This window comes from Sciurus carolinensis, chromosome 6 (genome assembly GCF_902686445.1).
Source record: "Sciurus carolinensis chromosome 6, mSciCar1.2, whole genome shotgun sequence".
NCBI classification, from domain to species: domain Eukaryota; kingdom Metazoa; phylum Chordata; class Mammalia; order Rodentia; family Sciuridae; genus Sciurus; species Sciurus carolinensis.
The window spans coordinates 36,254,125-36,326,213 of NC_062218.1; the positions used below are offsets into that span (position 1 = coordinate 36,254,125).

At 35.8% G+C, this 72,089-nt stretch overlaps 1 pseudogene; it reads left to right on the top strand.

Moving 5' to 3' along the window:
* The first annotated feature begins 34,227 nt into the window (after positions 1–34,227).
* On the top strand, positions 34,228–34,327 carry LOC124987723 (uncharacterized; annotated as a pseudogene).
* The last annotated feature ends 37,762 nt before the right edge of the window (positions 34,328–72,089 follow it).

Genomic DNA, 72,089 nt, shown 5'->3' on the forward strand with positions numbered 1-72,089 from the left:
TCCACTTGACACGTTCCATGAGTGCCTTCATCTTGTTAGGATAATCATTCATCAATCATCTTAAGCAGCTGTCAGCAATTGTTTGTTCTGTGAAAGGCCAGATAGTAAATATTTTTGACTTCCTGGGTAAGACAGTCTTCATCACAACTCTTTAATTCTGCCATTGTGGTGCGGAGAAGCCATAGCTAATGCATGAACGATCTTTAAATGAATGAGGGAGAGTACGTTGCAATGGAACTTTGATAAATCCAAGCAGTGGTTTTGGTCTTCAGGCCTTAGTTTACTGACCACTGCTCAAAAGATTGGTCAATTGGTGTGAATCTACATAATTATATTGCTATGAAGACCACATTGGTACATAGGCCTCTTTGAAATTAAGAAGTCTACAGGCAAGACATGTGTTCTCCAGTACCTCAGAGGTCTCATTGCTTCTCATCATCAGGGAGGGGCTGTCTACCACATTTCTTATTTTCCTGCCTTTATCACCTGTTGCCTCCTAACACTGATTGTATTGCTTGAGATAGCAAAGCTATTTATTATTTAATTGGGAAATCTAAAGCTCAGTTCATTTTGTTCATTATACAACTCAGACTCAGAGTATGCAATCACACCTACTACTAATTACATTCTTACATAGTCTGAAAATTATACATCATAGTGAGTGGGGAAAGCCTTGATCTATAGTGTTTGACAGGATCTGTGGCTTAACCAGTTCAACCATGGCCAATTTCAGACTACCACGCTGACATTGCTGAATGCAGAATTAAGAAGAGGTGGGCACAATGGTTTTCCTCAGTGAAAGCTGGCTCCAGCACACTGCCACTTGGCACAGCAGGTCCCAGTTGTCCTTGGTTCTTGGTTACTAATTATAGTTCTAGGGCCTACAACTTTAAGTTTTTAGGTTATTTATTATCCAGGGAGTCTGTAAATATAGTATGCCCTATTCTCCTGACAAGGTAATTTTCTCTTATTGCTAAGAACTATTTGTGTTAAAAATGATCATATTACCTTCATAGGCTTTCTTTTTAACTTCAAAAATACCCCTAGCAGCTTCCATATGCCAATTTGATTCTACATATCAACTTAAAAATCAAGCAAAACAAAGAGATGCATGAAGCCATTTCACAGTTAAAAGTTGTTTGTGATAACATGCAAAAGGTTAGGCCGCCCTAACCTGGGGGCTTAGTATAGACTTGGAGAGAATTTTCTGGGAAGATTAGACAACAGCTTCTGAAATGTTTCTTTAGAGAATTCAAATCATTGAGTTGATATCAGTAAGCCAGAGGTATATGTTATATGGTGATATCGGTAAATTAGAGGTGTGTGTTATATGGAACTGAAATAGCGGCCTTGGTACTTGTAACCAGTTACTTACTATCTCAGTGAGAGAATCATGTGGTAACTGTGGTCTAAGAAGAGGAGATGGTAAATTATTTGAAAAATCATTGAGGACATGAAAGAACTACTGAATATTTGGAATCTTCTGGGAGAGTCTTTGTTGTGAAACTTAAGATCATTTTAATTTTCATGTCTGTTTAGGGAGCAAAGAGACTGAGACCCTCAAGGTAATATTAAGGTAAAAAGCTTTGGTGCTGGGGGAGTATATGTTGAATGGAAATGTTTTAGAAGCCACGGGTCAAGACCTTTGACTAACTAAAATACCAAGAAACTAGGAAGGCTCAGAAAGAGATTCCAGTATATATTCAGGAAACTGCTGGAAGAATTTTGACCTTTGCTGAGCAGACACATAGATTAATATTTTTTTGGATTATTTATTCACATTATAAGATGAAAACAGTATAAAAGATCAAAAGAATCTTGAGGGCAAATTTCCCATTTCTTATTTCCTTTTTCTTTAATCTCCATATAGCACATCATCACCAAGTTAACAACTTTCTTCTAAAGGAGGAAATTGAAACAAAAGACACATCTTTATGGTAAATAAAAACATATAAGCAAGAATTATAAATTATTAAAATTTCCTCAGGGATAGTGATTTCAAAACCTTCTTTAGCAAATAACTATTGCTGTTAATCACCTACATAGCAAGAATTTTTTTTTTTTGCTAATATGCTTTTTTTGTGTGAATTAAAGAACACTTAGATTTAGCCTAACAACACCTTAAATACACCAGAGCCATTTTATTGTGACTTCTATATTTTTCCTTTTCTTTCTTTCCCTGGTGCTGGGATTGAACCCATGGCCTTGTGCTTGCAGAGCAGGTAATTTACCACTGAGCTACACTCCCAGCCAACCTCCATATATTTTTTAAACCAAGGATCTTTTCTGAGAGAAAAGGAATTCATGATCATTATTTTAAAAATTGGAAATATAGACAGAGTTTATAAATAGAACAATCAACCACAATCCTGGCACTTGGAGGGAACTACTGTTAACATTTATAGTGTTTCACATATGTGGATCTTCTCTATGCACATATTTTTTAAGCTGAAAGTTGACTGCATGCACAGTTTCAAATACAGTCATGATCCACTTATGATGGTGATCCCAAAAGATTAGAATGGAGCTAAAAAAATTCCTGTAACTTAAGAGTTTTTACTTTACTGTATCTATGTTTAAATATGGTTAGATACATAAATACTTTAGCATTGTGTTACAGTTGCCTCCAGTTTTAGCACAGTATCATGCAGTATGGGTTATTTATTCACATTTTGCCGCCTTAGAGCAATAACCTATGCCTTATAGCCTAGGCATGTACAAGGCTATGCCACCTTGGTTTTTGTAAGAGCACTCTATGATGTTCACACACAGTAAGATCACCTAACAACGTAAAAGACAGGACTGAACTAACATGTGTAAAAGAGCCTTTTCCTGCACTACAAAATATTTTGATTCTGTAATTTTAATTTGCTGAGTCTATTCTATGATACAATACTTTAGGATTTAATTATTACACTATTACCATTCCTTAGTCCAATATCTATAATTAAAAATTCAAACAGCTATGGAAAATGTTTTCATAACTCATATGGGGTGCCTGAACTTGCCACCTATTTTGTTTGTTGGCAAGAACTATCTGAAATGATGTAAGATTATTTATTACCCATGTTTATTCTACTTAAAGTGAGCTATTTCATTGCAGATATATTAATGGGCTTGATTATGCAATGTTGCCTGAAACCCTCAGGGGTTTAGGCTACACATTCCAAAATCCAGAAATTGATGCATTCAGAAAATTCCTCTTCAAGGATTTGAGAAGACAGATTATGTATTTGTTTTGAATATTTTTGGTCTTTGTAAATAATATTGTGAAGATTATTCATGTTCCTAAATCTTTTGTGTACTTGCACCAGTTCCGTGGAGACATACTCTACTGAAGACGAAGGAAATGTGTCAGCATTAAGACTACAGTTTTCATTACTTCCCAGAAAACTTTATTATCAGCAAAGTATGAAATGGCTCAGACTACTGACATCTTCACTTGACTTAATTAAAATTTTAACTAATTGGGTAGGTATCCCTCTATTTTGCTGCTGTTTAAATTTATATGTATTTGACCAATAACAAGCTTAAAATATCTTTCAATTTGTATTATATATTTTTATTCTGTTGATAATCACTTTCTATTGGGTTGCTTATGTTTTTAAAAATTTATACAATTTTTTTTTCAAAAACTAATTCCCTTTTTATATTACTCCAAATATTACTCTAAAGTTACCTATTAATTTTGTTTGTGATGGTTCACACAATCAGATTTGTTGATTTGTAATTGTGTATTTTATTTTTAAAGATTGATACTTATAAGATGTAACATACTCTGAATTGCCTATATAATACAAATTAAATGAATATATTGTTAAGATCTGTTGTAGCCTAGTTTTTGGCTACTAAATTTGACAAAATTTGAGGAGCTAATATAGACTTCTTTTTAAAAAAATTTTTAAAGGCATGTCTTTTTTGGGTGTCTTTTTAAAAATGCCTTTATCTTATTTATTATTTTTATGTGGTGCTAAGGATCAAACCCAGTGCCTCATACATGTGGGGCAAGCACTCCACCACTGAGCTACAAGCCCAGCCCCTAATATAGACTTCTGATGTTATCATTTCTCTTAATTTCTTTAGTGTTTTATGATTTTCATATTTGTTATTTTGAGAGAACATTATCCGGGACAGAAAATGCTATAGTCATTTTGTTATGAAGTAAACAGTTCATCAATGCAAAGTGACCTTTCTTATATAATTTTACCTGGATTTTCCCTTTGCTAATTTTACTATTACTATTTTCCATTCTTTTTATTTGCATATTCTGAATGTGTGTGTAATGCTGAGGATTGAACTCAAGGTCTCACCTATGTTAAGCACAAAATATTGCATTTAAAAAATGTATTGTCCTGTAATTTTTCTCTTAAATTATTTATACTATTATTTAATTTGCTTAGGTAAACCAATTATATCTTAGGTAAATTGTAGAATTTAAACCATTGAGATTTACTGTTGACAATTGTTTTAACTTTTTCTGTTACAACTCTTTGGTTTATTTATTGATAATTCTTTGATATTTATCTTTTTTAGGTTCTTTAAAATGTCATGTTTCTCCAGTATTTGTGATGGTAAGTGCTTGTTTTAAGTTTTTACTAGTGTTATATTTAAATTTAAAATTTTTAAGTCAGAATTTGTTAATAACTAAATATTGCCATTTGGGTCCCCATGATTTAAATCTCATAGCTTTCTTTTCCTTCTATTATGTACTTCTCTATTTTGATATAATTTAATGCATCCTTTCCATATTATAGCCTAGCAGAGGTAGACAGCAAACAAAAATTTAAGATAATATGGATCACCATTCATTATAATCTCAAATCTTATCCATGGGATTTGTAACAATAAGTTGCCCATCAATTTTAGTTTTCAATGTTATTATTTCTTTATATTTTTATGTTTTTAAGTTCTTATTTAGAAAATGGAAAAAAAACTGACAATCTCTTATGCAGACACTAAGACTTTTAAATTAACTTTGGCCTAAATAAATCAAGTTATTTAAATCAATTCTCTGGAACTCAAAAATTGTTAGAGGTAAGAGTTAGGAGGGTAGCTCAGCTAGGATCACTGGTGGTAGCTGGACATGGGTCTGGTTTTACCTCACAGGGACTCACGCTCCTCAACCTAACATACTCTTGGACTTTGGATCACTTTCTTTTTGAGGGGGGAATCATGAAATCTTTCCTCAGAACAGCCCCCTAGTTTTTCTTCCCCTGCTTTACCTTGCACTACAGAGTAGTGGTATGCCTTCCTCTTTTGGTCAAGGGAGTGTGAAGATAAGTGAAGCTCATGTTGCCAGGTGATATTCTTGTTTATATTTTTATCTTATCTGTTAAATGTTCATTGATGGAAAAATTAGCTCTGAGGGATTGCCATCACTTCATCTTTCTTGTCCAGCTTTCTGTGCCAGCACGAGAAGCCCAAGTGGTGTATGTTCCTGCATCTGTTGAACTGTATGGGGATATATTGTATTCCTCAGTAATTTATGCATTTTCCTCCTCACTATTGATAAGCAGCTTCCATCTAATTATCTTGGGTTCTTATCAATTTATTTTTCTTTCTACTCTGTTTCTCAAGTCTTCTCACTGTGATGAAGATCCACCATCTTTCCTTAGCCTAGCTTACATAGCAAAATCCTAGTGGATTTTTCTGCATTCAGTTTCATTCACTCTTTTCCAAACTCTCACCCTGGTGATTTTCTATCAAGTGAGAGTGTGCCATTATTCTATTGTATATCTTATAAGTTCCTCATTGCCTACAACGATATGGTTTAGCAAGACATGTAATTCTCCTTATACATTAGTAATGCATAAGTCAGCTTTTCAGTCTTATGATCAAAATGCTTGACATAAACCAAATAAAAACAGAAGGCTTTATTTTGTTCCAAGGCTTCAGAGGTTTCAGTCCATGGTCACTGATAAGGGCATGGTAGAGGAAATCTTCTCAGCTCATGGTAGCCAGGAAGTGGAGTGGGGGTGGAGGAAGGGATAAGGGGCCAGGTACAAGATACAATCCTCAAGGGAATGCACCCTGTTTTAATCAGCTTTTTCAGTACTGTGACTGAATGATCTGGCCAGCACAATTATAGAGGAGGAAAGGTTTATTTGAGGGCTCACAGTTTCAGAGGTCTTAGTCCATAGAAGGTCAGCTATATTCCTCAGGGCTCTAGGTGAGGCAGAACAGTGTGGTGGAGGAAAATAACAGCCTTTGGATGAGCAAAAGAAGAAAATTCTAATATTTATGTTGTGATTTATTTATTTTCCTTGTTATTGCCATAATATGGTGATATTATAATCTTCCTGTTTATAGATAACAAAATGTCTTCCAGTTTAAACCCACTTAGGTTTAAGTGCCTGATCCAGTTTCACGCATTCTAGCTAGAGAAATGAAAGAAACAACAGATGATCATTTATGAGTCAGCTTGTGATGGCGGACAGATCTGGCTCCATGAAAATGTTATAGACCGGACTATAAGGGAAATGACTAAACAGATTCCATGTTAGGTAGGAAATAAGCTCCTCCCATGGGAACACCCCACTTCTGTACCCATCAACAATTACTTAGCTTCTCCCATGGGAACACCTTGCCTCTCTACCCATCATCAGTTACTTAGCGTGACATGTTTAGCAATACAAAATGACAATTCTTATGTAATAAAAAAAATTGTTCTCTTTTGATTCCTATTGCTCCTAAACAATGCACCATGTGAACGGTGATTATGTGGATGTTAGTAACCATTCTAGGTAAGGGTCGTTTTGACCCACTTCCCCCTCTGTCGATGATCTCATGATGTTAGTTTGTAATTTCAAATCATAGCAACAGACACTTATGATTGATGTGACTTTTGTTATAAGAACCCCTACAACCCTATGGTTGGGGCTGTTCTCCCAATAGCCATTTTTTGGGGCATTGTGTGAGACATTCAGCTGGCTGGCTTAATAAAGACTCTCAAATTTGGACTTCTCAGTGGTGGTTGGTCTGTTCTTAAGTTGTGCCCCATAACATGCTGTTATCTAAGGATGAGCAGTATTTTTACAGAAAAACTAGACCTTTATGATTCTGATCCAAATGAGAGAAAATGAGGCTTATTTTAAAGATTAGTATATTATGTCAGCATAGAAAGCTTTTTTTTTTTTTTAAAAAGTAAAAAGTCAAATATCAATCCCATTTTAATGCAAAGTAAACAATACTGTTCTCAACCTGACTTCTCCATTTGTGGCCCATCGCCAATTCCTTGAACTTACCTCCCCTAATCTGAAGAGTTATATGATTTTTTTTCAAAGATTTTAAGTCTCTGTATTTGCATGCCTAAATATATTCATTTTCAGGCGTAGGCTCCTCAGTTTCTCAGTTCATTTTAGGCGCTGGGATCCCGTACAAATGAAAAACTAGAGAAGGATGTGAAAAAACCATTTATGAGGAAGACTATTATAGAGAACTGACCTCAAATCTTTCTGGAATTTATATAAGTCCGATTGACATTTCCTTACAATGTCTTTTGCAGTATCAATGTATTGAAAGGCATGGTATGTGCTGAGGATATGCAATGTTCATATTAATTTGCTAGTGGGCATCCATCTCCCTGTAATGAAAACGACTCAGACTTCTGTCAGAGTATTTTTGTAGCTTCCTCCTCTTTCTTCTGGGTCTAATAAAAGGCCAGTGTCTTACCTTTCACATTGATCAGACCAAAATCTTGAACATTTTACCCCATTATTGATCTCTTATTAGTTCTTCATAGTGCTTTGGATTAGATTAAAAAAAAAAAAAAGAAAGAAAAAGAAAGAAAAAGAAAAGAAAATGCCTCCCCCACCATCAGTGTCTCCCACAGAGTGACACGTTTGATAATGTCAATGAACTACACTAATGCATCAATATCACCCACAGTTCATGGTTTACATTAGGATTCACTCTTGGTGTTCTACCTTCTATGGGTTTGGACAAATTTATAACATGTACCATGCAGATGATGGTATTATGCAAAGCAGTTTCAATGATCTAAAAATCCTGTTCTCCATCTATTTATACTTCCCTTGTTCCAACCCTTGGCAAACTGTCTCCATAGCTTTGCCTTTTTCAGAATGTTATAGCTGTTTACAAAAAGGGTACAGAATACAGCTGTTTTGGATTGGTTTCTTTCATTTAGTGACGTGTTTGTTCCCTCTTTTTGTGACTTGATGGCTTGTTTCTTTGCAGTGCTCAATATTTAATTGCCTGTATGTACCACATATTATTTGCTCACCTAGTGGACCACTGTGCCCAGCTAGATGATTGATTTTAGATTTGCTTTTCTAATATATGTGTTCAATGCTATATGTATTCTTCTAAGCATTGATTTCATTGAATCACACAAATTTTAAGTTGTTTTAATTTTCATTTATTAAAACATTAAAAAAATTCTCATGAGAATTTTTTGATTCATATACTCTGTAAGAATGTTTAATCTCCAAATATTTTGGGGTTTTCCAGCTATCTTTCTGTTATTGATTTCTAGTTTAATTCCATTGTGCTTGAAAGCAAATATTTATGGTTTCTGTTGTTTTAAATTTGTAAATGTGTGGCTTATGGCCATTAATATATCTTGTGTACTATGCCATATGAATTTGAGGAGAATGGGTATTCTGTTGTTGGATGAAGTGACCCATAGATATTTATTATTTCTAGTTGAAGGTGATGTTGGATTCAACCACGTCCTTCCAGATTTTCTGCCCAATGAATTTGTCCATTTAGAGGAGTGTTGAAGTATCCAGCCGCAATAGTTAATTCTTCTGTTTCTCCTTGCGGTTCTATGCTTTTGTCATATAATGTTTTTATGCCTTGTTTTTAGATGTATGTTTTATATGTATATATGTCTTTGAAAATTAGCCCATCTATAATTATGTAATGCCCATCTTTATCCCTAATAACTTGCTTTGCTCTGAAGCCTGCTCAGTCTGACTGTAGTAAAGCTACTTTCACTTTCTGTTGGTTGGTGTTAGAATGGTGTATCCTTCTCTATCCATTTACTTTTTTTTCTTTTTTACCTTTGTTTTTAATTTATTTATATGCTGTGCTGAGAATTGAATCCAGTTCCTCACACATGCTAGGCAAGCACTCTGCTACTATGCTACAACCCCAGCCCCTCCATCCATTTACATTTAAGCTATGTTTTACTCTATATTTAAAGTGGGTTTATTGTAAAAGAACATGTAAGTAGGTCTTTTTATTTTCATTTTTGCATCCATTCTGACACTTTCTGTCTTTTAATTGGTGCATTTAGACATTGATATACAAAGCAACTACTGACATAGTTGGATTGATACTGCCATAATTGTTCCTGTTTTCTGTTTGTTGCCCTTGTTCTTGGTTCCTCCTTTTGTGTTCCATTCTTTTTCTATATTTAGGTTTTTAACTGAGTAATATATCTGATTCCATTTTTTTCACCTTTCTTAGCAGTTGCACTTCTTTTTACCTTTTTAGTGGTTTCTCTAGTGCTTGGGATACAGGTCCACACATCTGTAACACTATACCACTTTACAGATAGTGAGAACACCTGAAAATAATCTTCCTTTTTTCCTTGTGTCACGACTGTAATTCATTCACTTATACATAAGTATATGATGGTAGTATATATTAGCATACCTAATCAAATACCTTATTCCTTTTTTTTTTTTTTTTTTTTTGTGGTGCTGGCGATTAAACCTAGGGCCTTGTGCTTATGAGGCAAGCACTCTACCAACTGAACTATCTCCCCAGCCCCACCTCATTACTTTTATAATTTTGAACAAATTATCTTTGAGATCAGTTATGAATAAGGAAAGTTTTATTTTACCTTCACTTATTACTTCTTTGTTTTTTCTTTCTTCATGAAGACCCAAGTTTCTGACCTATATCATTTACCTTCTAGGAAAATTTTTATTTACCTTTTATTTATTTTTTACCTTTTATTTCAAGGCAAGTTTGCTGACACTATATTCCCTTAATTTTTGTTTATCTAAGAAATGTTATTTCTCATTCCCTTTTGAAGGATAATTATATCTAGTTTTAAAAATTTTAGGTTTGAAGTGTTTTCTTCTGTCGTTATTTTATTTCATTCTACTCTTCATATTTACATGGTTTCCAAGGGAGTTCTTGTGTCATTCTTTGATTCTCAGTATATGGTTTTCTCCTCTGTCTTCATTCAGAAGTTTCTTATTTTTGATTTTTCTGGAGTTTCAAAGTGATATGCCTAGGTATAGTTTCTTTTTTGTAATTTTTGTTTGTTTGTTTGTTTTTCCTTCTTGCACTTATCCTGTTTGGTGTTGACTGAGTTCTCCTGATGTGGTTTGGTGTCTGATAATAATTTGGGGAAATTCTCAGTCCTTAATGCATTAAACATTTTTCTGTTCTTTTTTCCTTTTAAAAATCTTATTATGCATAAATTATACCTTTTTCAGTTGACCCACAGGTCTTGGATAGTCTATTTCTTTGTTTTCTAATCTTTGTTCTCTTTATTTTTCAGTTTTGGAGGTTTCTTTTGAGCCATTGTCAAGATCAGAGACTTGTTTCCTCAGATGTGCCCAGTCTCTTAATGAACCCATCAAAGGCTTTCTTCTTTTTGTTACAGTATTTTTGATCTCTAGGGTTTCTTTTAGTTTTTCCTTAGGATCTCTGTATATTGCCCATCTGTTTGTGCTTGCTGACCTATTTATCCATTAGAGCTCTTAGCAAATTAATCAATCATAGTTGTTTTACATTCCTGGTCTGCCCATCCCTCTATATTGGATTCTGATTTTAATGCTTGCTTTGCCTCTCCAACTTGTGTTTCTTACTTTTAGTATGTCTTTTTTTTCTTGATAGCTGGACATGAGGTATGGGGTAAAATAAACTATAAATAAGCCTTTGGGAGTATGATGGTAAGGCATGGTGGGGTGGAAAGCCTTGAATAGTCCTGTATTAAAGTCTCAGTCTTTAGGAAGTCTGTGCCCCTGGACAGTGAACTTGGCACATACAGAATTCTCACCTTCCCATTTCTTTGTGTAGTATGGGCTAGCCAGTGTGAGCTGGAGTTGGGTATTTATCTTCCCCTAGGTAAGGGTCTGATAAAACCTCAGTAGGTTAGGCCATACTTAGTTTTTCATGAGGGAAGATAATGTTAAGAAGAAAGAAATGCTTTGAGATATTTAAAAATGGTTTCTTTTACCTCTTCCTGCTACAAGTACAAGGGGGCTTTTTGCTGATATTCACTGTGAGAACATGGTTTAACTCCAGGAGATAGACCTCAAAAAAGTTTTGGGATCCTTGATGACTGCCTGGGCTTTTACATCTTTCAGATTTGTCTATATTGAAACTCCACCATTCACCACTTACATTAGGAGTCCTTACCCTGACACTGGCTCCTGTGGAGGAGGTTGCTTATGGGCTTCTGCTCTGGTAAATTGTGATTCTCTGTATTCACCAGTTAGTCTCTCCAATTTGGGGCATGGCAGTTTGCCCTTTGATTTCACTTCTTTTCTGGATCTAAGAAGTTATTGATTTTTAGTTTTTTTTAGTTTTTTCTCAAGCATGTGTTTACTACATGCATAACCAAAACCCAGAGATGCTTCTAATTTTAAAATAGATTTATCCAATAGGCCAAAGATCAAAAGGCATAAAATATCTGAACAACAAAATAAATAATTTGCCTTAGCTGAACTACATAGAACAATGAATCACCAAAGAGAGAATTTACTTTTCTTCTAAGGCGCATGAATGTTTAGCCAAATGGATCATATTTTGGGTCATAAAGTAAATCGAATAAATTTCAAAGGATTGAAATCTTTTCAGAGCAAGTTCTCTGACCACAGTGAAATAAACTAAATCATTTAAGGAAAAAAGCCATTATGATACCAATGTTGAGCATAATAGTGAATCCAATATCTCATTCTAAAGTTTTAGTTTACATTAATGGGGAAACTAGAAATTAATTAGATCTTGTCATTGATGTGATTTAATAAGACATGTTTATGCAAAAGTAGATTCAAATGTCAGCAATCAAGAAATAGCTCAAGGGGCTAAGTTATTCTGTGTAAATAAACATATTATGTCTCATTAACATAATTAAATTTTGGGTGTCATTTTAAAGTCAAAATAATTATTAACTCAGAATTTAGTTTAGGATTTAGCAGTCTAAATTCCATTAAGACATTACCAATTTGCAGGGTAAAGTGGCACATGCCTGTAATCCCAGCAACTCAGGAGGTGGAGGTAGGAGGATCACATATTCAAGGTCAATCTCAGCAACTTAGTAAGGCCCTGAGCAACTTAGAGCAACTTAAATAAAAAATTAAAATTTTTTTTTTTTTTATTTTTAATTAGTGTTTTTTTTATTTATTTATTTATTTTTTTTTACGTTAAAATTAAAATTTTTAACTTAATAAAAAATAAAAAGTGTTACAGGGCTGGGGTCCTCCTGAAACCTGAGACAGTGCCAAGACTCCCCTTCAAACCCTGATTCTTGTGATCAAGTCAGAAAGATTTCAAACATTTTGCTCAGAGTAAAAGGCACAAGTTTATTAGTAGGGATAAGAAAGGAGAAAAGGGACACTCTCAAGGGAAAGAGTGGGTCTTCTCAGAAGAGGGACAGCATGTCTCTCCTGCCTTCCAGTTTTGGGGGTCCCAGGTGTGTTTCCAGAGAACCCTAGGCAGGTCTACCTCTTGACTTTGTACTGGTAGCAGAATGACATCAGACTTGAAAACCCCCACGGCCGTGACAACTCTAGGTCACTCTAGCCCACGCTCCCTGGTTCTAATTGGAATCTGTTCTTACAAATTTTATGGTTAGGAGGAATTATCCTTGTCTTCCTGAGTCCTAGCATCTGGTCTGTGAAAGGGTCACAGAAGTCCCTCTTTCAGGATAACTTGTGTTCCTCTTATTGAAATTATTTTGGGCTTGCATTTCTCCTGCAGAAAACAGGTGGTTTGCTGAGGAATGTGTAACATATCCTGTCCACATAAGCCAGGCAGGGCTGCAGGTAAATTGCTTCTTAAAAAGAAAGCATGTGTGGGGGGGAAGTCAGCACACTGGGCCAACTTTATAAAATTATTCCCTTAACCTCATGTTCCCACCACTCATGCTTGTCTCCTATCAAAAGCACTGGGGATGTAGCTCAAGGATTCAGTGCCCCTGGGTTTGAATATCTTTATCAAAAACAAAAAGAAACACAACAAGTTACTGTAATGAGGTGAAAACATTAATTTGCCAAGTGATCACTGTAATTTGGGTAATTCTCTTTAAAGTTCCCTTTGCATACATTAAAATGCATCTACCTTGGGATATTATTGTAGAACCTATTAAACAATTTGAAGGTTACTGTACCCAGTCAAAACATCAGCAGTAGTTAGATGCTCTATATTTTTTTATTTGTTGAATTGCTCAATCCAGAGGGAAGAAGCATCTCTCCAAAATCACCTGCAGTTTCTTCCTTATGTCAGCATCTGGTTTTCACTGATCCTAACCTAAATATTCTACCTTAGACTCAGACCAAAGATTACTATTAAAATTCTCACACTGGGGTAGTGTATCTATTAGCTAAATGACTCCTTTGTCCATTTGGCAATTCAGTCATTAGAACAATATCTAAAGACCAACTGGAGGGAAATGTGGCAGGAACAAAATTTATCTGCCTATTGGTGCATCTGATTCCAGAGGAATCTGGTAGGTGTAGTACTTTTGCACAAAATAGGATCTAGGTCTGTACCAGTAGCTTATCTTGATTTCTATCCTCACTTGGGACAATAATGGCATCATCATAGACATACATTCATAATTTTATTATATGAATAGTTTTGCATATCACACAGTTAAGGCACATATTTCCGTGAATCTCATTTGATCTTCTGATTCATTCTATTAATCAGATTCATTTTTTAGATCTTATATATCCCATATTTCAAAGTGGAATGCTAAAACCTTGGAATACTTCCTGGCTTAGACTCATAAGAGAATTCAGACACACACCATTTATTAATTCATTCAAAAACATTTTGTGGTGTAGGCAAACTGTCAATCTGTCAGATACTGAGAATACATGGGATACAGAATTTGTAGTCACTGCTTTGTTGAACTTAGTCTAGTGTGTGTGGGGGTGGGGGAAGTCATTCACTAAAAATCAAACAAATGTGACAGAATAGTAATGGCAGTTGTGAAAGGCCTTGGTGGGAGGTTCGGAAAAGACTTCCCTGATGAAATGATGTCAAAGAACCTAGACCTTAAAAGTAGAACAGAGAGCACACTTAAGTCTAATCTCTAAAAATTGTGCTAATTTCCTAAAACCCTTATAATTACAGTTTTTATTTTAACTAGATAACAGTTTTCTATTTTTTAAATAATTATTCTTAGTTGAGAAGTAACATCATTTTAATGGTATTGTGCTGGACCAATGGAAGAGAAGTAGAACAAGGAAAAATAAAGTCAAGAAAATAGGTAAATGGTTTCTCTTCATTTTCTTGGCATTGGGCTGATAAATTTTAGTATTGGGCTAAATAACTTCTTTAACCTTTCATGGAAAGAGTCCTTGCTCCTCACTACCAAGGATCACCCTTTTTTGCCCCCACTCCTGAAAACCTGTTCTCTTTTGAAATCAACATGTTTGTTGTCTATCATTATTGTGAATTCTATATTGCCACATCTCCAGGACAAAAGTCAAATTCTAGCTTAATTAATGTGTTATTCAGAATGTCTCTCTGTGACTGTCCTCTATGAGTTAACATTCATGTTAATGGCTTTTCCCTATCTGACCTTCACAGTTCCTTAGGCCCTACTAAACCATTAACCTTTGTATCAACATAAGCCTCCCATGAAGATATCTTGGGGTTCACCAAACTTTTTCTCCATTATCTTACACCATAACCTTTGTAACTATGACCATAACCCTCTTACTGTCCACCAACTCCCCAGCTCATCCTGAATCGGTAGTTTATTATCCTTTTAAGTTTCTCTTCCTACCTGCCTTCTGTTAAAGCTTGAGCCTACTGCTAAGCTATGACCAGGTTGCTGATATGCCATTTCAACCTCCTGGTCTTTTCCTTGCTTGACACTCTTGATGGAAGTTCAAGCCTGATTTGTTTACCCTGATTACATTCTTTGCTTCCCTTTTTGGGCTTCAGAAATTTTGATTAATAAATTACCATACCATATTGATTAGACTCTTCAGATTCCTGCTGTTCAAACTCAAATACATCTTCATTGCTACTCAACAATTCTAGGGTTCTTTTCCTTTGAACTCTGGTATGTTTCTTGCTCTATTATGTCTTTTTTTTTTTTTTTTTTGCTCCCACCTAAAATTATTAGTCCCAACTTCAGCTCTGCTTTATTTCCTTATTTATAGAGGTACTTGATAATATACTTGCTGGTCTTTCTAAATTTTTTTACTTTAAATATTCTGTGAACCTTTACTTTCTATTTCCCCTTATAAATGTCTTTATCTTACATAATCACACTGATTTAGATTTTCACCAGCTCTTTATGTACTACTATTGGAATATAGCTACTAAATGTCTACTATGTTAATTTTTAAAAGAAAATGGATTATTACTAGTAGGTGTAAGTGAATATTAGTTTCAGCAACCTGCATGTGAAATCAAAGCATAAACACAATTTGCTCATTTGGAGAACATGCATAATGATGGTTTATAAAATTTATCTGAACCAGAGGACCTATGGGCTGAAATCAAGGGTCTTCTGTGTGTCTTGATGAACATGTACTATCTTTTGTCTTTATTTTCCACAGTTAAACAGTAAATGTGAACACAGAAGAGGCAGAGTGGGTTCCCTATTCCACTCTGTGATCCTGGAGCAAACATTTCTTGAGTTCAATTGCAAAATGGAAGCATTTAGATCTAACTTACTCCCTTACAAACTTTTATTGACTAGAGACTTGATCAAAGCTTACATGAAGAAATCCATCAAGTCATTGGTTTTTACAATGGAAAATTATTCAAGTTAGATTGTTTTCATCAACTAGAGTGCCCTAGTAGCCTTTCTGCTACCAGGTTTGAAGTCTCCCAGTTGTAGAAGCCACTAAATGTGTATTGTGTTAATTTTTAAAAGAAATGCATTAATGAATGGAGTCATCTCTTTCTTAAGTGAACACAATAAAATTGAGAGAAAAACTTATGATTATACTACAAACACTATTTTGTAACCTTCTTTTTAGTGTAAAAATATAATGTGAACTTTCATAACTGAATTTAAGTACAAGTTGACTATTCCTTATCCAAACTGTCTGAGATCAGAAGTGTTTCAGATGTCAGCATTTTTGAAGATTTTGGAATACTTGCATAAACTTCAGACCAACTGAACATCTCAAATCCCCAAATTGAAAATCTGAAATGTTCTGGAATCAAAAACTTTCTCAATGTCACATTGGTGCTCAGAAATTTTAGAAATTTTAATAATTTAAGGTTTCAGAATTTTGGATTGTGAATATCAACTAGTATTAATTAATAGTATTTTAATGGCCACAGTAGTATATCCTGTCCTTCATAAATTAATTTGACAAATATTTATTGAGCATCTACTATGTCAGCAGATAGGCCAAATCAGTTGACAAAATACACCAAACTTCTTATCCTCATGAACACTATATGATTTTTTAAAATTCAGATGTAATTTTTTTTTTTTGCATTTCTTCAGGAGGTTCTAAGGTTTTCCCCAGATTTACTATGATATAGCTGACAAATAAAAATTGTATATGTTTAAGGCATCCAACATAAGTTTTGTGTGTGTATATAATTGTGAATTGATTACTACAATATAACTGATTAACATATCCATCATCTCACATAATTATAATTGTTTTTGTGGTGGAAGCACTTAAGATCAGTTCTCTCAGCAAATTTCAAGAATACAATGCAGTATTATCAATGACAGACACCATGCTGAGTATTAGATCTCCAGAACTATCCTGCGTAACAGCCTTTGTGCCCTTTGACCAACGTTTCCCCATTTCCCTCACCCTTGTCTCCTGGAAACCTTCATTAACTCTCTGATTTTGAGTTCAACATTTTTAGGTTTCAATATAAATAAGATTATGCAGTATTTGTTTTGTTTCTTACATTTAGCATAATGTAATTCATCCATGTTGCCACAAATGGCAGAATTTCCTTTTTTACTTAATTAATTGTTTAATTTGTTCTAATGAGTTATACATGACATTACAATGCACTTATGCATTTTGATGCAACATACAAAAATGGAGTATAATTTCTCATTTGTCTGATTGTACATGTTGTAGGATCACATTGGTCATGCAGTCACATAAGTACATGAGGTAATAATATCTGTTTCACTCTACCATCTATTCTACCCCCATACCCCTTCACCTCCCTTCACTCCCCTCTACCTAATATAAAGTAAGTAACTCTACTCTTCCCTAGGCCCCTGCTTATTATTAATTAGCATCTGCATATCAGAGAAAGAATTCAGTCTTTGGTTTTTTGGAATTGACTTATTTTGCTTAGCATGATATTCTCCAACTCCATCCATTTACCAGCAAATGTCATAATTTCATTCTTCTTTAAAGTTGAGTAATATTCCATCATGTGTATGTGTACACACACATACACACACACACATACACACACACACACACACACACCCATACATATATATATATATATATATATATATATATATATATCACATTTTCTTTATCTGTTCATCTGTTGAAAGACAGCTAGGTTGGTTGGTTCCATAGTTTAGCTATTGTGAGTTGAGCTGCTATAAACACTGATGTGGCTGTGTCACTGTATCATGGTGATTTTAAGTCTTTTGGTTATAAACTGAGGAGTGGAATAGCTGGGTCAAACGGTGGTTCCATTCCAAGTTTTCTGAGGAATCTCCATACTGCTTTCCATAATGGTTTCACCAATTTACATTTCTACCAACAATGTATGAGTGTACCTTTTTCCCTACAGATTGGGAGAAAATCCTTACCACATGCACCTCAGAAAAAGCATTAATTTCTAGCGTATATAAAGAACTCAAAAAGCTTAACACCAAAAAACCAAATAACCTAATCAATAAATGGGCAAAGGAACTGGACAGACACTTCATAGAAGAAATATAATTGATTAACAAGTATATGAACTTCCTTCTTTTTAAAGGTTAAATTTTTATTTCTGTGGAGTATGTGTGTTTGTGTGTATACACACCATATTTTCTTTACTCATTCATCTGTTGATGGACACTTAAGTTGTTCCTATATCTCCACTATTATGAATAATGCTGCAATAAACACTGGCAACGGTATAGGTATGTCTTTGAGATATTAATTTTAGTTTCCTTTGATATATATATGGAAGTGGTATTAATAGATCATATGGTAGTTCTATTTTTAATTTATTGTGGAAACTTTATTGTATTTTTTATAATGGCTATATTAATTTCCATTCCCAATAGTGTAAAGTGTTCTTTTTTGTCCACATCCTTGACAATACTGCTATCCTCTGTCTTTTTGGTAACAGTCACTTTAACAGGCTTGAGATAAAAGGTGATACCTCATTGTGGTTTTGATTTACATTTCCATGATTATAAGTGATGTCAAGCAGTTTTTCATGTACTTATTTAAAAAAAATTAGTTGGCAATAAGCCTTTATTTTATTTATTTATAGGCAGTGCTGAGAATTGAACCCAGTGCCTTGCATATGCTATGCAAGTGCTCTACCATTGAGCAACAACCCCAGCTCTTCCTTTACTTATTAGCCACTTGTATGTCTTCTTAGAATAAAATATCTCCTTAGCCCAATTTTAAATTAGATTACTTGCTTTTGAGATACTGAAGTGTTTTAATTCCTTATGTATTTTGGATAAAAAGCCCTTTAACAGATATATGGTTTGCAAATATTTTCTCCCCCTTTAGGTTATCTTTTCATTTTTTGGTTGTTTCCCTTCTTGTCAGAGGATTTTTAATTTGATGCAATCCCATTCATCTATTTTTCCTTTGGTGTCCCAAATAGTAATGCTCACACCACTGTCAAAAGCTTTTTGCCTGTTTTCTTCCAGTTGTTTCATAGGTTCAGGTCTTATGAACTTAATCCATTTGAGTTGATTTTTGTACATGACGGAATAAGCCTAATTTTGCTTTCCTGTTTATAGTGATTTCTCAAAATCATTTATTGAAGAGACTATTCTTTTCCCACTGCATGCACTTGACACCCTTATCAAAGATTCAATGACTGTAGATGTGTGGATTTATTTCTAGGTTCTAGTCTGTTAGTCTGTATGTCTGTTTTAAGGCCATACCATGCTGTTTGATTGCTCTAACTTTATATTTTGAGGTCAGTTAGTGTGATGCCTTCTACTTTGCTCCTGCTAAAGATTTTCCTTACTATTGTTTTTTGTGATTCCATATTGAGTTTAGGATTGTTTTTCTATTTCTGTAATGAATGCCATTGGAATTTTGATAGGTTTGCATTCCATCTGTAGATCACCTTGGGTAGTGTGGAAATTTAATACTATTCTTCAAATTCATGAACACTGTGTCTTTCCATTGTCTGTGTCATCTTTAGTTTCTTCATTTTCCAGTCTATATGCCTTTGATTTCTTTGGTTTAATTTATTCATAAATGTTGTGGTATGGGTCTTAAATGTTCCCCAAAGGCTTATATGCTGAGTTGCAGTTAGGTCATTGGAGAGGAGATATTAGAATTCCAACCCTTCCTCTCTTTCTTTGCTTCCTAGCCATCTACCATGTGCTTCCCATCTTTACTACTCCTCCCTCCAAAACAAACAAACAAACAAACAAATTGAAAAACAGAGCCAACTGACTGACCATGAATTGAACTCTCTGAAACTCTAAGCAAAAATGAATTTTTCCTCTTTATAAGTTTATTCTTTTAGGCATTTTGTCATAGTAATGGAAAGCTACCTAACATACTACATATTTTATTCTTTGCTATTGTGCTATTGTGAATGGGATTTTCTCAATTTCCTTTTTGGATACTTCATTGTGTTTAGAAACACTTGAATTTTGTATGTTGTTTTTGTGTCCTGCAAACTTCACTGAATTTGTTTATTGATTATAACAGTTTGCATTGTTGTTGAGTATTTGAGGTTTTCTAAATAGATGATCATTTCATCTACAAACAGATCATTTTACTGCTTCTTTTCTAATTGCATGGCTTTTGTTTCTTTCTTGTTTTGGTTCATTGCTCTGACTAGGACTTCCAGTACTATGTTGAAAAGAAGTTGTAAGACATCCTTAACTTGTATCGGGTCTGAGAATGCTTCAGGTGTTCCCAGTTGATTGTGATGTTACCTGTGGGCTTTCATATTTGTTCTTTATTATGTTGAAGTGAGTTTTTTCTATACCTATTCCATTAAGAGCTATAACCATTAATGGACAATGAAAATTGTCTGTTGTAGGGCACAATTTAAGAACAGATCGATCACCACTGAGAAGTCCAAATTTGAGAGTCTTTATTAGCCAGCTGGCTGACTGTTTCACATAATGCCCTAAAAATGGCTATTGGGAGGACAACCCTGACCATAGGGTTGTAGGGGTTTTTATACCATAAGTCAGTACATCAGTCATAAGTGTCTGTTGTTATGATTTAAAATTACAAACTAACATCATGAGATCTAGAATCATTAGCAGAAGGGGGAAGTGGATCAAAATGACCTTGCTTAGATACAAATTAAAGAATGGTTATTAACATCTAGACAATCACTGTTGACATGGTACATTGTTTAAGGAAATAGGAATCAAAAAGAGAACAATTTTTCACTATACCAGAATTGCCATTTTGTATTGCCAAACATGCTATGCTGAGCAACTGTTGATGGATACAGAGACGGGTGTTCCCACAGGAGAAATATTTCCTACATAACATGGAGTCTCAGGGTAAAATGGAGTCTGTTTAGTCATTGCCCATATAGCCTGGTCTATAACATTTCCATGGAGTCAAATATGTCAACCCGTCACATGTCAAACAATTTTTCCTCCTCTATTGAGATAATCTTATATTTTGTTAACAAGTTATAACAAATTGACTGAATTGTATATGTTGAACCACTGTTTTATGAAGTTGGTTCTTTTTATTTGTAGAAAATGAATAGAATTCATTTTGATATAATTATAAAAGCATGGAATATAATTTGTTCTAATTCAGTCCCCAGTACATTCCCTTCCACTACTTGTCTCCCACCCCCTGTTCTCTTCCTTCTACCCTACTAATATTTCTGATATTTACTTATAGATTTTTAAAAAAATTAGTGTCTTGTGGATGTGTGTGATGTTGAGATTCACTGTGGTTTATTCATATATGTACATAGAAATGTTAGGTCAGATTAATTTCTCTGTCTTTCCCTACAACATCCTTCCTCCCTTCCCTTTATTTCCCTTTGTCTAGTCCACTGAACTTTCTTTTATTACTTTTTATCCCCCTCTTTATTTTGGATTAGTTTTTGCATATTCAAGACAACATTCTACCTTTGACTTTGGGGACTGACTTGTTTCACTTAGCATGATAGTCTCCATATTCATCCATTTACTGCCAAATGTCATAAAATTTTTCTTCTTTATGACTGAGTAATACTCCATCATGTATATATATTTTCTTTATCCACTAATCTGTTGAAGGGTTCCTAGGTTGGTTCCATAGCTTGACTATTATGAGTTATGTTAATATAGACGTTTATGTGGTTGCATTACTGTAGTATACTAATTTTAAATCTTTTGGATATATGCCAAGGAGTGGGATAGTGGAGTCAAGTGCTGGTTTCATTCCTATTTTTTGTGGAATCTCCATACTGCTTTCTAGAGTGATTGTACCAATTTGCAGTGCCACCCTTTTCCCCACATCCTCTTCAACATTTATTGTTACTTGTATTCTTGATAATTGCTATTCTGACTGGAGTGAGATGAAATCTCAATGTAGTTTTAATTTGCATTTCTCTAATTGCTATAGATGTTGAACATCTTTTCATATTGACCATTTGTATTTCTTCCTTTGAGAAGTGTCCTTTGTCCATTTATTTATTGGGTTGCTTGTTAAAATTTTTGAGTTCTTTGTTTTTCCTGGATTATAATGTCCTATCTGAGGAGCAGGTGGCAAAGATTTTCCCCCATTCTGTTGGCTCTCTCTTCACATTCTTAATTGTTTCCTTTGCTGTGAAGAAGCTTTTTAATTTGATATACCAATTATTGATTTTTTAAATTTTACTTCTTGTGCTTTAGGAATCTTGTTAAGGAAGTCAGTTCCTGAGCTGACATGTGAGAGTGTTGGGCTACATTTTCTTCTAGCGGGTACAAGGTTTTTGGTCTAAATCTTAGGTCTCTGATCCACTTTGAATTTTGTGCAGCGTAAGAGGTAGGGATTAATTTTCATTCTACTACATACAGATTTCCAGTTTTCCTAGCACAATTTGGTAAAAAGGCTATCTTTTCTCCAATGTGTGCTTTTGGCACCTTTGTCTAGTGTGAGGTAACTGTGTTGATGTGGGTTTATCTCTGTGTTTTCTCTTCCATTGGCCTTCATGCCTGTTTTGGTGCCAGTTTCATGCTGTCTTCGTTACTCTAGCTCTGTAATTTAAGGTCTGATGATGCTTCCTGTTTTGCTTTTCTCACTCAGAATCACTTTGGCTATTCTTGTTTTCTTATTTTTCCAAATGAATTTCATGACTACCTTTGCTATTTCTGTGAAGAACGTGATTGAAATTTTTACGGGAATTGTATAGAATCTGTATAGTGCTTCTTTTGGTAGTATGGCCATTTTGACAATATTAATTATTAATAAATATTAAAGATCATGGGAGGTCTTTTCTTCTTCTGAGCTCTTCTTTAATTTCTTTATTTAGTGTTCTACAGTTTCCATTGTAGAGGTCCTGCACTCCTTTGTTGGACTGATTCTCAAGTGTTTTGTTTTATTTTTTTTTTTTAGCTTATTATAGTGGGATAATTTTCCTAATTTCTTTTTCAGCAGGTTCATCAGCGGAGTGTAAGAATACGATTGATTTATGAGTGTTGAAACATCCTTACATCTCAGAAATAAATTCCTGTTGGTCAGAGTATGAGCTTGTGTGTGTGTGTGTGTGTGTGTGTGTGTGTGTGTGTATGTGTGTGTGTGTGTATGCTATTGAAAATTGTTTTGCTAGCATTTGGGGAATATTTTGTCATCTACATTCAATAGGGATTTGGGCCTGTAGTTTTCTTTTATTCTGGAATCTTTCTAGTTTGGTATCCAGGGTGATACTAGCCTAATAAAATAGGTTTATTAGCATTCCCTCTTATTTTTTTTTTTTAAGAGTTTTAGAAGAATTGCATTACTTCTTTTGAATGTTTGGTAGAATACACCCAGAAAACCATCTTATGATGGCACTTCCTTTACTGGGAGGTCTATGTTTACTGATTCAGTATCCCTATTTGCTATTGGTATTTCTCTCTCTCCCCACGTCCCCCCGTCCCACCTCTCTCTTCTGCCTCTCAACATTCCATCCCAGGACCTTGGAAATATTAGGCACGTGTTCTACCATTGAGTTAAATCCCCAGTCCCTGTTTAATATTTCTATTTATTCTCAATTCAATTTTGGTGGGTTGTGAGGTTTTAGGAGTTTATTCCTTTATTCTAGATTATCCAGTATGTTTATGTAGAGTTGTTCATGACAGGTCTTTATGATCTCCTTTATTTTATATAATGTTTATTCTTTCATTTCTGATCTTATTTGAGTCGTCTCTCTTTTTTGTCTTAGCCTAACTAAAGGGGTTGTCCATTTGGTTTGTTTCTTCAAAAACTGACCCTTATTTTTATTGATTTTCCTATTCTTTATTTCTGTTCTAATCTTATTCCTCCTGCTTACGTTGGACTAAGGTTGTTCTTGATCTAGTTCCTTGAGGTATAAAATTGGGTCGCTTATTTTGTATTTTTATTCTATTTTAATGTAGGCATTTATTGTTTAAAACTTTCTTTCTAGCTCTGTTTTTTGCTGCATACCATAAGTTGGGTATGTTTTATTTTTGTTGGTTTTTTTTTTTTTTTTTTTTTAGTTTTGAAATTTTTTTTTATTTTTTTTTTTTACGTTTACATAGGGTAATGATGTTTATTATATTTTTCCCCTCCCCCCCACCCCTCCCACCCCTCCCACCCCTCTTTTCCCTCTACACAGTCCTTCTTTCCTTCATTCTTACTGCTCTCCTTAGCCTAACTCTAAACCTAACCCTAAACCTAATGCTAGCCCGTCCCACCCCCCATTATATGTCCTCATCCGCTTATCAGCGAGATCATTCGTCCTTTAGTTTTTTGAGATTGGCTTGGTTTTCTTGATTAATTTTAAAAATTCCATTCTGATTTCATCTTTAACAGTTGACCAAGAGTGCCATGTATTTATGAATTTTCCTGTTTTGTTATTATTATTGATTTGTAGTTTTATGCCATTGAGGTCACAAAAATAATTGAATGATTTTTATTTTCTTGAATTTGTTGATTTCCTTTGTGACCTAACATGTAATCTATCCTGGTAATGTTTCATGTGCTCTTGAGAGGAGTGTGTATTCTTTTCCTGTTGAGTGGAAACATCTGTCTATGGATGTTAGATCTGTTTTGTTTTAGTATAGTATTAATCAGTGCCACTGTTTCCTGTTGATTTACTTTTCTGAACCATTTATCCTTCATAGAAAATGGGGCATTGCAGTTTCCTGCAAGCTTCCCTATCTGTGGTTTGTGTTCTGCCGTTTCAGTTACCCGTGGTCAACTCTAGTTAAATGAAAAAATGCCAGAAATTAACATTCCATAAGTTTTAAGTGGCACACCATTCTGAGTAGCACAATTAAATCAGGAACTATCTTGCCCATCCTCCCTGGAACATGGATCATCTCTTTGTCTGGTGGTGTGTCCACCAACTACTCATTAGTCACTTAGTAACTGACTTGATTGTAAGATCAATGGTTGTGCTACCACAGTGCTAATGGTCAAATAGTCCTTGTTTTACTTAATAATGACACCAAAGTACAAGGCTAGTGTTGCTGGCCATTTGGATAAACCAAAGAGAAGCCGTAAAGTGACTTCCTTTAAATGAAAAGATGAAAGTTCTCAGTTTAATTAAAAAGTATATGCTGGCATTGCCAAGGTCTATGGTAAGAATAAATCTTATATTTATGAAATTATGAAGAAGGAAAAAGAAATTCATGTTAATTTTATTATATTCAAAGGGCAGAGTTTATGACCATAATGTGTGATAAGTGCTTAGTTAATATAAAAAAGGTTTAATAGTTATAGAACTTGATATGTTTTTGATTTCAGGCATCTGTCAGTGATTTTGGAACATATACTCAGTGGGTAAAGGTGGGGAATGACTAAATGTTTCTCTCCAGTTCTGTTAATGCTTTCTTTATATATTTAGGTGGTTTGATGGTGAATACATATTTATAATTATATCTTCTTACTGAATTAGCCCTTTTATCATAAAATGACCTTCTTTGTCTCTTGTTTAGATTTTGACTATGTTTTGTATGATATGAGAATATCAAACTGGTTTCTTCCAGTTATCATTTGCATGGACTATCTTTCCCCATGCCTTCACATTCAGCCTATGTGTCCTTAAAGCTAAAATCAGTCTCTCATAAGCAGTATATTGTTGGTTTTTTTAAAAAAAGAATTAATTCAGATACTCTATTTCTTTTAATTGGAAAATTTTATACATTTACATTTAAAGGTAAGGCTTTTGCTACTGTTTTCTGATTTTTTTTGTAGTTCCTTTGTAGCCTTGTATTGAGGTCTGTATATCCGAGGGAAAAAACACCTCTGTCTTGAAAGAATGGTTTTGGCTGGTTATGTTCTTCTCTTTCCAGGTCCCTGGACTGATGCCTCATCAATCCCAGTTGAGTCTGCAGACAGTGGGCCTGTTAACAGGGGACCACAGGTGTGGATCCTGTCAAGTCCCTAAGCAATTTGGGTCCCTGGGAAGATTTTGGGGTGAGAAGAACTTCCTGGGGACTGCATTAGAGTGAGGCCATGTCACAGGGCTGCTTCAAGGACTAGTCAGGTTGGGGGTGGCAGGCCTGTTATGGGTGCACAGATAGGCATATTGCCTGCTGGGTCCCTGGGTGGGGAGGACTCCTGTGGAAGAGTGGAGCTAGAGCTGGTCACAGGACTGCTTTGCAGAATCTGCTACTGAGACAAGGTCAACCACTTGGACTTGGTTGGGTGTATCTTCCACTGGTTCCCGGAGCAGGTGAAACTTCCCCTGGACCAAAGTAAAACAGGGTTGGAAGTAAGTCACAGGAATGCTTCAGAGTCCATATCTGGGTGTAAAGTTGGTGGGCATTCTACTAGAGGCACAGTGGGTATTGCTGAATTCCTGGGCTAGCATTCCTGGAGCATGGTAGAGCAGGAGTGGAACAGAGTTACAGATATGCTTTGGAATCCATTCATAGATAGGTATGAAGTTAGTGTTGCTAGAGGCACAGGTAGGCATGTCTCCTCTTTTGGTAGACATGGCTGGGTATATTACTATAGTCAAGGAGATTTGGAGCTAAAGCTGTAGCCATATTGGAATCCTTTCAGTCTATAGCTGGGATCAAGTTTGATAAGCCTGACACCAAGTCTGCAGATTTGAATTCTCAAAGTGACTCTCCTGGATCTTAAATTTCACCAGGGTTTTGAAATGTACTGAATCCCAAAGCCCCCACAAAGGCATTTTTTTGCTGTGAATGGCTGTTAGATTATTGCTTGGGTGGGGGACTGTGACCTGGAGACCTCCTGTTTCTTCCATCTTGCTGATGACACTCTTATTATAACCATCTTAACTGGTCATTTTTTTTTTTGATCTCCCGATTCTTCCCAATTTTTGTTATTAAATATTATATTTAATTGAACATCCTTTTGTTATCACTTTATGAATGTCAGTGATTGTTTCATGAGGCTAAGTTCTTAGAAATGAAATCATTAGGTCAAAACAGCTGATGTCTTTAAAGGTTCTTGTACATAGAGCATAGTGCTCTGTAGAAGAACTAGGTCTTTCCAAACTCTTATTAGTACTGTTTTTTTTTTCATAATTTCAAATTATTTTTCTATTTCTTTGTTAATCAAAACAAGCATCTTTTCTTTCTTGGCCTATTATCAGGGGAAGCATTATGTCCTATATTTTTAGTGTTTTAGCTTAAAAATCACAAGAAGGTAGGGGCAAATTCAATTACAACCTTAATTGAAAGAGCAAACTGTTCAACTACTAAACTGGTACAAGGCCTGGCATAGAGTGGGTATTCAATAAATGTTGAGTTCAATTTTTGCATATATTTTTCATATCATTGTTAAGTATGAGTTCTGTTTTAAAAGAAATAAACTCAGTGTTTATCTAATTTCATTCTGTTTGGTTCACTTAGGAATGAATTATGAATAGTTTGATATTACAGTCATCATCATGGTAACAATCATAATTTCACAAACACCAGGCTTTTAAAAAAAATGACACTTAATAAATGGAAAAAAGATTTAAAAAGTTTTTCATTTTTATAGTGACCTTTTGATGACTAATAATGATAGAAAAGAAATAACATAAGTATTTAGGTAATATATTGAATTTTGACTCTTTTTGAGCCTTGGAAGGATTTTTGAAGTCACCCTACTTTAGAGATGTATATAAGTGGCTTATCTGCAATCTATAAAACATTGTGCAATAAAGATAACAAAGGATTCATAGGAGATCTGCATTTTAGGTTCCTCTCAACAAATTAATGGTATTTAATATTTTTATGTTTTAATTTTATTGCTTTATAATATATGGACAGTATGCCATGATTATAGCACAGCATTGCATTGAGAATAGCAAATGTGTTCAAACATATGAATACATATTTAAAAATATGACACAAACTATAGATATGAGGTGTTGCATAAGCTTCTGTAGAAACAGATTTATCATATTTTTTCATGATCTGTGAATGGCCTAAAGTCTAGGCAAATTGTTCAAAATCTTCAGAAATGCTGAAATATGAAACACTTCTGGTCTCAGGCAGTTTAAATGGAGATTGAATCCTTGGTTTGAAATATATCATTCTGCCTCCATGTGGGATTTCCTCCTGTGGTATGAAATTGTTCTTGTGGTAATCATTGTGCAACTATGTGAATATAATAGAAACCACTGAATTGCACACTTTAAATGGATGAACAGAATGACATATGATTAAATTTCAGTTCTGTGGTTTTTTTTTTTTTTTTATAAAGGAAAGTCTGCCAGTCATACTTACTAAAGAATTTGGGCTGAGCATTTTTTACGCTTGCAGTGCAATTACAGGTTCATATTAATGAATTCCCATTCTCTCCCTTTCCCACTGTCTCTCAAAAACAAGACCTTTTGACTTAGTAAAACATTTTCAAACATTGTGTGTCAACTCATTTCATCTGAACAATTGAATAAGGTAGATCAGATAAGTAATATAGTCTTTTCAGAAAAGAAAAAAAAGCAACAAAACTTAAAGCATAATATAATTAGATAAATTGTGGAATGGAGACAGGGATGGAGATTTGGCACTTTGCCTTGGGTCACATGCCCGATCTGGACCACCCTCTGTGGTGTGAAGGATGTGGGGCTGACATTGGTCAGGTCTGCCACATGGGCTTGTCATGGGGCTTTGAAGCTACATGGATGATGAGGGAAAGAGGGAAGAGTTCTTTAGATGGCAATGTGGTACCATTTTCAGAAAAGGAACTGAATGCTGGTTTGGCCCAAACAATCACTGAATATTGTGTCATCTCTCTGACTTTTCCCAATGGTGCTTATAATCTGGCTTCTTACATATCTATAAACACCTGTTTGTGAAATGGTTTAATCAAGTTGTTTTATCACTCAATCCTTTTCTATAGCGTACCAAACAGACCTGACCCAGACCACATAGAATACACAAATTTGGAAGCAGTCATGCCTGCTGTTTAAGAATTGCATTTTAATATCTTTGGCAAATTTTACTACACCACTAGTAAAATTGCTGATTTTAAATGGAAGAAACAAAATAACATGTGGGAGATCAAATGGATAATTCCAGGAAGGTGAATATAGTAGTAATACAAGGATAGGATGTTCAAGAAGAAAATTCCAAGTCTGTTTAAGAGAACTAAAATCCTAAAATAATGTCTAATACTTAATTGCACAACAAAATATTTTTTCTTGAATATATAGCACATCAAAAAATATGTATATACAAGAATATAGGGATATATGTATATATACATACATATAGATATCTATATCTACAGACACATGCACTTAAATAGCATTAGGACTGAAAAATTAATTTGGTTTAGGAAATTGGTCACTTGTATATATTTAAAGCTTGCATCTCTCTGAAATACAGACTGGCTTTTCTACTTTAAGTAAAAAGGACTAAGAACAGAGTAGAAAAGCCATAGTAGTTGTACATCTTGATTCCAGTTCAGTTTCTTTTACTTAGGGAAAGCATGGAAAATATCTGGGCCTTGAATTCCTCTTCTGTACAATGGGAGGTGGTGGAGTAGAGACAACTCCGAGTTCTTCAATTATAAGTGATACTTTTGTATTTATAGTTGGAAAGGATGTTATAGAGCATGTTTGCCATCCTCTTAACACATCTTAGAAATGTGGAAACAAATATTAATTGATTTATCTAAGTTTGCAGATAGCTGCTTATTTTCAAAACTCGCTAGCAAATTGCCAAAAACAATTGAAAATGTAATGCAGAGTTGGAGAATGAAATACTTCTTTTTTGCCTCTTGTCCTCCAGACTTTCAGTCACTCTCTCTTCTCATTTCTTTCTAGAGAAAAGGGCTTACATCTCAATGAGGAGGAAGGCAAAGAGGACAGAAGATAGAGCAAGCCAGGGGGGATGCTGGAGGACCAGTCCCCTGATGGGACATTATATTAAAGCTCCTTTCAAGGAATTGGAATGGTCTTACCTTATTCTCTCTTGTTCTGAATTCAGGTCATAAGTTTTGCCTCATAAATGTACTTTCTGATGGTTCTAGGTGAACACCTCTTAGGAGATATTTTGAACTACATTCTCGCACACAGTTTCTAACTTATCTTGAAAACCAACTGGAATGAAAGTCTATAAATACATTTCCAAACCATTTTCAGATTTTTAAAGGTGCTTAAAGATTTATATTTTTGTTTTCTCCACAAATTCCAGATTATTCTCTAATCACTGGAGAAGATAAATTTTTTCATTCTCAGCTCTCTATCTGAATTTTTATTGTATATTGATTGCTTTCCAGAGGATAATGTTGTTGACTGTTGGGGAACCCTGTGTGACTTTATTTTTGGCACTGTTTCATTCTGAGGAGGAGAATTTCCTTCCTGTTTATTTTATTCTAACTGTGCAGAAATATTCCATATGAGCTGCATCACCCCTTAATCACCAATAGAGGGCACCTGAAGATTTTAATCTTGTCTTTAATTCATACTTGTCACCTTGCATCTAGTTTTAGCCTTCCTTTTGTACCACCCAAGAAAGCTTTCTGAATTTCCCATCCATCATAATATCACTGATAGCTCTGTTGCTTATCAGTAAATTCTTACCTCTTTAACTTGGGACTGAAGACCCTCTCTGAACTAACTTTCCAGATGAAGCTCTGCTCTGTACCTTGTCTCCTAATCAAAACCTATTGTGTAACTAGTGTGCCCAAATGTTTGGAACTTTTGTATTTATACACCTCCGTGTCTTTTTTCTTAGCTTGAAGAACTTCCCTTCCTTTTTTATGAAGAAAATTTCATGAAATCACAGTTCAATTGTTAACTTTCTATCATCTTACCACTCTGAAATCTGATCTCTTAATGTCAGTAAACAATCTCTAAAAGTCAGAAACTCTGCATGGGACACTAACCAGGAATTTATTTTCCATTATTTTAAAGGACAAAAAAATATAATGCTTTATATCATGTCAAGAACCCCCAATCCATTTTTAGATGTTGTTATAATATAGTAAAGTGCCTATGTGTAAGCATAAAACTATATTGGTGTAACATAAAATAGTTACATTATATAAAATAATATATGTAACATGATTCAAAAACCTTTACAATATGGAATAGCAAATAGCATACAACAAATAAATTTCTTATAGAAGTACAAGCAAAAATTACAATAAAAAATTTTAAAAAATTTAAATTACGATAAAAACAGTTAATTTTTTGTGGGATCTAGTACTTACCAAGTGAAATGTAAATGTAAAGTTTGAGGGAAATTGAGAAGTAATAAAGGAGGAGCGTAATTGCCATTGTTTGACAGTTGCTTATAGGAGGTAATGCTGACAAATTTGGTAGCAAAGGAGAAACTTCAGGCAAACCATAATTCTCAGATAAATTCATTTGATTCTCATTTGCATTGGTTCTGCTGAAGATAAACAAAGCCAGGCTTTGGTAAGTCTTTGTGGCAAATTGATTAAAGATTAAAGATTGATTAAGAGACAACATTTGCAAGATGAGTTTTGCTCACATTCCCATGGTTGATGCTGATTTTTTTGGATATGATGCTTATTATAGGTTGAATTATACCTCCATTCTATGTTGAAATTATAACCTTGGTACTTCAGATGTGATCTTATTTGGAGATTTATTATTTTTCCTCTTAACAAAGGTAATCAAGTTAAAGTGGGGTCATTAAGGTGGGTGCTAATCCAATATGACTATTGTCCTCATAAAAAGGGAAAATTCAGGAACAGGTGTGTATAGGGGCAAGATGATGTGAAAAGACTTAGACAGCAAGAAGACAACCATCTCTAAGCCAAGGGGAGAAGCCTGGACTCAAGCCTTTAGAAGCAATCCACCTGCCAACACATTGATTCTGGCCTTTGGATTTTGTGAGTCATATAAATGTGGCTGTGAGCTAAAACTGGACTATCCCTGACCTATAAGAACCTCTTACAATTGAGTGAGATGATCAATTTTATGTGTGAACTTGTGGAGGTCATGATACCCAAGTATTTGGTTAAACATTATTCTAGATGTTTTTGTGAAGGTATTTTAAAAATGAGAATAACATTTAAATCAGTAGACTTTGAGTGAAGCAGATTATCCCTCAATAATTTTGGCAAGATTCATCCAGTTAGTTGATTTGCCCCAAGGAGAGGGGATTCTTCTAGCAGACTGCCTTCAAACTCAATCGGCTTCTCCTCTGTGGATTTCCATAATTGTGGTGTATGCTGCAGATTTTGGACTTGCCAGCATATAAAATCACATGAGCCAATTCATTAAAGAATCTTTTTCTCTTTCTGTTCTATTGGTTCTGTTTCTTCAGTATACCATAATACATTTGCGTTTTAGCGAAGTTCCAAGTTTTTAATTCTATGACCATAACATTAAAATATTATTTGAAAGTTGCCAAAAGTAGTTTATCTGTTGCTCAATATAAAAGTTTTAAAAGTTGTTCCACATCTGGGGTAATGTAACAAAATGGGTTAAAAGCAAATGGTTGTTCTACCAGGAAAATTTTAATCAGAAAAGAGAAGTCAGCCCTTTTCCTTCTCTGAATCCTTATAGTTCATACCTATTTCATGACACCAAATTCCTTGAGTAGTGTTTCATCATTTGATTTATATAAATAACAATGGATATAGTTTAGCAACAGTTTTCTAGTGCATTTTTATAGAAATTTTTTATATTTTTAAATTTTTAATCCCTCTTTATTTTTTTTATTGTAAACAAATGGGATACATGTTGTTTCTCTGTACATGGAGTCAAGGCATACCATTTGTGTAATCATAAATTTACATAGGGTAATGTTGTTTGATTTATTCTGTTGGGCATTTTGCATATTTTTATTTCATGTATGGAATAATATATACATTACACACTTAAAAATTCTATGAAGCTATATATATTGCATTCTATGAATGGCTTAAGAGATTTTCAAAATACATTTTCATCACACTTTTTGTTTAAACTACCTAAAAATTAACTTTAGATTCTAGCCTTCTTGTGAGCTATAAGGAACTACAACTGATTTGTACTAAAATTAAATATAAATTATCACCTTCCAAGAGTGTAAATCTGAAAACCACTTAGGGGCAGAAATCCATATTTTGTTCCTCAGATGTAATATTCAATAGCAATTATAATCCATGGATAAATTTATTCCTGAAAGAGAAAACTTTTCTATTGCAAACACTACTAAATTTAGTGCCCAATCATTCACTTTAAGTTTCATAAATGGGCCATACAAAAGTTTTAATGCAAAATTTGTTTTCATGTAGAGTTCCTGAATATTTGATTCTTAGGTAGTCCACCTCATTAGGCATAAATAGTCTTTTATATAATACACTTAATTGATTTTTTAAAAACTACATAATGTTGTATCTTTTTGCACTTAAACAGTAAGACCATTCCACTGGTTTCATCAAATCAACATACACAATACTAACCTAACACATTTCTAGAATTGAATGGCGTTAGGGATGCTCTCTGGTTAATATTCAAATATGAAACAAGATTCACACTAAAAACTGGCCCCTTTTTAGTCATCTGTCTGCATTTGGTACCACAAGAAGATTAATAATTTGGAGTCACTATTGAGAAGGGAAAGAATAGCCAGAAGGAACAGAAAAGAATGAATAATGGACTTGGAGAGAATCACATGAAGATGACGCTCACAAGAAAACAATGAGACATTGTGGTCTTACTGTTAAATTATTGCTAAGAGATTTGGAATCCCAAGATGCTGAACTCTAATGTGTGAATAATGAGAAATTGCTCACATATTGGCTCACAGATAATTTCAGCTAATGATGCAACATAGTCAATAGGTCGGGAAAGTTCCATTATCTAACATTAGGCTGACTTCTTTTAATGAAGAGCAATGTACTGACACAGGCCTATTAAGGCTGCAGGACTCTTACCCTAGTTTCGGATCTTTAGCAGGTTACTATACTAGCCTGATGTTCTTTTGTTTTCCTTTTGGATTCCAGAAAAGGCAAATCTGTGACCAGAGCCACTAAGAAGAAATTTGGGCAGACTGGTTGAAAATGTTTCAAGGATTTGTTTTGATATACATTGTGGTCAGACTGGATCACTTTCCAGACCTCCGGGTCTCAGTAGTTGTCCTGATTTTTTTCAAATCTTGCATGGTCCCTACTGTGATTCCTATTTCTCTCTACCCTGTCACTTTGTGCACTGTGTCAAGAGATGTGTCTAAAATTCTTATAAGAATCATGTATTGTCCTAGTCATGTTGCATAGGTGTGGGTTGGAATTTCTTTTAGTTCCACTGTTCAGAAGAGCCTTGATATGGTTTTCATTATCATTAGAATTATATATTTAGTTAAAAAGTGCCCGCTTCAACAGCATATACTAAAATTGGAGCAATATAGAGAAGATTAGCTTGGCCTCCACACCAGTATGACAAAAAAATTCATATGTTACATATTAAAACACACACACACACACACATGCAGAATTTCTGTTGGAATTTTTCAGGTATAGTACTTGGATATTTAGTTTTTAGCACTTTATATTTCTAATCATGCTATTTGGCTATAGAATTGACAGAATTTCTGTTGGAATTTTTCAGGAATAGTACTTGGATATTTAGTACTTTATATTTCTAATTATGCTATATTGGCTATAGAATGAGGGTGATCTCCATTCCAACACTCTCGCAGAAAAATGAGAGCGCTTGACCTGGTTCCACCTATCAGGTCCTAGCCAGGCAGGGGCCTTCTCGCCTTCTTACATCACCGTCAACTGCCCAGAGCTCTCCCCTTTCTCTCTTCTAGGAATATGCGAGAGTCCTTAGGATACTGAAAGAAGAATCATTCTAGGTAGGGTGGATAGGATGGGGACTAAGCAAATTTTGGAGGCATACAGGCATCAGTGCCGCTGGACTCAAAGTGAATGACCTGCTGCCTCAACAAGAAGGGCGACCGAGGCAGTGCTTCAGGGAGGGGTCATGCAGCTCTCGGAACGCGAGACCAAGATGTCCAAGCCCTGACACCCCAGCCTGCCACCGACTGCTTCCTGCTGCTCTGTCTACCTCCTGTGACACACCGTGTACCCAAAAGTCACGCTAATCATTCAGTGTCTGGACTTTGACTTTTGCGCCCACGTCATTTCCTTTCTTTCCATCCACTCCATAGTCTTAACCTAGTTTTGGAAATGGACCCTGTGTGTTAGAATTGTATCTTTGGTTAAACATTTTCAATTCCTCTGGTGGAGCTGAGTGGTTAACATTTCACGATGGTAACACCCTGTTCTTTGATTTATGGCTATAAATGAAGGACTACCGGTGACAAGTGTTGAGCACCTGCTCTGTGCGATCGCAGAGTGCAGCAGCAGAGCTGCCACGTCTCACACTCATCAGACCACCAGGTGACTGCGTCTTCGCAGATATGTCCCATACTCCATGAAATCCTTTATTTTTTAATTTTTTATTATTTTTTATTGTAAACAAATGGGATACATGTTGTTTCTCTGTTTGTACATGCAGTCAAGGCATATCGTTTGTGTAATCATAAATTTACATAGGGCATGTTGCTTGATTCATTCTGTTATTTTTTCCTTTCCCCAACCCCTCCCACCCCTCTTTTCCCTCTGTCCTTCCTTCCTCCATTCCTGCCACCCTCCCTAACCATAACCCTAACCCTACCCCTAACACTAACACTAACCCCTCCCACGGATGTGTCATCATCCGCTTATCAGTGAGATCATTCATCCTTTGGTTTTTTGAGATTGGCTTAACTCACTTAGCATGATATTCTCCAATTTCATCCATTTGCCTGCAAATGCCATAATTTTATCATTCTTTATGGCTGAGTAATATTCCATTGAATATATATACCACTGTTTCTTTATCCATTCATCAATTGAAGGACATCTAGGTTGGTTCTAAATCGGGCTATTGTGAATTGAACAGCTATGAACATTGATGTGGCTGTATCTCTGTAGTATGCTGATTTTATATTTTATTTATTTATTTTTAATTTTTATTTTATTTTTATTGTAAACAAATGGAATACATGTTGTTTCTCTGTACATGGCGTAAAGGCATACCATTTGTGTAATCATACATTTACATAGGGTAATGTTGTTTGATTCATTCTGTTATTTTTTCCCTTCCCCCCACCCCTCCCACCCCTCTTTTCCCTCTATACAGTCCTTCCTTCCTCCATTCTTGCCCCCCTCCCTAAACCTAACTCTAACCCTAACACTAACCCCGCCCACCCCCCATTATGTGTCATCATCCACTTATCAGCGATATCATTTGTCCTTTGGTTTTTTGAGATTGGCTTATCTCACTTAGCATGATATTCTCCAATTTCATCCATTTGCCTGTATGCTGATTTTAAGTCCTTTGGGTATAGGCCAAGAAGTGGGATAGCTGGGCCAAATGGTTGTTCCATTCCAAGTTTTCTAAGGAATCTCCACACTGCTTTCCAGAGTGGCTGCACTAATTTGCAAACCCACAGCAATGTATGAGTGTACCTTTTTCCCCACATCCTTGCCAACAGCTATTGTTGCTTGAATTCTTGATAATCGCCATTCTAATTGGGGTGAGATGAAATCTTAGGGTAGTTTTGATTTGCATTTCTCTTATTACTAGAGATGTTGAACATTTTTTCATATATCTGTTGATTGCTTGTACATCTTCTTCTGTGAAGTGTCTGTTCATTTCCTTAGCCCATTTGTTGATTGGATTATTTGTGTTCTTGGTGTAGAGTTTTTTGAATTCTTTATAGATTCTGGAGATTAGTGCTCTATCTGAAGTATGGTTGGCAAAGATATTCTCCCACTCTGTAGGCTCTCTCTTCACATTACCGATAAGTTTCCTTTGCTGAGAGAAAGTTGTTTAGTTTGAATCTATCCCAGTTGTTGATTCTTGCTTTTATTTCTTGTGCTATGGGAGTCCTGTTAAGGAAGTCTGATCCTAAGCCAACAAGTTGAAGATCTGGACCTACTTTCTCTTCTATAAGATGCAGGGTCTCTGGTATGATTCCGAGGTCCTTGATCCATTTTGAGTTGAGTTTTGTGTAGGGTGAGAGATAGGGGTTTAATTTCATTCTGTTGCATATGGATTTCCAGTTTTCCCAGCACCATTTGTTGAAGAGGCTATCTTTTCTCCATTGCATATTTTTGGCACCTTTGTCTAGTATGAGAAAATTGTATTTATTTGGGTTTGTATCCGTGTCCTCTATTCTGTACCATTGACCTACCTGTCTACTTTGGTACCAATACCATGCCGTTTTTGTTACTATTGCTTTGTAGTGGAGTTGAAGATCTGGTATTGCGATATCCCCTGCTTCGCTCTCTCTACTGAGGATTGCTTTAGCTATTCTGGGTTTTTTATTCTTCCAGATGAATTTCATAATTGCTTGCTCTATTTCTGCAAGGTACATCATTGGGATTTTAATTGGAATTGCATTGAATCTGTATAGCACTTTAGGTAGTATGGCCATTTTGACAATATTAATTCTGCCTATCCAAGAACATGGGAGATCTTTCCATCTTCTAAGGTTTTCTTGAATTTCTTTCTTTAGTGTTCTGTAGTTCTCATTGTAGAGGTCTTTCACCTCTTTTGTGAGATTGATTCCCAATTATTTTATTTTTTTCGAGGCTATTGTGAATGGGGTAGTTCTCCAAACTTCTCTTTCTGAAGATTCATCACTTATGTATAAAAATGCATTGGATTTATGAGCATTGATCTTGTAATCTGCTACTGTACTGAATTCACTTATCAGTTCTAAAAGTTTTCTGGTGGAATTTCTGGGTTCCTCTAAATATATAATCATGTCATCAGCAAATAGGGATAGTTTGAGTTTTTCTTTTCCTATTCGTATCCCTTTAATTTCTTTGGTTTGTCTAATTGCTCTGGCTAGAGTTTCAAGGACGATGTTGAATAGAAATGGTGAAAGAGGGCATCCCTGCCTTGTTCCAGTTTTTAGGGGGAATACTTTCAGTTTTTCACCATTTGGAATGATATTGGCCATGGGCTTAGCGTAGATAGCCTTTACAATGTTAAGGAATGTTCCCACTATCCCTATTTTTTCTAGCGTTTTGATCATGAAGGAGTGCTGTATTTTATCAAATGCTTTTTCTGCATCTATTGTGATAATCATGTGATTCTTGACTTTAAGTCTGTTGATATGGTGAACTACATTTATTGATTTCCTGCTGTTGAACCAACCTTGCATCCCTGGGATGAAACCCGCTTGATCATGGTGCGCTATCTTTTTAATATATTTTTGTATGCGATTTGCTAAAATTTTGTTGAGAATTTTTGTGTTGATGTTCATTAAGGATATTGGTCTGAAATTTTCTTTCTTTGGTGTGTCTCTGTCTGGTTTAGGTATCAGGGTGATATTGGCTTCATAGAATGAGTTTGGGAGGGTTCCCTCCTCTTCTATTTCATGGAATACTTCGAGGAGTATTGGAATGAGCTCTTCTTTAAAGGTTTTGTAGAACTTGGCTGAGAACTCATCTGGTCCCGGACTTTTCTTTGTTGGTAGGCTTTTGATGACCTCTTCTATTTCATTGCTTGAAATTAATTTATTTAAGTTGTGTATGTCCTCCTGGTTCAGTTTAGGTAATTCATATGTCTCTAGAAACTTGTTGATATCTTCGAGTTTTTCTGTTTTGTTGGAGTATAGATTTTCAAAATAGCTTCTAATTATGTTTTGTATTTCACTCCTGTCTGTAGTGATATATCCTTGTTCATTCTGAATTTTAGTAATTTGAGTTTTCTCTCTCCTTATCTTTTTTAGTATGGTTAAGGGTTTATCAATTTTGTTTATTTTTTCAAAGAACCAACTGTGTATTTTGTTAATTTTTTGATTATTTCTTTTGTTTCAATATTGTTGATTTCAGCTTCGGTTTTAACTATTTCCTGTCTTCTACTACTTTTGGTGTTGGTCTGCTCTTCTTTTTCTAGGGCTTTGAGCTGTAGTGTTAAGTCGTTTATTTGTTGATTTCTACTTCTTTTGTTGAATGCGCTCCATGAAATAAATCTTCCTCTAAGTACTGCTTTCATAGTGTCCCAGAGATTTTGATATGATGTGTCTTTGTTCTTGTTTACTTCTAAGAATTTTTTTATTTCCCTCCATATGTCTTCTGTTAGCCATTCATCATATAATAGCATATTGTTTAATCTCCAGGTATTAGAGAAGTTTCTGATTTTTATTCTGTCATTTAATTCTCATTTCAATCCATTATGATCTGATAGAATACAAGGTAGTATCTCTATCTTCTTGTATTTGCTAACAGTAGCTTTGTGGCATAAAATATGGTCTATTTTAGAGAAGGATCCATGTGCTGCTGAGAAGAAAGTGTATTCGTTCTTTCTTGGATGGTATATTCTATAAATGTCTGTTAAGTCTAAATTGTTGATTGTGTTATTGAGATCTATGGTTTCTTTATTCAATTTTTGTTTGGAAGATCTATCCAGTGGTGAGAGAGGTGTGTTAAAATCGCCTAGTATTATTGTGTTGTGGTCTATTTGATTTCTGGAATTGAGAAGGATTTGTTTGACGTACATGGATGAGCCAATGTTCGGGGCATAGATATTTATGATTGTTATGTCTTGCTGATTTATGCTTCCCTTAAGCAGTATGTAATGTCCTTCTTTATCCCTCCTGACTAGTTTTGGCTTGAAGTCCACATTATCTGAAATGAGGATGGATATTCCACCTTTTTTGCTGTGTCCGTGTGCATGGTATGTTTTTTCCCATCCTTTCACCTTTAGTCTGTGGGTATCTCTTTCTATGAGATGAGTCTCTTGCAGGCAGCATATTGTTGGATTTTTCTTTTTAATCCAATCTGCCAGTCTATGTCTTTTGATTGATGAGTTCAGGCCTTTAATATTCAGGGTTATTATTGTGATATGATTTGTATTCCCGGTCATTTGACTCATTTTTGTTTTTTGACATGATTTGGTTTCTCCTTTATTTGGCTATTCCTTTAGGCTAGTTCCTCCCGTTGCTGATTTGCTTCTTTGTTTTTCATCTCTTCCGTATGGAATATTTTGCTGAGAATGTTCTGTAATGCCAGCTTTCTTTTTGTAAATTTTTTTATCTTTTGTGTATCATGGAAGGATTTTATTTCTTCGTCAAATCTGAAAGTAAGTTTTGCTGGGTATAAGATTCTTGGTTGGAATCCGTTTTCTTTCAGGATTGGTAAATGTTGTTCCAGGCCCTTCTAGCTTTTAGGGTCTGGATTGAAAAATCTGCTTATATTCTTATTGGTTTCCCCCTGAATGTAATTTGATTATTTTCTTTCGCTGCCTTTAAAATTCTGTCTTTATTTTGAATGTTAGGTATTTTCATTATAATGTGCCTTGGTGTGGGTCTGTTGTAATTTTGTATATTTGGAGTCCTATATGCCTCTTGTACTTGATTTTCCATTTCATTCTTCAGATTTGGGAAATTTTCTGATATTATTTCATTGAATAGATTGTTCATTCCTTTGGTTTGTTTCTCTAAGCCTTCCTCAATCCTAATAATTCTTAAATTTGGCCTTTTCATGATATCCCATAATTTTTGTAGATTCTGTTCATGATTTCTTACTATCTTCTCTGTTTGGTCAATTTTGTTTTCAAGATTAAATATTTTGTCTGCAATGTCTGATGTTCTGTCTTCCATGTGTTGTATCCTATTGGTTATGCTTTCTATGGAGTTTTTAACTTAGTTTATTGTTTCCTTCGTTTCAAGGATTTCTGTTTTTTTTTTTTTTTCAATATCTCTAACTCTTTATTGAAATGATCTTTTGCTTCCTGTATTTGCTCTTTTAACTGTTGATTGGTGCGATCATTTAATGCCTGCATTTGCTCTTTCATCTCCTCCTTCAATGCCTGCATTTGCTCTTTCATCTCCTCATTTGCTTCCCTGATTATTTTAATTATGTACATTCTGAACTCCCTTTGTGACATTTCTTCTGCTGTGCTGTCGTTGGGTTTTATTGATATAGTATCTAGGTTTGTTTGGGACATTTTCTTCCCTTGTTTTCTCATATTGGTCAGATATCAGTGGGACCCTGAGATATTGCAGATTTCCTCTATTGGCTTATTGTGTCCCTGTAGATTTCCATTATATCACCTCCCAGCCTTCAGTAGCCTGAAGTCTTGGAGGACCCTGATAATGCAGTGCTTCGGAAGAAAGCTGTCCCTAGCCTGCTACTGGATCCAGGGCTGGGGGCTGGTTCTGCGTGGAAATCCTCTCACTGGGCGGTCCTGCTCCTAGAAGCTGGATGTAGACAGGGCCTGCCCCCTCCTGAGGGAGACACGCTGCCCAGGGAATGCCTCTCCCTGTCCTGCTTTGGTCCCAGAAGCCGCTTGTGGGCCGGGGCCCGCCTCTGGGTCCGGGGCTTGGGGTTGGCTCTGTGCGGAAAAGCTCTCACTGGGCGGGCCTGCTCCTAGAAGCTGGCTGTGGATCGTGCCTGCTGCTGGAGGGAGCAGGGCTGCTTGGGGAAGACTCTTGCTGCCCTGCCCTGCTCCGAGAAGCTGCCCCCTGTCTGGGCCTGCTGCCGGGCCGAGCTTCACTCAGTGAGAGAGACTCACCCTGCAGCTCTATGTTGGTCCGAGTCTCTCAATACCTCCCCTTCTTGAATCCTGAGTTCTGGAGCGACGGGAGATGCAGTCACCCTGTAGTCCACCATCTTGGATCTCCGATGAAATCCTTTATTAAAAAAAAAAAAAAGAGAGAGAACATTGCTGGTAACCTCATAAAATCCTTCATGAGCCCTTAAAGTAATGATTTCCTTCTCCTCAAACCTATTTAGTATTGCCACAAATCATTTTTCCTAAATTTTGAGCTTTATTTTAATGTGATGTATGAGTTGTTTTATGTTGCCTCCCTTGCTTTAAATCATGCTTGTGAGATTTATGCATGTATTTGCTTATGATAGAGGCTCACCCGTTCTCATTGCTTATTTGTATTCCATTATATAAATGTACAAAAATTTTTAAATCCATTACACTGTTTTTGGACATTTGGATTGTTTCCAATTTAAAATTATTACAAATTAAACTGTTATGAGCATTTAAAATAAATAAATAAATCATCGTATCTTCAATTGTAGTAAAATAAAATTGACCATTTCACCCATAGTATAGTTATGTTGTTGTGTACCATCAGCACTATCCCTTTCTAGAACTTTTTCATCTTTTCAAAATGAAACTCTATACTTGTTAAATAATGGCTCCCTATTCCCCCTCCTCCCAGCTTCTGATAAATACCATGCTACTTTATATCTCTATAAAGTTGACTATTTTAGGTACCTCAGATAAATGGAATCACACCAAAGTTGTCCTTTTGTGCCTGACTTATTTTATTTAGCATCACAGTTTCAAGATTCCTTGCTTTTAGAGGGTGAATAATATTCCATTATGGGAATACACCACATTTTGCTTATTTGTTCACCCTTTGGTAAAATTGCTTCCACCTATAGTTATTGTGATCAGTGCCACTACGAACGTGGGTTTACAAATCTCAGAATCCCTTCCTTCAATTTTTTTGGGTATATATTCAGAAGAGGAATCGTATGGTAATTCTGTCTTTAATTTTTGGAGGAACCACCGTTCTGTCTTCTGTAGTGGCTACACCATGTGTATTCTTACCAACAGTGAAAAAGCCTCCCAACTTTTCTACATCCTGGCCAAATTTTCTCTCTTCCTCACCCTCCCTCTTTTACAATAGCTTTCCTAACAGATGCGACTAAATGTTTCCTCATGGACATCTTCATACTCCCACCATTTGGCACATGTGCCTGGATCATATCTGTACCTATTTTTAGAAATTTATTGAACTATTAGATGGTAGTAGCCAATGTTCATTATAAGAAACCATTTTATATATATATATATATATATAATGGTTATATATATATGGTTATATTATACATATATATAATGATTTATATATGATTATATATATGTATATAATGGTTATATATATGGTTATATTATATATATATAATGATTTATATATAATGATATATATATAATATATATATATAATGATTTCTTAATAATCTCATCTCTTTAGTACCGTTCCTATGTAGGGTGTGTGTAGAAAGGGAAAATTTAGAGAATCATTTGCTAATTAGATAAATGATTATGCAAGTTTGCCAATGGCTTTGTTATCTATGGGTGGACATTCTTTGTTTTGGGAAAACTGGGTTTCTTTCACTCATGTGGATCTGAAGCAATTAGACACTTCATTCTGGAAATAAGTATCCTCCTAAATTCATTAATAAGTTCAAAATATGTTGAAGGGAAGGTCAGGAAAGTAAAAAAAATTGTATGGACATCAAGTAGGCTTTGGGAAAAAAGATATGGAAACACTAGATTGCTTTATCCTTGAATTTTTATTGCAATATCTGATGGGCTCCAATAAGAGCAATTGTCAGTATACACAAGGGTCATCAGGGGAATTCATATTGGTTTGCTTAAAACAAGTAGAATAGGCATAAAATAAGGGCCAAGATTATCTTGGGAAAGAGATGGAAACCCTGGCCCTGAGATCCCTTGAGAAAAATGGCTGAGTGTGTGTGTGTGCGTGCGTGTGCACATGCATGGGCATGTCCCGAAAGATCTATGTTACTGAAAAGCCGTGACATTGAATGCCCAGGCCTGATGTAGAGATAACTGTAACTGAGAAACATACACTGTGCCAATGAGAGGAGAAAGTGAAATCTTATATTAAGCATGGATCTCAGTGAACTGGAACTCTAGTAGGCTCCAGGACCCTAAGATTTTGGTGGTAATAAAAGAAAAGACAATATAGAACTTCTGACAGCAAACCAGCACCATGTTGGGCTTCTGTAAAGCTGAGCTGGGGATCAGGGAAACCTTAGAATACCACCGAACTTCCAGCAGGGAAGAAGGGTTCTGTTGGGTGCTGGGTTGCTACTACCAGGTCGCAGTGTAGCCATGAAGGCAGTGCAACATGTGCAAGGGATAAGGACAGGCTCTCTGGGTCCAAATGCGACTCCTGGGTCTGAGCCTGTTTCTTTATGAGAAAAATTATTGTGATGATAGCTGCTGCCTCAGAAAACCAAGTAGATTCACACATGTGAAAAAAAGAAAATGGTTCCTGTTACAGAGCAGCACTTAGTCACGTCCTGTATGAGAGGAAAAAAGTGAAACTCTGTGGGGAAGTGACTAATTTTCCCACTTTTTCTTCGTAAGTATCTGGAATCACGGTGGGGGACTGAGTTGTTTATCAAGTTATTCAAGACTACGAGGGAAGAAAGCCCTCAGGAGTCATTCCATCTGATTATTTAAGAGCATGAAGCCACTTTAACCCTTAATTTGGCAAAGCTGAACATATTTCTTTTCACATTTACCTGAAGGTGTCCTTGTCTGTTTAACGTATTTGTCCTCAGTTATCTTGTTGGCTTTTATTTCTTTCAAGCTGTGTTCATTCCCAAGCACTCAGGTTAAAATTCCTGGATGCTGCTTTGACTACTTGTTCTTCAGTCACCAAATGCTCTCAATTTTTCCTTTATAATGATCTCTGCATTCATCTCTTCCTATCTTCAACTCTGTCTGTTCAATCTAATCCCAATTCTCAATGAGCTGCAGATGCTCAAGTGCCATTGGACAGAAATAGATTTTATGAGCTTGTGTTCAGTTGGGAGCAAACACAGCTGTCCCCCAGCAAAGCCTGGAAGAGGTGAAGTGTGGCCATGACACTGTTCTTCCGGCCAATGCTGCGCATCAGCGAGAAAATTCTCCGTGAGTTCAGTCTTAGTTAATGGCTTCCCACTCAGCTGCAAAGAGAAGGCAAGAACCTGAGTCTCTAAGCTTTCCTAGAAAGACTGCATGCTTCCGTTTGTAGCTAACTTTTTGCTGCTGTAGCCTGACCATGAGAGGATGATCACATGAAATGACAAGAAAGACAAAAATGTCAAGACTGCCAATATCTTTAGGAGACTTGACTTGATTGGCTAAGGCAGGTATGGTGTCTATCCTGAGTAATCTAATGAGGATTTTTCCCACATTACTCCTTCCTTGCTTGTCCCCTCACTTCATGTTCAGGTCTAAAACTTTTAACTTCTTCTTCTTTTTTTTTTTTTTTAAGAAAACTAAAAAAATTAAATTTACCTCCTTCTCCCAGCTTTTGACACTACTATGCGGTTGTTCCACTTATGTGTGGATGTTCACAGTTATTTTAACAGTTAAGAAACTTTTTTTTTAGTAATTTGTCCTATAAAAACAAATGCATGTGAAATCAGAATTTAATTTTATAAAACAGAGTGTTTTTTCAAAACTTATTTTTCACTCTGCACGTTCACATGTATCTATAACAAAATGCCCACTTTGAAGCATGGAAGGTTGAGTGTGTCCTCATGAGTCAGGCCTGAGTTTAAAATCCAGATCCATTGCCACCTCTAGAGTTCCTTCAGCATGTTATTTAACCTGCTCACCTGGTTCACTACTCATGGTTGTTGTTGTGTAAAATGCCTAGCTCAATGCCTAGCCCAGAGGGAGCACCCGATAAAAGGATCCATTTCTGCTTCAGAAGGCACTTAGGTGTCAGTTCACCCAAGCCTGTTTTTCACACTGGGAACATGGAGTTCTGGACATCATGGATCCTGCCTCCCTATGTGCTTTTTGGGGTCCATCAGAAAGGGTTATGGAATTTGATGGATCTGGCTTTGTTTTCTTCTAATTACCTCACAAAATCTAACTTTTCCTCAGTATTTTTTATAGTAAGTTAGGAGAACATCCACCTCTGATATATATAAAGCACTGAGACACTCTTGAACATATCAAAAGACTCAGTTTCCCCAGTGGCACATCCAGGGTGGGCCAGTAGGTGTGATCTGTTTCAGGTACAGGCAACGAGGGGAGGGATTATCAAAGAGAATTTAGAAACAGGAATAAAAGCAGGTCTGACCTTAACCATGCAGAGTAATTCTAAACAAAAGCACAAATTCAGCAATAAGACTCCTGCCTGAAAGGTGTTTTATTGACTTAAGTTACAAAAAATTGCTGAAATTATTTGTGTGTGTGTGGCTTCCAACTGACACTTTTTTACTACCTTTCCTCTAGACAACATTGCATCCTACATAGAAGTTAATTCAGAGAAGAGTTGCCCCCAGCACACGCAGACTGTGATTCTGTAACGGAGGAGCCTTTGCCTTCTTCCCTGTATACTCAGATCAACCTGTGCCTTTAGGCTGGTGATGTTCCCGACGTATCAGATACAACTGTGTATGTCTAAATTCAAGTTCAATTTCAATCAGAATCTTTGATGGAAGCATGAATGTGCTAGGATAACCCTTTCCCACTGTCAGTTCTACCACAGCGAGGCTGGGAGGAAGACGCAGCCTTTCTGCTTGGGCAGGGGAAGTCAGAGGGAGTTTGATTCTGGTCTAGTTAGGAAAAGAAAGTATACCATGAAACATGAGAATAACGTGCTTCTGGAGCGGGAGAATGGAGAGTCTGAGCTCATGAGCTTCTCTTTGAACTGAGTGACAAAATGTTTGGATATAGTGATACCTTAGTGTTTATATTAGAAACAGACTGAGACTTGTCCTCAGAGTAATGCTACAAAAGGAAGCCAAGCAAGTTAAAAGGGAACAGCAGGTATGCGCTGAGTGAGTCCTTAGTAGATAAACATTAAAAGTATGTTTGGATCGAAATATTAAGTCTGTAAACGGCGACTGGATATCAACTCAGGTAGGCACAAAGGAGAGAAGAAAATATATCCATTCATATTAAGTATTAACGTCAGATCAGGTATTGGAGAGGAACCCCACTCTGAGAGCCAAACTTGCTCAAAGACACAGCTGATTGAGAAGGTGCACGTGGAAAGAGAATAGTGTTGTGCGTCTCAATTGTTTAAGACCAAATTCATGTTTGAATGCTAAGAAATCAGAAATGTAAGACAGCCTTGTGCGAGGAGGAGACCCTCTGTTCTGTATCTTTTAAGACTGCTAACTGAGCATTTATCTCCAAGTTCTTTTGAAATGACAAGCAAATACTTTCCTAAAAGTATTAGAAATAAAAAATGAGACTTGTGATACATTTTCTATCAGAAAATGATACATGGATCGGGATAACAGGAAACCAGAAAGGAAAAAAAAAGATGCTGTAAAAGAACACCACAGAAGTTGAGAGAAAATCTAATGAAGCCCCAGAGATGGATGGCCCTAGCTCAGAATCAAGGGACACTGGAAGGCAAAGAAGCAGGCTCAGGGTAGGAGGGGGAAAACATCAAGGATTGTCCAGAAGGCTCACACACTTACCCTCATCTGCCTCTAATTAGAGCATCTGGCTATGGCATTTATCTCCAGGGAAGAATTCCAAGAACAATTCTTTAATCTTATCCTGGATAAACAATTGTGTCTCCAAGGAAAGCTTGCTAAGAAGTAGTAACACTTGGGTCCTAACCCAAGACCAATTCATTTTGAATCTCAGTGGGAAAGAGAAAGTCCTAAAGCTGTAAGAAAGAAAGAAAAAAAAAAAAAAAAAAGGTAATCAATAAAGCAAGAGTATTAGAGGGACATCAGACTTCCTTGGTAAAATGTAGAATTCTGGAAAACAGTGGAGAAATGTCCTTAAAATTCCAGGCAAAAGTAATTAGCAAGAACATGGCAAAATGAGGCCCAGTTCCAATATGGAAAAATTGGAAAATTAATCATCCTTTTTGAAAAAATTTCTTAAAGATATATTCCTCCTAAACAAAAACAAAAACAAAACAAATTATGAGTGGCGAACAAAGAATGGTAAAACTGGTAATTCAGACTAAATAATTATTGATAATGTTTGTAAACTTTGGTGTAATTAAAAATGAAGGATTACTAAAAGCAGTATAAAGTATAGAGAATTCAATAACAATCTGGTACTACAACTTTAAATTGTTTCATTCAGTCATGGGAAATGGTCGTGGAAGAGGAATCAAAGTGAAGAAGAAGCAAAGGAAAAAAATGAAAATCCTTTTTGGTTTCTATAAAGTTAAAGAAACTCTATATTTAAACTTCAATGGAACTTGACTGAAAATAACTAGATTAGTTAAAATCACAGGGGAATTAAAAAAGGAAAACAAAGTCCAATCAATCAACAGAAGGGAGGGAATTTAAAAAGCAAAAAGTCATATTAAACTTTTTATAAAGAAATGTGACAGGAATATTCAAATATATTAGTAACTTTATTACATATAAATAGGTTGAATTCTCATTTAGAAACATGGATTATCATATGTAAAAAACAACAAAAATGTTTCTATAAAAGATATTTATAAGAGGCATATCTCAAACAAATGCAAGAAGAAAAAAAAATGGTAGGAAACTATTAATATAGCCCAGCGATAGAACACTTGTCTAGCCTAGCATGCTTGGGGTCCTGGTTAGATCTGAGCAGCACCAAAAAAGAAAAAGAAAAAAAAAGGGGGTGAAAAATATTTATTTTGCATGTTTTAACAAAAGTCATGAGACTATTATCAAATAGAAATTTAACCCCAAAAATTGCTACATGGGAAAAATCAATATCTAATATTGAAGGATGATAGAATTCCCCAAGATTTAAAACCTGAGGATGGAAGACAAACTGTTATAACCAGAACTCTTATAACCAGAACTCTAGTGGGAGAACCAAAGGTACTGACGTCTGAAATGATTTATTAAATGAATAAAAAAATAAAGAATAAAGAATGTGGTTTTCAAAATTAACAAACTGTATACATTTATATATAATATATATAAATCAACTAGTGTGTATATATATAAATATATATAATATCTCATATATACACACAATTGTATTTTTCTCCCTAAATCCTAAATTGAACAATCAAAGCAAATGTTTCAGATTAGCAGTGAATAATAATGAGAATGCTAAAATGTTTCAAAGTCTCGCATAATCCTGATGCCCAAATTAGGCATGGATAGCACAGAAAAATAAGATCACAAACAAAGGTAAAATACTAAAAAGTATTAGCAAAGTCATGTCAGCAGGCATTAAGAAAATAACGTGAAGAAATAAAAGTAAAATATTAGAAAAACTCCTGAAGCGATTAACTAGGTAAACAGTTAAAAGAAAGAAAATTGTATGATTATGTGGACACCCGAAACATTGCTTATTATTTCAAGTTTGTTTTTCTAAAGCTTAATAAAAATTTAAACAAAGTTACCAAGCAAAAATACAAATTCTTAAGTTTTTACCATGTTTCCCCAAACATTTACAGTCCCCTTGTCCACCCCTATGTTTTGTGTATGTGTGTGACTCACCTTGATTTTTCCAAGGGATTGAATGTAACTGAAGATAATAAGTCTTTGTTTTCACACTTATCTTTCATCAAGATTTAGTAAAACTGGTTGAATTTTACAATTGCAGTGCTATCATTTAGATATGAGGTGTCCCCCCAAAACTTACATGTGAGACAATGCAAGAAGGTTCAGAAGAGAAATGATTGGGTTGTAAGAGTCTTTTTTTTAAATCAAAAACATTTTTTTTTTTATTTTTACAGACTGCATTTTGATTCATTTTACACAAATGGGGTACAACTTTTCATTTCTATGAATGTAGATTCAAATCATTCATGTAGTCATACATATACATAAGGTAATACTGTCTGTTTCATTCTATCATCTTTCCTTTGCCCACCCCCTCCTGCCCCATTTTCCTCTACACCATCCAAAGTTCCTTCATTCTTCTCTCCACCTCCTGCCACCAACCCCCTCATTATATTATATATTGTCATTCACTTATCAGAGAAAACATTCAGCCTTTGGTTTTTTGGGCTTGGCCTATTTCACTTAGCATGATATTTTCCAACTTCATCCACTTACCAGCAAATGCCATAATTTTATTCTTCTTTATGACTGAGTAGTATTCCACTGTGTATACATACCACAATTTCTTTATCCATTCATCAATTGAAGGGCATCTTGGTTCTACAATCTAGCTATTGTGAATTGAGCTGCTATGAACACTGATGTGGGTTGTAAGAGTCTTAACCCAATCAGTGATCTAATCCTCTAAAAGGATGAACTGAGTGGTAACTGAAGTGGTAGGGCATGACTGGAGGAGGTGGGAATTGGGGTGTGGCTTTGAGTATATATTTTTATCTGGGGAGTGGAGTCTCTCTCAGCTTTCTGATCACAATGTGAGCTGGTTCCCTCTGCCACACTCTTCCACCTGATGTTCAGCCTCACCTCAAACCCTGAGGAATGCAGCCAACCTTCTATGGACTAAGACCTCTGAAACTGTGAGCCCTCAAATAAACTCTTCCTCCTCTAAGTTGTGATGGTCGGGTCATTAGTCATGCAGTGATGAAAACAAAGCGTTGAAACACATTTCATAATAAGTACAAGTTCACCTTTGTAAATGTGACACTCAACTAGCGGGAGCAGGGGTGCCAAAGGGCCGCGACCTCTTAGCCACAAACGCTCCGCGGCTTTTCCATCAAGGTGATGAGAAGAAGGAGTGGAAGTGTTTGGTTAAGTCACACCTACACTGTCCGTACCACAGCCACTACCCACACCTGGCTATGGAGACCCTGAAGGTTAGCACAACTAAGGAAATGAATTTCTCATTTACTTCCCATTTATTTAAAGTTAAGCTTAAAAACTAAGTATATTTGGGGCAACTTAACTGTGCAAATCTACTTTTTCACCTGCAATTTAAATTAGAATGAAATATAGGTCTATTATTTCCAACCATAATTTTCATCTCAAAGTATGCTGTAAGTATAAAATACATATTGATTTTGATGCTGATACATTAATTCTTGGTATAAGAGTAAAGCAAAATACCTATTTAAGAATTTTATATTGATTATAAGCTGAACTATTTTGGACATAATAGGTTAAAATATATGCTTAAAATTGATTTACCTGTAACTTTTAAAAAATAATAGCTTTATTGAGATATTTCATGTACCATAAAATTCACCAATTTAAAGTATATACTTCAGTGACTTTTTATTGCTTAAATACTAACCACTATTTAATATACATTAAAAAACTACATGCTATTTTAAAAAAGTATTATTTTTTAATTAAAACATTTTTTAGTTGTTGATGGACTTTTATTATTTATTTATTCATATGTGGTACCCAGAATTAAACCCAGTGCCTCACACATGCTAGGCAAGCAAGCACTCTATCGCTGAGCTACAACCCCAGTCCCTATATGGTATTTTTTAACACAAATAATGGATTTCACTGACATTTCCTTAAATGCATATATTATACTTGAATCACATTCTCCCTCCCTACTATCCTCTCTGTTCTTATATGGCTATTGAGATCTTGGTAAGGTTAGCATAACTAAAGGAACTGAATTTTTAATCCTCTGCTCCTCCTCTTTTTCTCCTTCCCTAACCCCTTTTCCTTACCTAATGTCTTTTTAAAAAACTTTAATAATAGAAAATTTAAAATTGTTTATTTGGGCAGTACTAATCTAGAAGTTTAACCACAGAGTTTTTACTGTATCTTTGAACATTTATTATGCATGTATCTTTTGATAGATATTTATTGTACAGAAATTTATTGTACAGAAACATGTACTCATGGCCTTTATAAGTAAAACATACTGTTCATTTTACTGTTAGAGCACCTGATGTAGAAATAATCTCAGATCTTTCAGTAGTATTAAAATGTTTCAAACATACATAGAATGCTTATTACCTAATTACCTAATAGGTAAATATCCCTAATAGTGTGAGGAGAAAACTGAAGAATAACATATATAATGTAATCACTTTTTAATTAAATAGTCAAAACCCTATAGAGAGTACATACATTTTTAATACATTCTACATAGTTTTTTATATTTATATTTTTTGGGGGAAGCATTTATTTATTAAAAATAATTGAGACAATTGGGAGCTTCTGCTTCCAGGATAATCCAAGATGGCTGCACTGGCATTCAAATGTGTTGGCAATGGGGAGCTACAACTTGGGGTGTGGGCGTGGTCAGCCAGGGTCCTAGAGGTGGGGTGTCGTTGGTCAGGCAGGGGTCCTGGCAGTGGGGCATGGTCAGTCAGGCTGAGGGGTCCTGGAGATGGGGTTCCGACAGTCTGGTCAGGGGTCCTGCGGGTCCTGGTTGTTGTCTCAAAATGGCGGCAATCATGTGTAACCAAACCTGTGGGTACTGTGACAGTGGACTTCCAGGCAACAGCAGGCAGCTGCTGATCCACTTGCAGTCTTTGGTAGGTCTGCAGACTACAGGTGGATGGATGATCAGCAGGTGAACCTCAGTGGTGGGTGATGAGTAGGTGAAAGATAGGCAATGGGCAGGCAAGAGGCAGGCAAACAGGCAAAGGGCAGATGACAGGTGCCAGTCAGTGAGTCAAAGAGGAAATTTTAAGAGGTCTCAGTGCAGTGACCGCTGGCTCCATTCCTCAAGGTTCCATGTAAGGAATAAAATCATGGCCCAAGACTGTGGCAGAGGGAATCAGCTTACAATGTTCCCATCTTTAGGTGGGGCAATTCCCATTCTGAGATGCCTGTTGGAGACTGGAAGCTCATTGTAAGGTATCTCTCATGCATCAGGCTACTGAACACTGGGAGGTTTGAATACTATATGACTGTTATAGTGTAGATTTTTTTTTCTCCTTTTTGAAAATTTTAAAGTTTTTATTTCTTTACTTTTCTTGCTCTATTTTCCTTTTGTTTTCCTGGTTCCTTGAGTCTCTTTCTTCCTTTTCTCATGCTAACAACCAACTTCTTTTGATTACACTTTTACTCTTTCTACAATCTAGAATGTCTATACACTCTTATCTTATCCCATAACAGTATATCCTACACCCCTCCCCATCCTCTTTGTCCTCCATTAGAAACTGCAGACCTTATAACAAATCTATTTGTTACATACTGTAGATAATAATTGAACTCATCCTCTCTGTTTATTGTGACAATATTGTTAACATCTTCATAAAGGCTATATGGTTTAGGGCTGCATATTTTCTGTTCTGGGCACTGCTAATATTGATCTCCCCCTTAAATAAGAGGTTTTGGAAACTAATAGAGTCACTATAAGCCTATAGGGATGAAACTGCAATACCCCAGATCTGCACTACCAGTGGGGAAGATACATGAACAACATGAAAAAACAAGGGAAGAAAATGTTCCAAACAAACCCTAGATTCTATGTTAATAGAATCAGTGACAGCATGGTAGAAGAAATGTCAGAAAAGGAGTTCAGAATATACATAATTAAAATGATTCCTGAAGCAAAGGATAAGAGAGCAAATGAAGGCAATAAATGATCCCTCCTAAAAGCAGTTGAAAGAGCAACTGCAGGAAGCAAAAGATCAATTCAACAAAGAAACAGAGATTCTAAAAAAAAAAAAAAAAATGAAGGAAACAATAAACCAAATAAGAAACTCAATGGAAAGCATCACCAACAGACTAGATGACTTGGAAGACAAAAGGATTGCAAATTCAAAGCCAGCCTCAGCAAATTCGCAAGGCCCTCAGCAGTCTCAAATAATAATAATAATAATAAAAAGGACTGGGTTGCAGCTCAGTGTTTAAGTGCCCCTGGGTCAAATCCCTAGTACTAAAGAGGAAAAAAAAAATTGGAAAGACTTGCGTGGACTAAGTTTGGGACAGGGACTGGTGTAGTATCTAGAATTGTATTTTAAAGGTGTTAAGTTTGCAATGCAATTAAACATACAAACTGGTCTGGGCTTCAAAGGACCAGAGTTCAGCAGGAGGTCATGGTGAGTTAAAAAATGTAGTCATCAATATAAGGGTATTTTCCCAAGCCCTGGCCTAAGCTTGTCATTTAGAATTGTGGTGCTACTCACCTGAAGACTTAAAGCAGAATTAGGTAAAAGTTATTTTTCCCCAAGGAAAGGGATTGGACTTTATGGGATTGGGTGGGAGACTTTAACTTTTCATTCACTCCTGAGGACTTTTTCAAAGTATGCATTTTAATTTTGTATGTACTATACTTCAAAAGAAATAGAATATAGAAGAACAGTGACAAAGAAATAAAGGCATAACACAAAACCAGACAAAAATACATGCTTTAGAATATTCACTTCACTCTTTTCTCATGTCGATCTAATTAGTCTCACAGTGGGAGAAGTTTATTTCATAAGGACAAACAAGCATATTTGGTTATAACAAAAGCTAAAAAAATCATAGTTATTCTAGTGTTTTGTAAGCATAATTAGCAACTTGGTTTTGTTCACTTTACAAACACTTTGGGTCCATCTTTCTGAACAGCAACATTTAGTTTGCCCTTCAGATGATCTCAGTGATCCAGGGGTTTCAGTGAGTTGTGTGGAACCTTGGTCCACATTGTGCTTTCCATCGCATCAATTTGCTCTTCTGACTAGTCTTGCCTTTATCTTTTTAAGGTGACCCTGACAGTAAGTAAACCTTCTAGAATCTTTTTTTTTTTAAATTTTTTTATAATTGTTGATAGACCTTTATTTTATTGATTGATTGATTTATATGTGGTGCTGAGGATGGAACCCAGTGTCTCACACATGCTAGGCAAGGGCTCTACCACTGAGCCACAACCCCAGCCCTAGAATCTTTTTAAGTAGATAGTGCAAGCATTTGCGAAAGAAAGTCCTAAAGGAACATGCTTACTCACAAATATAGAATTAATTGATTTTTTTCAATGAGCAAAGCAAATTCTCTGCATGCAGGTAGGTACAAATGACTACTAAGTTGTAGTAGATGTTCAGCTCTATTTATGAAATTATTGATGTATTTGTTATGCATCCTACTTGTGCAAACAAATATATTTATGTCCATCAGTGCATTGAACTTGCTGTATGTATTGCTTTTCATAATTATTTATCAGATTTACTTTGATATTTTGTTGAGATATAATATTTGGGATATATCATGGCAGGTCAATATTTATGCATGTCTGTGATCCCAGTGGCTTGGGAGCTGAGGCAGGAGGATCCCAAGTTCAAAGCCAGCTTCAGCAAAAGCAAGGTGCTAAGCAACTCAGTGAGACCCTGTCTCTAAATAAAATACAAAATAGAACTGGGGATGTAGCTCAGGGTTGAGTGCCCCTGAGTTCAATCCCCTGCATGCCCCCCCCAAATACATATGCAGAATGTGGAATCAAATCAAGATAATATGCATTTCCATATCTTCAAACATTAATCATTTTTATGTTGGACTCTTCTAGACATTTTGAAATACATCATAGAATTTTTTTAAACCAATAGCTACCCTACTGTATTAAAGAATAACCAGAAGTAATTCCTCTACTGTTTTGGTGACCCTTATTGAATTTATTTCCATACTCCTTTTTCTCCTCTTTCCAGTCTCTATGACTACTATTCTATTCCAGTCTTCTACAAGATTAACTTCTTAGTTCTTGCAAATGAGTGAGAACATGTGGTATTTTTCTTTATGTGTCTGGCTTATTTCACTTAACACAATGAACTCCAGTTCCATCTATGCTGCTACAACTGAAAGGATTTCACCTTTCTTTATGGCTGAATAATATTCCATTCTGCACATATATTTACCCATTCATCCATTGAAGGGCATCTAGTTGATTCCATATTTTATTTTTTTTTAAATAATTCTTTTTAGTTATACATGACAGTAGAATCCATTTTGATAAAATTATACAGCATGGAATATGTCTTATGCTAATTAGGATCCTAGTTCTATGGATGTGCATGATGTTGAGATTCACTGTGGTGTATTCATTATATGTACAGAGGAAAGTTAGGCCAGATTCATTCTACTGCCTTTCCTCTTCCTGTCCCCCATCCCTTCTTTCCAATCCCCTTTGCCCTATTTTAACTTCTGTGAATAGTGCTGTAATAAACCTGGGGGTGCGAGTTATCTTTTTGGTAGAATTTTGTCTCTGTAGATACATGCCCAGTAGTAGAATTGCTAGATGATATGGTAGTTCTGTAACCAGTTTGAGAAATTTCCATGATGTTTCCCATAATGGCTATACTAATTTACATTCCCACTGTCAGCATAAAAGATTTTCCCTTTCTCTGCTTCCTTGACAGTGTTTCTTATTCCAACAAAGGTGAGATGATCTCTCATTGTGGTTTTGATTTGCATTTTTTGATCAGTGAGATCAAGCATTCGTCATGGTCATTTTGTATGTCTTTTGAGAAGTGCCTGTTGAATTCTTTAGCCCACTCTTTTTATTTTTTAATTTAAAAAAATTTTTTTTTGGTACTGGGGATTGAACTCAGGGACACTAGACCATTTAGCCACACCCACAGCCCTATTTTTTTGTATTTTTTAATTTAGAGACAAGGTCTCACTGAGTTGCTTAGCGCCTCGCTTTTTTGTTGAGGCTGACTTTGAACTCTCAATCCTCCTGCCTCAGCCTCTGGAGGTGCTGGAATTACAGGTATGCACCACCATGCCCAGCTTTAGCCCACTTTTTTAAATTGGACTTTATTTTTTGGTGTTCACTTTTCAAGTTCCTTAAATATTGTGGATATCAATCTGTTGTCAGATGAGTAGTTTGAAAATATTTTTCTCCCATTCTGTTGATTCTTTCCTTTGCTGTGCGGAAGTTTCTTTGTTTGATGTAATCCCATTTGCCTATTTTCACTTTTTTTTGTTTTTTTTTGCTTGTGCCTTTAGGGTCCTATCTAGGAAATCATTGCCTACACCAATGTCTTACAATATTTTCTATGTTTTCCAGTAGTAATTATACGCTCTCAGGTCTTTAATTCATTTGGGATTTATTTTTGTGTATAGGGAAAGGAAGGGATCTAATTCCATTCTTCTGCATGTATATTTTAATTACTACTTAAATGTTCTTATTATTGACTCTTTAGATTTTCTGTTTCTTGATTTAATTTCAGTAGGTTGTATGTGTTCAGAAATTTATCTGTTTCTTTTAGGGTTTCCAGTTTTTTAACATATAATCGTTTATACTATTTATTTATGATCCTTTGTGGTATCACTTATAATGCCTTATTTTTCAACCCTAGTTATTTAAATCTGGATCCTCTATCTTTTTATCTTGGTTAGTATAGCTAAAGGTTTGTAAATTATTTATTCTTTCAAAATAGTAACTTGTTTTGTTGATCGCTTGTGTTTTTGTTGCAATTTTATTTATTTATGCTCTGATCTTTATTTTTCTAATTTTGGGTTTGGTTTATTCTTTCCTAAGTTGTTAAGGTACATTTTTAGGTTGTTTGACATCTAATTTTTAATATATGTGTTTATTGTTATAAACTTCCCCCTCAGAGCCGCTTTTGCTGTATTGCACAGATTTTGATATGTTGTGTTTTCATTTGTTTCTAGAATTTTTTTATTTCCCTTTTAATTTCTTCAATTGCTCATTCATCATTTGGGAACGTATTTTTCTATTTCTATTTATTTCTATTCTTTCCATTCTTTTTGTTCTTGATTTGTAGTTGTATTCCATTTTGGTCTGAGGAGGTACTTGATATAATTTTAACTTTTAAAAATGTATTGGGTCTTGATTTGGAGCTAAACATCTGGTCTATCCTGAAGAGTGTTCCATGTGCTGTTAAGAATACATATTCTATTGCTTTTATTGGTGTTCAGTAAATGTCTGTTAGTTCTATTGCTTTATAGTATCTTTCATCTAATTTGGATCTTTGTTGAATTTTCTTTCTGGACGATTTGCCTTTTGTGGAAAGTGAGGTGCTAAAGTACCCAGCTATCATTTTGTCAGAGACTATCTGTTCCTCTAGCTCTGATAATGTTTACTTTATATATTTTGATTGTCTGATGCTAGGTGACTGTATAGTTCAAGTTATGCCTTCTTGCTGAATTGTGCCTTTTATCAATATAGTAATCTTTTGTCTTTTTACAGTTTTTGATTTAAAGTCTGTTTGATCTGATGTGCATATAGTTGCTCTGGTTTGCTTTTGGATTCCATTTGCATCATATATCTTTTACGAACCTTTCACTTTAAGTCTTTGTGTGTCTTTACAAGTGAAATGAGTTTCTTATAGGCAGCATTTAGTTGGATCTTGTTTTTTTTTTTTTTAAATCCAGTCAGTCAGTCTATGTCTATAGTCAGACTATGTAATATGGTCTTGATGATGGTCTATTTTGGTTGAATCCAGTTGGGATTCCTTGAATTCTTATATCTGTATGTTTGTTTCTCTTTGAGTTAGAAAATTTTTGACTACTATTTCATAATTTATCCTTTTTCACTTTCTAGAATGTATTTATTTGTCCCATAAGTCTCCTGGGATTTTTCCATTGTTTTAAAATGTTATTCTTTTTTCTGAGTAGGCTAAAAAAACAAAAAAGTCCTCAAGTTGAGAAATTCTTTCTTCTACTCATTCTATTATGGAAGCTCTCTACTGCATTATTTTATTGATTGTTTTTAGCTCTACATTTTTTTAATTGTTTTTTTTTTTTTTTTTTTTTTTTTGGAGGGTACTGGGGATTTAACTTAGGGGCACTCAATCACTAAGCCACATCCCCAGCCCTATTTTGTATTTTTATTTAGAGATAGGGTCTCACGAAGTTGCTTATCACCTCACTTTTGCTGAGGCTGGCTTTGAACTTGTGATCTTCCTGCCTCAGCCTCCAGAGCCACTGGGATTACAGGTATGTGCTACCATGCCTGGATGACTGTTCTTTTTTATGATTTATATCATCTTGGTGAATTTTTCATTTCTTGGTATTTGCATTTTGCTGTTTTTCTTGAGAAACACCATTTAAAAATTTTTTTATAGTTGTAGATGGACAGAATGCTTTTATATATTTTTATGGGGGTGCTAAGGATCAAACCCAGTGCCTCACATGTGCTAGGCAAGTGCTCTATCACTGAGCTACAGTACCAGTCCCCTGAGACACATCATTTAAAATTCTTTTCCAAGCATTTCAGATTTCCTTCAAATTAGAATCTGTTTCTGGGCAATTATTCTCCTTTGGAGATGTCATATCCTTTTTCATTTTTCTTGTGTCCTTACGCTGATGTCTGTAAATCTATTGTAACATTTGTCTTTTCCAATTTTATGATGTAGCTTTTGTAGGAAAATGCTTTTTGTTTAGATGGGGTATGGAATGTCTGTTCTATACATGCTTTGAGTTATAGGAGCGCTCAAAGCTTAATGTCTGTGTCAATTTGTTTGTTGTCAATTGATGTCAGCAGTGGTTTGATCTGAGTATTACAAGAGTTTGGACTGCAGCTGTTCAGGAAGGTAGTTGTACTAATTTTCGGTGGACCCAGGCTTCCAAAGATGTGTATCTCCAGGGTTCACAGAATCCAGCCTGATGGCACTGGGTCTGTGACAGCAGCTGCCAGTTTCAGTTCTTTGGGCTGGGCAGAGACCTGTTCCAAGAGTGTGTGATACCAGCAGCACAGTTCCAGAGTCACAGATGCAAAGACCTTCCTAAGGACTCCCAGGAAAAATACAGGAGATATCTGGGTCTGTGGCACTGTCAGCCATAGTTCTAGAGCCATAGGATAGGATCTGGCCTTCTCCAAATCCTGCAGGATAGGACAGGTGATGCTGGGGTCTGCGGCTCTGGTCACCATGGACCAAAGTTTTCAGAGTACAGAGGGAACCTTCACTAGATCTCATGGAAAGATTCCTGTTAGTCCTGGTGCTTGTAGTGCTGTTGTGCTTTCTTATAGATTGGGACCCAGATGCTGCTTTCTTCTGGTCTCAGGTGACAAGTGCATGTGGGACCAGGAATTGTGGCACCAGTGGCTGTGGTTCAAAGTCTGTCAGCTGTGAAAGAGACCTTTCATGCGTCTTTGGGAGACACATGCAGATAAATTTCAGCTTTGTGGCACTGGTATACTCCTAGGGTGTGGGGGATACCTTCCCTAAGTCCCACAGATTGATCATTGGTAGTGCTGGGGCTTGTAGTTTCAGTAGCTATAGTTCTAGAACTGCAGGACATGGTAGGAAATATCCTTAGGTCACAAGATGATGCATGTGGCATTGGTAGCCACAGTCCTGGAGCTACAGGACATGGATAAGCCTTTCCCTTAGACCTCAGGGAATACAGGGAATGCCCTGGGTGATGCTGAGGCTTATCCATGCCCACAGCTTCAGACCCAAGGCTGTGGGCTGGGAAGGCGACCTTCCCTACTTCCCACAGGTGAACACAGTTGATGCACGGTTGAGACTACATTCCAGAGCTGCAGAACTTAGCTGGGAGCTTTCCTAGCTCGCAACAGATAGGTCCCCGTGAAGCCAGGACTTTGCAGCAGTAGCTACAGCCCCAAGGTTATGGACTATAGAGGAGAACTTCCCTAATTCCACTGAGGCAAGTGTGGGTGGGACTCAGGCTTGTGGCTATAACAGTCATTGGTCCGAAGTCTGCAAGAAGTTGGTGAGGTCAGAGGGGTTGGCTGTCAGTACCTAAGTCAATACTACTATTGGTATTGTAGTAGCTTGAGTTCGAGGGTTGAGAGAGGCCCAAAGTAGTTTCCTTCTTTTGATTAGGACAGTCACTTTTAGATCAGCTACCTCCCCAAACTGGGCATAAAGCTTGTAAGGAGGGGCCGGGGTTGTAGCTCAGTGGTAGAACACGTGCCTAGCATGCATGAGACACTGGGCTCAATCCTGAGCACTGCATAAAACAACAACAACAACAAAGTTTCTAAGAGGCATGGGATTTCCCTGAGTTGAGGGTCGTCTATGTACTTCTATGGTCAGGGTTGCTGGCACTTTCCTGTTGATCTTTACCCAGCAGTGTGGGTTTTTCCTACAAGCCAGAGCAATGGGGTTGAAGTTGCATATTGCTTTGTTCTCTTCTCTAGGTTGACTTTTCAACTGACCCTGTTTAGGATTCCTTTCTCTCCCTGTAATTTCAGAAGTTTTCCTTCAATCACCCTCATTCAAATATAGTTTTCCTTGGTTACCCCAATTCTTTTCTGTGGCAGACTCACATGTAGGGCATTTCTATTCAGCCATGCTGGCTGTGCTGTCCTAACATCTTGATTTGAATAACTCTTTATTAGCACTTCCTATGATTGTCCCTGACAGTATATCTTACATATCTTACAGGATTAGTCAAATGTTCCAGTACTGCTCAGTGAGTTTAGGTAGCTATGTTTACTCACGCAAGAGAATGCAAACTGGCAATAGTCTGAGGAATAAAATAACCCAGATTTTGACACTTTCCAAACTGTTTTAGATCATAGGTAAATATAGTTAAAATGTCAGGGATATGAGAGTTTGGAATGAGGAGGAGAGAGAGGCTCAGATTATTTGGATATTCTAGCCTTAGGTTAGGAGGGAATGTTCATGTTTTGCAATAGATATTTAAAAACAAATGCAGGATATTTTAAAAAGTAAACACCAGTTTCCAGAATGATGTCTAAGTGACAGTGCCAATATCAAATGCAAACAGAGTAAAATCCAATTTCTTTATGTATATATTGGTACACCCCATGGTCTGACTGAATCACCTTCTTTCTTTATCATAGTGATTTGATACTCTAGTGAGAGGAGACGCAATGCACTTACCTCCTAGGAACTCATACATGGATAAATTTTACACATTTTAGACATCATCCAAGAAATTGTCATATTAGAATTGAGATTCATAGTTCATAGATAGGATATTGTAGAGATAAAGTGTACATCTCAAATGTGTTGCTCTGAGAAGCCCAGGATAAAGGTTGACATCTATTGTTATAGTGGATTTTGTCATTTTCTGGCATGGTTAGCATCTTTGTCACTTTGGGGAATGCCCTTCTCCAGTGTTTGTGTGCCTCTTCCCAACACAGGTCACAGGTTCTGGGCACATGATGAAAGCTGAGGCAATCATGATAATCTTATTCCTCCAGACACAGTGGTCTATTTAGGGCATGCGACCTATATACTAAGCCAGTCGTTCTTCCCTGAATTGAGAATGTGCTGTGAGAAAGTAGTTCTTTTTTTCCCATTTCATTTCTAAGCTAAGTGAATATGAATGTGGCAATTTCATTAGCCATTTTCTCAATCATGTGAAAGCAGCCAATTTGCAAATTGAAGTCAGACCACAGAACAAAGCAGAGAGATGGAGAATGATAGAGAACCCAGAAATAAAATGAACCTCTAGTCCTATTGAAGTTTGAAGCTTCCACTGCTGAGGTTTTTGAGAATTCATGAGTGTCCCTTTTGTTTTGTGCATAGTCTGTTTCTTGCAATAGAGAGAACTATGGCAATGCTACTGTTCTGCACATTCAGATCCTCTTCTCCAAGTGTGCTCACTGTTACCTGAATAAGTATGCTCATTAACTTTGCTCAAAAGTTTGACTTAGGTTGTGACCTGACTAGTCCTTTATTGATGGTAGAAATATTTTTCTAAATCATATTCATCTTTTATGTCTGAAGTGAAATCCTTTCTTCTTTAGGCTTCACTGACAGCTTTTGCAGTCTTCCTTTGAACTCATTTTGATTATTTTTGTGCCACTAATTGGACAATTAATATTTCCTCATGATACTTCTTGAACTCCAGTTTTGCACTGTTATTTAATTGACATCTCTTCCATTAAATTATAAGCTCATTGAAAACAAATGGTAGAGCTGGGACTGTAGCTCAGTGGCAGAGTCCTTGCCTGTGTGAGGAACTGGATTCCATCCTGAGCACCATATAGAAATAAATAAAATAAAGGCATCTTGTACAGCTATACCAGCAACCAAAAAATTAAAAATCAAAACAAATGCTATGCACTATAGCTTCTCAGAGTTCATAAACACATTGCAAACACTTAATATTTCTTTTCTAGTTATCAGAATAAACTGGAAATAGTGCTATTGTCTACAAAAGAACAGCAATTCTCAAACAAATAGAAAGAAAATAAACCACAACAATTAATGATGGGGAAATGAATGGAAATTCAAGCATTCATCAAAAACCTTTGAGTATATTCTGTTCACTTCTAGCTCTAATGTGTGGCACTAAAGTTTATAGTACATAAAAAGAACCTGAAGGGTTGGAACCATATTTTGGTGGGGAAATTTGGAGTTTCAAGAGGATAGGAGGTGAGATACTAGAATGTAGAACACAAAAAGGGATTGGAAGGAATTAGAAGAGGAAACAGAGAAAGGATCCAGTCATAAGATATAGCTGGTAAGCTATTTACCTTCTCTCAGAGGTAGATAAAGTTGGAAACTTTTTCTGCCCACACTATATACATTAGAAACGTACCTGATCTTTGAGTAAAGAAAGGTTTGAAAGTCTTAGGGCTGGGTAACATTTGGAAGGAAAACGGTACTAAGGAAAGGCTAGAATCACTCATCGGTCATTAGTGTTTCTTGGGCACTTTGAGCAACTCTATCTGAATTGCTCCTTCTTGACAGAAAAGGGAGAGAGAACTGGAACACTTGATTCAGAGGTTTTAACAAAAGAGGATAACTCATCAACTTCATTTTTTCATGCCCTCTATTCACTGGAGTTACTAATTCTCATACATTGTAGTTCAGTAATTGGTAAGCTCATTTAAGCTACTAGTGTCTGTCAAAAAAGGCACATGAAAAAAACTTTTATTTGAAGAAGTAGAACAAGATGGTACCTTAGTAGGATCATCTTTTGATCTTTCCCCACAAACACATTAAGTTGAACAGTTATCACTCACTGAAATTGCTTCGCAAGAGTTAAAGAAATCAGACAAGAGACCATAGTACCCACTTTTAGTACAATAAAACAAAAAGACTCATTTAAGAAGACAAGAAGGAAAGAATTGCCTGTATCAACCCTTCCTCAACTCCAAGGAACCCAGTACAAAGAGATATGCCACCTACTTGGGGAAAGGAAAGAGAATTAAGGCCTTAGATAAGACCTACCTTGGTGAAACCCAGTGCTGAGCAAAGCCCCCCTTACCACCTGACCAAAACCTGCAGATTGAGTCACTGGAACTCTGTGGTCACTGCCTTTGCTACCCACCCCTCCTCCAACCTTGGGTGGCAGAGTGGAGAGCAGAGTATGAAAGCTAACACAAGGATTTTTTTCAGAGCCCAGCACCAGGCCCACTGCAATGAGACCAAGTGTCCAGAAGAAACTGAAGGCCCCAATTGTAGGGCAGGGCTCACAGAGCTCTAGATGAGCTCTGGCATCAGGTGGAGAACTGTACACTAGTGGTACAGACTTAAGTTTTGGCCATATCAGTACCAGCCTTGGAGTTGGCCTGGGATATACCTGACTTCCTCCCAAACTTCTGCAGCTCCCTGTGGCTATAGACTTAGGTCTGATCCAGATAATTGATAGTTTGGGTGGTCAAGGAACTATCTTTGGCACTCAGCCCCAAACCTTACATAGCACAACTATAACCAGACCAGTGCTTACGGACAGGGCTGTAGAACTGCACTGACATTAAACAGAGACCTGCATCTCAGTGGGTTAGACTCATGTTTTGAGCTGTATCATTGCTAGCTATAGAATGGATCTCAAGGTACCCATAAGACCGTGTACGTTCTTCTGGCTATGAAAGTTGGGAATAATGCAGTTTAGCATCCACCTAGGTGGCCAAGAGACTGCCTTTGCCAATACTACCCTAACCTGGGTGACTTAGCATAGTACAAAATCCCATTTACAAGTGGGACAGGATATCAAGCATAAGATTTTCCCTTGGAATTTAATGCTAGAACAATTAAACCTAATATTGGGTAGATCCTAATGACCCCCATCTCCAAGGCCTGCATGTGGATGGAGCCCTTGGAACAGTTATACTTGGGAAGACATGTGACTCTAGTCTATGGAACTTCCATTCCAGCTAGCATTACCTGTGGATGGTTACAGTCTACCTCAATAGCAGGTAGCCCATAGCTGTATGGGCCTTGGTCCTAACCCACTGCTATACTGGTCTTGGTGGGCTGGGAGCATAGGGTGCAACATAGCTCGGTGGCTTTGGTGGCCACAGCTGTGACCTAGGGGCCTTGGGTAGTTCATCTTCAGTAAATGTGCCTGGAACCAGGAAGTGTATAACAATAGGCCAGTAACTGTGGACAAGTCGTCAAGAATACCCTGGCTCTAGAGAAATGCTTGTATGGACAGACTCTTCTTTTTAGATACCCTTTTGTTTCTTTCTGAACATACCAACAGTATATTTGGGACAAATCTGGATTTAAATTTTCCTCTAGCACTGAAAGGATGATAACACAGCAGACTTCTGACAAACGTGGACCTGGGTGCCATTTAGTAGTATAATAGGTTCAGAGAAAATAAGCAACCTACTTAGAATTCCTGACAAAAAAAAGTCACAGACAAAACCAGATTAGGAGGACTTTAATGGCCAGATGATGTCACATGCCAACAAGCATTGAGAACTTTCAGGGGGGAAAAAAAAAAGCTTCAGGAAACCATGACCTCACCTAGTATACTTAAAATAAGGTGCCAGAAACTGATGATCTGGCAGTAATCAGTATGGAAGAACTCTCAGATAATTTAAAACAGCTCTTCAAAGGAAGCAATGAGCTGGTAGAAAATACAAAGAAACATGGAAACAATAATCAAAATAATTGTTGCGCTAAAAACTTAGTGAAATTAAAAATGCTATAGATGGCATCAATGGCAGGATAGATCAAACAGAAGAAAGTGTTAGTGAACTTAAAGTCAGGTTTTCTGAAAACACACAATTGGATTAAAAAGCAAATAGAGAAATATAGATTATAGGAAATTTGGGATAGTATTATAAGAGCAAATATTTGGGTTATTGAGGTTCAAGGACTTGAGAATGATAAAGCAGGAGAAAAAGATCACGTTTTTATATGTTATTAATAATATAATAACATATAATGATAAAAATGCAAATATCCAGTTATAGGAAAGTCAAAGGTCACTAGTAAAATTAACTCAATCAAGTCTACCCAAGACATCTGTTATGGTTTAGATGTTAGGTATCCCTCAAAAACTCATGTGAAAGACAAGAAGGTTTAGAGGTGAAATGATTGGGTTATGTGAGCCTTAACCCAATCAGTGAATTAATCCCTTGATAGGGATTAGCTGAATGGAAAATGTAGGCAAGTAGGGTGTGGCTGGAGGAGGTGGGTTCCTGGGTGCATGATTGTGGGGTTTACATTTTGTCCTTGTTGAGCAGAGCTCTCTCTGCTTCTTGGTGCCACATTCACAGCAGCTTTCCTCTGCCACACACTTCTGCCATGTTGTTCTGCCTCATCTCAGGTCCTGAGGAATGGAGTGAGCCATCTATGAGCTGAGACTCTGAAACTGTGAGCCCCCAAATAAACCTTTCCTCTCTTAATTGTTCTTGTAAGGTCTTTTTTGGCAGCCGTAGAAAAAGCTAACCAAAACAACATCTGATAATCAAGCTCTTACAGGTGAAAAAAGTTCTCAATGGAACAAGAAAAACAGATCACATAGGGGTGTCTCAGTTCGCCTGACAGCAGACTTCTCAGCAGAAACCTTACAGGCCAGGAAAGAGTGGCATGAGATTTTCACAGTACTGAAGGGAAAAAAATGGGTCAACTGAGAATACTGTGCCCAGCAAAGTTATCCTTTAGAAATGAAGAAGAAATGAAAACATTCCCATACAAACAAAAATTGAGAGGATATATCTCCACCAGACCTATTCTACAAGAAATGCTATAGCAAGATATTCAAACTGAAAGAATGAGATGTTAATAAATAAGAAAACATAGGAAGGTTTAAAACTGGTAAGAGTAATTATACAAACTCAGAATGCTCTAACACTGTAAACGTGTTGCAAAAACTGTATCTGTAGTATGAAGACTAATAACAAAACAAAAATAAATAATATATTAAGTGATAGGCAAAATAGAAAGATGTAAATTGGGAAATCAAAAATTCAAAATGTGGGGAAGAATGCAGTATTTTCTCTTGTTCTTTTGTTTCTGTTCTTAACTATATTATCACATTAATATGCTATCATTTCAAAATAGCTTGTTTTAACTAAAAGATGTTTTTGTAAGTCTCATGGTAACCATCAAACAAAAATCTATAAAAACTGAAAACAATAAACAAGGAATGAAAATACATGGCTAGAATACTTCACTTGACCACAAAGGAAGACTCTAAGACAGGGAGAAAGGAAGGAACTACTACAAAATTAGAAAGCAAGTTATATAACGGCCATGGTAAGACCTTACCTAGTGATAATTACCTTGAATATAAATGGATTAAATTGTCCAATTAGAAGTCATAAAGTGACTGAATGGATTTTTTAAAGAAAGACCCAACAATATATTGCTGGCAAGAAACTCATTTCATCTCTAAGGACATACATAGACTGAAAGTGAAGGGATACAATAAGGTTTCCATGCAGTATTGGCATAAAAACAAAGACCAATATAACAACAAATGAAGGCAAATTTTCTTTGTGAATCTTTCTCCACTATAGTGTAAGTTCCATAAATGCAAGTATTTTGATGAATGCTGCTCTATCTGCAGTATTTAGAATGTTGTCTCTGGCATTTCATATTTCTTTATTTATCAATTTCCTAAAAGATATGTTTAAAATTTCTTTAAGAGAAACTTACCTCTCAGAGATAGACTTATGGCAACCAATACCCTCAAAGAGATGGAGGTTCACAAACAGTCTCACTTCTCAAAGAATATGAAAGAGATTGTTAGATTAATTACCACTGATGCAAGAAATAAGTATTTAGAAAGAGAAGCAGAATGAATAAATTCCACAGTTTCCAATATTTTAAATGCTTGTTTCAGAATGAACAGAATATATAAAATCCTTTTATAGACACACACATACTGCATGTGATCATTGGTCTAGAATACTCAGTTTTGAGATATAACTTTTGGTATCCACAGCATTGATTGGAACTCCTCGATGTGTTAGTCAGCTTTTTATTACTATGACTACAATACCTGATAAAAACCACTTAGAAGAGTAAAAATGTATCTTGTGCTCTTGGTTTCAGAGGTTTCACTCCATAGACAGCTGTAGCCATTGCTTTGGGCCTGAGGTGAAGCAGAACATTATGGCAGAGGGAAGGTGGATGAAAGCTGTTCAGTCCATGGCAGCTGGTAAGCACACAGAGCAAGCAGTCGATGACAAGATACAGTTCACAAAGGCATGTCCCTAGTGACACACTTCTACAATTACCACCCAACAGTCCAAATTATTAATCCATCAAGTTGATTAATTCACTGATGAGTAACAGCTCTCATAATACTCTTTTCACTTCTGAATATTGCTACATTGTCCAACACACGAGTTTTTGGAGGAATACTCCTAGATCCAAACCATAACATTTAGCTAGCTTTATTTTCCTCTAATCATGAATAAATACTGAAGTCCCCCACTTGAACCTTGCCAGTTCCATGCAGAATTTCCCCCTGTTTCCTCTGCCTGTGATATGGCTGGAATTGAAACTCAGGCTATTGGCACAAACTGTTAGATTTGAATCCTGGAATCTATTTCGTCCTTGTCCTTGAACTTGCAGGAGGAAGAGAGGCAAACTGTTGAGAGAAACTCTCTTCTCCCTCTCTGAACTGGGCCACTTTTCTCCACCACTCCCTTCATGGCAGTAAAGGGTTTGAGACAATCCCTGAATGTGAGTCTAGTCCTGTTCTACCCAAGTAAACAAAAGTTGACTGACCCCCAACTTTGGGTGAGAATTGGCCTTGTCGTCTTCCAAGGTGTTCATCCCACCTTGTGCCCAACAGTAAGTATAGTTTGGAAAAATGTAATTTATCCAACTGCAAGGAAGTATTTTTCCTTATTCTGTTTTTGAAATAGCATGCTTACAGATTCATTTCAACTACAAAAATGGTGACGTGTTCATTTGTGAGAGGAATGATTGGAATGATTCTTCTGTACATTTTGAATAGATAAATTATGCCTAAGTGCTTCTTCTTTTATTTAGCAAGACAATGAATTTGCAGAAAAAAAATTAAAAAACTCTTGTATATAGAAGGCAGTATAACTTCTTTTATATAACTAAAAATATTTAATAAATCAAATTTTATAAAGATTAATATTTCTTTTATTATGTATTGCTTTCTGTTTTCCCCTGAATATTAAGCCCTTTGAATAATGAAACAGTATATAATTTATATTTTTTAGTAAGGGTTATAATGCAATGTTTGGATTTATAAAATGCAGAAACAAACAAAAACTTTAAAGATGCATAATTATTTTGATAATAATGTGTATGGAGAGACTACTGTCTCCTCTTCTTTACCATTAATACAAAAATAGTTCCCTGTAACTTTTATTATTTAAGACAACATTCAATGACTTTGCTGGAACCTATGCAAGTATTGAATTTTAGGCTTCTTTTGTGTACATACTGTTTGAATATTTTCTGAATTTCTTTGAAAATTATCAGAATTTTTAAAACATTTTTTGCATCTAATTTGATAAATCTTTAGATGTCATATGGAGGAAAATAAATGAAACTAAATTTCATTACTTAATGTCTTTCACAATGTGGACTATAACTAAGTGAGTTGTACATTCAAGTTAGTGTATTGATGATTTGCTTTTTCAGATAGTAGTCTTGCCACATTGCTTATGTTGACCTCATATTTACAATCCTCCTCAGCCTACCAAGTAGCTGGGATTTATAGGCATGCACTAACATCTCTGGCTTAGATAACATTTTTTAAAAACCATTAGACTAGAGTATATATTAATATTGAAATTAAAAGTGCATTAAATATAGTAAGATAGGTAATTTTTGGTTTGTAAGACTATTATTGTCTTAGTTGTTTGCATCCATGTGTGGGCAAAATGTATTTCTTAGATATGCAAACTACTACATTAACATGTAAATTCAAATATTGATGATAGTAATATAATGGATACAATTAATTGACAAGTTCTTACAAAATAATTTTAGGGCATTGGAGTAGTAATAGTATAGCTTTTAGTCAGAATGCCAATATCCATATCCAGCCTTGTCACTCGCTGGCTTTGTGCCCATGGCAAGGTACTGGACATTTTTATTCTAACATGTAATAGCATCTACACCATAGAATTTTTTATGATATTTGTATAAACAAATAGACCCCGAAGTCAGAAACCAGCTAATTTCATTATCAGATTTTAGTTTTCGGGTACTGTCTCAGTGAGAAAAACAGAAGATATTCCCTTTGTTTCAAGGAACAAATGACTTAGAAAATAAAGATTTGTGAGCATGGAAAATATAAGCCCAAGTGTTTCTATTTGATAACCAGGATGGTAATGATAGGAATTTTGCGGTTATTTTCAGATTAATATTCAGAAATAAATTTCAATAGATATTACTTTTCAAAAATTTTAAGCTGTAGGTAACCACCAACTTTATTATTGTCCCATGTCAGTAGAAAAACTTCATGCACAAAATGAAATAAAATATGTGCTTATCAGTGTTATCACATGAAAAAATTAAGGGCCCATTTCCCCTAATATTGAAGTAGATATGCATAGAAAATGAGTAATGCATCATAATGGAGTCAAGCTGTAATGGTCCTTAATACGATGTACCTAATGGTGTCAAAGTACATGAGGCAAAAATTTATAGTATTTCAAGGAGAAATAAATGAATCTACTACTATAGTTGGACACTCCAATATCCTCTATCAGAAATGGACAGATCCAGAAAGCATGCAATATGAAGACATAGTCGAATGAAGAAATTAAAGGCCCCTTTCCCCTAGATATTGATATAGGTAAGAAGTTATATCAAATCTTTAAAAGAAATGAATAATAAAATGTCTGCTATAGACCACAATAGAATTAAACTAGTAATCAATAATAGATAGCTAGAAAATAACCCAGACACTTGAAGAGTAATCACTTCTCAGTATTGTACCAAAATCAAAGAAAACTCTCAAGGGAAATTTTAAAATGTCTTGAACTAAATGAAAATGAAAACACAATTTATCAAAATTTTTGAAATGCAGTGAAAGCAGTGCTTAGAGGGAGATTTAGAGATTGACTACATATGTTCGAAAACAACATCTAGAGGCTGGGACTGTAGCTCAGCGGCAGAGCGCTTGCCTAGCATGTGTGAGGCACTGGGTTCGATCCTTAGCACCACATAAAAAAATAAACAAAATAAAGACATGATGTCCACCTACAACTACAAAAAAATAAAAAAAAAAAACCAATATCTAAATTTGATCATGTAAGCTTGACTCTTAGAAAACAATAAAAAGTGAAAAATCCAAAATAAGTGGAAGAAAATAGAAATTAAAGCACAAATAAGTTAAATTGAAAGTAGGAAATCAGAGAAAATAATCAGAATCGAAATATTTTTAAAAAAATCCATAAAATTGATAAGCCTTAAATTCATCTGGAAGAATAAGAAACCCAGAATAGCTAAAGCAATCCTTCACAGGAAAAATGAACCAGGGGGTATCGCAATACCAGAACTTCAACTATACTACAAAGAAATAGTAACAATCCTTGGCCTATACCCAAAGGACTTAAAATCAGCATATTACAGAGATACAGCCACATCAATGTTCATAGCTGCTCAGTTCACAATAGCCAGATTGTGGAACCAACCTAGATGTCCTTCAATTGATGAATGGATAAAGAAAATGTGGTATATATATACAATGGAATATTACTCAGCCATAAAGAATGATAAAATTATGGCATTTGCAGGCAAATGGATGAAACTGGAGAATATCATGCTAAGTGAGATAAGCCAATCTCAAAAAACCAAAGGAAGAATGATATCGCTAATAAGTGGATGATGACACATAATGGGGGTGGGAAGGGTTAGTGTTGGGGTTGGAGTTGGGTTTAGGGAGGGGGGCAGGAATGGAGGAAGGAAGGACTGTATAGATGGAGGGGAAGGGTGGGAGGGGAGGGGGGGAAGGGAAAAAATGGCAGAATGAATCAAACAACATTACTCTATGTAAATTTATGATTACACAAATGGTATGCCTTTACGCCATGTACAAATAGAGAAACAACATGTATCCCATTTGTTTACAATAAAAAGAAAAAAAAAAAAAAAAAAAAGAAAGGTAAAAAAAAAAAAAAAAAAAAAAAAGAAATAGTAACAAAAACGGCATGGTATTGGTACCAAAATAGACAGGGAAATCAATGGTACAGAATAGAGGACACGGATACAAACCCAAATAAATACAATTTTCTCATACTAGACAAAGGGGCCAAAAATATTCAATGGAGAAAAGATAGCCTCTTCGACAAATGGTGCTGGGAAAATTGGAAATCCATAAGCAACAGAATGAAACTAAACCCATATCTCTCACTGTGCACAAAACTAAACTCAAAATGGATTAAGGACTTCAGAATCAGACCAGAGACCCTGCAGATTATAGAAGAAAAAGTAGGTCCAGATCTTCAACATGTTGACTTAGGACCAGACTTCCTCAACAAGACTCCCATAGCACAGGAAATAA